Genomic DNA, 72089 nt, shown 5'->3' on the forward strand with positions numbered 1-72089 from the left:
ATATACACATGTCAAAGTGACTTGATGGCTGTTTGTAAAATCTGTTTGTTCAGTAATATATTATAATACTTCGGAGAGAGCTTGGAGATCTGTATTACAGGTTTCGACCTAGTTCAGACTCCAGACTCTCACAAGGATAATAATTTTAAGTTAAAACTCTAAATAGTCATACAATGTAAAATATTCCTTGTGAGTAGTAAATAAAGATTATTTATTATATTATTTTATTATTTAAAATGTTTTTGAAGGCATCCAGATGCGAGTTGAAGATATCATTGATATGAATGAATCTCTTAAAAATAAATGTCCTACAAAATCACAAAATATGGTGTCTGTACAAATATGAAATATACGATACTTACTACTAAAGAAAACGCCTCACAATACTTGTGCGGGTTTGAAGTGAGTTAAAAAAAATTAATGTTAAAAACTTTACACCAAAAATGTTACCCAATTTCGCATAAGCGTATATACATATATAATGATTATGCCAAATGTTATTTAATAAAATTTGGAATTTTAATTTTAAGTTGCGTAAATGTACGATTAATATCTTGGGTCGATGACTCGGGCGCTTGTGCACTTCGAGTTAAGTGTACTCAAGACTGGATATAACCTTTTAAATTTTTACAATTATTAAATCTTTTCAACCGACTTTAAAAAAGAAGGAGGTCCTCAATTGGGTTGTATTTTTTTATGTTTGTTACCTCGTAACATTTTTATCTGGAAGATAATACTTACAGATTGATCCAATAGAAATTATTTTAGTTTTGACACCTAAAGTAAAGTGTAGGTAGTTAGTGGTCGATGGATGGGCAGTAGCGTCCCTCTTAAAACATTACCAAAACCTAACTGCGGTTGTCAATCCGCCTGCCAGGCGTGGCAACTATTTATAAAACCCTCCAATAAGGGGAGATCTATGTTCACCAGTGGACAGTTAACACACAAGACAATTTACGGGGACAAAATGTTTTCGAATGGCGACCTCGTACAGGCAAATGCAGTGTAGGACGACCCCACTAGATGGAATGACGATTTCAAATGTGTTGCAAGGAGTCAGTGGAAGTAGGAGGCCCAGGACCGTTCCTTATAGCACTTAAGTTCTTGATGATGTGATGATGATGATGAAGATGGTGATAACAAGTTAACTAACAAAAGAAAAGAAAAACTTAAGAACACTCAGGTTATGGAAATAACTCTCTGCGGAGGTTTTCCCAAGAGACTACAGCATGGGGTTCTTCAAAAGGGGGATAAAGAGGTTTCTTCAGAGTCGGCAACGCGAGCGTAATACCTCTGGTATTGCAGGTGTTCAGAGGCTAAGGTAACCGCTTACCATCAGGCGGGCCGTATGGTTATTTGTCACCTCAGTGGTATAAAAAAAACAAAGGCTCTCTCTATCGTCTCATTTATATATCTATATGCGAACAAAGTCGTGAATATAGTTAGCTAGTTCGATAAATCCGGTAGTTTGTTTAAAACAAATCTCTGCCGGCCTCCCTGTTAATATGAAGCGTGAATTTTAATACACCGACGGGATATTATTAGGTGTCGTGTTGGATTACTTCACGCTGTTGTTGAACAACTTGTTTTTTTTTAGGGATCAGCAATCGGTATAAATGAACCTTTAGTTATGGTACTTTCTCTTATTTATTTGTTCTTTATTATACTACTTAAAGAATAAATATGTTGCATAAATAAAGATGTTGCATCTCTGTGCATATTCTACCGAATTTATCATGGGGAGTGCTCTGAGGAATTGTTCGGATTGATACCTGCTGCTGATTTTCACCACCGTACAACCCGCCACAAACTAAAGTTCCATCCCAATCATCTGGACGAGTGGCGGTCTTTCACCGTGCGTTTTTCAAGGCACTTTCTTCCACGCACAACCATTCTTTGGAATCAACTTCCAGCAGCAGTATTTCCGAACCGATACGACAACATAACCTTCAAGAAAAGAGCATATTCCTTTTTAAAAGGCCGGCCGCACACCTGCAACGCCGTTGGTGTTGTGGGTGATCATGTGCGGCGGTAGTCACTTACCATCAAGTGAGCCGCATGCTCGTTTACCCACTGTGTTGTAAAAAAAAAGAAACAAAGATATATATGTATATAAAATACAAAAGGCGATTTGATGATAAACGGTCACTGTAACCTATGGACGCCTGCAACACTAGGGTTGTCACGTGCGCGTCGCCGACCCTGAAGAAACTTTAATATACCCTTTTTGAAGAACCCCATAGTCTCTAGAGAAAACCTCGGCATGGAGCTCACTGCACAGTTCTCAGTCCTGAGTCTTCGTGGGAGAAAGCTCCTATGAAACCGCTCTGTTTGCGACCACTTAAAATTCAAGATTGAGTTAAAAAACGCGATTTCAGCTGTGGTAAAACCAGTTATATTGATTTAAAAACTAAACTGCGGAACCGATTTTGATATAATCTATACGGAACCAATCTGTAAGTAGTATATTATTATCCTTTTACATAAAAATGAATTCTCTAAATCAGTGTAAAACTGATGGAGCCCGTTTGTTCACGTGCCCGCCATCTCTCTTTTACTTTAAAAGTTTCCTATTGTCAGTGCAACTAATTCAAACATTTTCTTCCAACCAGCTCTATCCCATTTCATCTCTTTGACCTCTCTATATGACATGACACCTAGATAGATAGATAGATTTTTTTTATACAACTTAGAATGGCAAACAAGCTGACGGCCCACCTGATGGAAAGTGGTAACTGTCGCCTATATACATGAGCAGTACCATGGACATAACAGAGTATACTGTTTCGCCCGTAATACCACCCATGCGTTGCCATTCCTGAGGACTCACGTGTTATTCATCTGTACCCTGTAAATTCACGCCATATCCCACCCTTCAAACCGACACACAGCCATGCAAACACAACTGCATCACGGTAGAAACGCAAATGGGACAGAGGTATCCAAGCAAACGACTTTTGTACAAAGTCTCCTTCTGGTTATCTACCTACCTTACCATACATAGTAATTTTTATTTTGTCTTGTCATTTGTTATAAATGATAAACATAAATGAAATAAATAAAAACATTAAATAAGTAACGAAACCCTTTTCAGCATGCACGGATCGTTCTTGACCAGTTTTTTTAATACTCACGTTGTGTTAACAAATTAATTGAACCGAAAATGTTATGGTTGGAAAATTAAAATGGCCGATGCAACAATGTCACAATAAATTAATTTTAAACTACATAGTTGCATGTACTGGAAGTGATATTTACATGTTTTTTTTTATACAACTTAGAATGGCAAACAAGCTGACGGCCCACCTGATGGAAAGTGGTAATCGTCGCCTATAGACATGAGCAGTACCATGGACTGGACATAACAGAGTATACTGTTTCGTCCATGATACCCGTCATGCGTTGCCATTCTTGCGGACTCAGATGTAATTCCTCTGTACTCTGTAAATTCACCCTTCAAACCGAAACACAGCCATTCAAACACAACTGCTTCACGGTAGAAACACGAATGGTATAGAGGTACCCAAGCAATAGACTTTAGTATAAAGTCTCCCTCTCTATATTTATTTATTTAATTAATAAAATTAGGTTTTACGCATTAAAAAGTTGCAAAAATTATAAAACAAAATAAATATAGAAGTTATAAGGGGAACACTAAGTGCATTATATTATTCTCAATTTCATGTATAATATAGTTTATATCATATATGTGTAAGTATATTTGTTATTCATATATATTTATTCGTCTATATATGTAATTGTAGTATGTATGTATATCAATAATTAGTAGTACCACATTCAAGTATTCTGACACTTCCCTATGGTTGACTGGGAGAGAATGCTTTTAGCATTAAGTCCGCCATGTACACATATTTGTACTAATGAATAAATAAATAAAATAAATAAACACTCTAACTATTTATCACGTAAAATTGTATGAAAAATTTGATTCGCTTTTCTCGAAGCATTTGTATGGAGACACTCTATCTATATAATCTAAGAATTATACATAGAAAATACGCATACTAATACACGAATACAAAAATTTGCGGTGCAGGAATCGAACCCACGACCAACTGAAGATAAAGCAGTCTGTTAACCCACTATACCATTGAGGTCATTCAATAATTGTTGCATTTCTTATCAATTTTATTACGATACGTCCCTATATCTTTAGTGGAGCAAAATTCCGTTTTCTCGATCCGCCTTTAACCCCATATAGGGGCATAAGTCACTTAATTTTTCACTATACAAGCGACATTTAACACGCGAGACAGACAGATGGACAAACATGTGAGTGGCATATAGTGGGCCCAGTACTGGCGTGTAACGAAGCTCTATCATTTGTTTGGTTTGAAGATAGTTATGTGTTTACGTGGTTTATTCAAATTAGACGTGTGTAAGGAAAATTGGTATAGTTTATTTATTGATTATTTTATTTATTTATTATTTATTGATTATTTTATTTATTTATTTATTACTTTATTTATTTATTTATTATTTTATTTATTTATTTATTATTTTATTTATTTATTTAATATTTTGTTTATTTATTTAATATTTTATTTATTAATTTATAATTTTATATTTTTATTTATTATTTTATTTATTTATTTATTATTTTATTTATTTATTTATTATTTTATTTATTTAATTATTATTTTATTAACCGACTTCTTTAATATTTATTAATGTGATTGCTGTGCCCTTCCAGGGTTCATGTTGATAATGTACCTCTAATGCTTAAGATTTATATTGTTACTAGCTGACCTGGCAAACGTTGTTTTACCAAATACATCATTTCTAGAAAATAAAAAATAGCTAACACTATAAGTGTGTGGGAATGTAATTATAATTGAAAGAGGAATGAAGCGTTGTATACAATTCAAGTAGCTAGCTGTAGGGGTGGGTCACCCTTATCATTGAGGGGTATAAAAATAGATGTTGGCCGATTCTTAGACCTACCTAATATACATACAATATTTAATGAAAATCGGTTAAGCCGTTTCGGAAGAGTTTGGTAACAAACACCGCGACACGAAAATTTTATATATTAGACAACATGTAAATGCTATAAATAATTGAATTGAATTAATTATTACTTATTATTTGGAGATTATATATCGATGGTAGTTTTTTTTATGGGTGATATTTAAATTGTGTTCCACAAAAAAAAAAAAAAAAGATTTGAATTCTGGCAAAACTTTTGATTTAAAAATTAAACTACAAAATCGATTTTGATAAAATTTCTATAGTATTAATCTGTAAATATAGCCTTTCAGATAAAAACGAGAATTTTGCAAATCGGTTTATAAATGACGGAATTCTGATTATATATTTTTTTTAATTCTGAGGTAATGTATGTTACGTTACTTTAGAATTAAAAAAAATGTATAATTAAATTGAGAATTTCTATTTTTGGAAGTCGTTTGAAAAGCGCTTCATATTATAATCGAGACAAGATAGATACTCAAAACAAATTCAGTTAGAAATCACAAAAAAAATAGAACCCTTTTTTAAATCCACGTTTGTTCCCTGTAAAGATGTATTGAATATAGGGGATGACAATTAACACCTGGGACACCATGCAGCCACCCCATGCTTTCAACGGAACATCTCATGCACGTTAGATAAATTCTTAATCGATTGCCGAGCAGGTGGAGAATTATGCGTGTGTGGGAGTGTTTGTATGTGTTCGTGTTTTTGTTTGTGTATCTACACTAACTTCTATTGTTATTTAATATAATATTAAATTATCTGTGCTATTGTGAACTAATTTTGGACATTCCTCATTTTGATTTCCAAAAAATATAAAAAAATCCAAATCGGCTGTATGTTTTAACTCCAATGTGTATGCGTGCGTGCGTGCGTGCGTGCGTGAGTGCGTGCGTGCGTGCGTGAGTGCGTGCGTGCGTGTGTGTGTGTGTGTGTGCGTGTGCCTGCGCGTGCGCGTACGTGTGCGTGTGCGTTAAAGCGAATGCGTGTGTTTGTGTCTGTGTTTGTTAGGTGTGTTTTTTTAATGGGTGACAATGGAATGGCAACCCCGTCTGCGCTATCGGCATACACCGGCGGGGCACCAGTGAAGGATAATAGGTGAGAATGAAGCAGGTCATTTAGCCCATCGTGACGAATTCAAGAAGAATTGTTCACGATGGTTTCCAGGGGGAACCACGTGGAGATCGACCTAATAGGGCATATTGCAAGCAATGGGGCTGTCAAACTCCATTGCTAACAATCCCTTTTCACCTGTTAGGTGTGTTAGGTGATTACATCGCCAACTGCGTATAACAATAGATATTCGACTCAATTTAAATTCACGTATTATTTGCTGCTTGCCGAACAAAATTTCAGTTTGTCTTTTCTAAAATTAAATAAAAATAAAATTATACTACTTTATAAAGCTCACAGTGGGTTTGTATTTTTTTAATTGTAAACCAAATTTGATATATTTGATATAATTTTTATAATATTTATAAGTCGTTTGCTTGGGTAACTCTGTCCCATTCGTGTTTTTATCGTGAAGCAGTTGTGTTTGCATGTTTCGGTTTGAAGGGTATGATATGGCGTGAATTTACAGGGTACAGAGGAATAATATCTGAGTCTTCAGGAATGGCAACGTATGGGGGGTATCATGGGCGAAACAGTATACTCTGTTATGTCCATGGTACTGCTTATGTCTGTAGGCGACGGTTTCCACTTTCCATCAGGTGGGCCGTTAGCTTGTTTGCCATTGTAAGTTGTATAAAAAAAAATTTTTACTAATTTACTTGTAATGCAACGACTATAAAAATGTACCTTATTCTAGCAAATAAAGGGTTTCAATTTCAATGTAGTTTAAGAAATTTCTTCTATAAATCAGTGTTTCTAAATAAATATATCTTATATTCCTTTTTAAAAGGCCGGCAGCACACCTGCAATGCCGCTGGTGTTGTGGGTGATCATGTCACTTACCATCAGGTGAGCCGCATGTTCGTTTGCCCCTGTATTGTAAAAAAAATGTACGAGTATAATCTCCTTTGCGATAAACTATGCTTTTAAACAACTTGAACGAAGGTCATTATATATTTCTTTTTAATTTAGAAACTAAAACGTGTCTGGTAACACTTGAGCGACTTGAGATAATGCTAAATAGAATTAAGTTAAAAACCATTTAAAAACGTGACTTCAAATTTAACTTAATGGTTCCGTAGACATTTCATTGAATAAACGGCATCCAAAAGTAAGTATTAATTTATTGGATTTTTTTTTATTATTATATTGTACACTTTTGTTTAATATATATTAATTGTGTATTATTACATTGGACGTGAAAACTCGGAATAAAAAGTATGTATGTATGAGTATGTCCTTCCCCATCCCATATAGTGTGTATATATCAATTTTCATTGTGATCACTTAAACCGTTAAAGCGATAAGAGGTGATAAACAGAATCACATTCATATTTACAATATTAGTAAGGATAAACAATTTTATCATTCTAAAATTTTGGATGAGTCATGTTAAATTTGTTAATTAAATTTCATTAATAATTAATTATGTTGTAATTATTAACGGAATTTAATTCACAATTTTATCTCTAAAAACTTTCGATGAGTCATGTTAAATTTGTTTATTAAATTTCATTAATAATTAATTATGTTTTAATTATTACACTAAAGGAACCTTAATATAGGTAAAAGCAGTGACAAAAACGGTAGTGTAAAACGTGTCAACAGACAGACAGACGGAGTGTATGGTGTGCAGTGGCAGCCATGCGACAGATGGCTATGGTTTGAGTACCTACATGTTTTTTGGTACAACTACAGCCAAAAGTTATTTTACTATATCTATATGCATGTATGTATGTATTAATTAAAAACACGTATATGTGTTAAAAACACAACAAACATATCGTCATAGTCGTAGAATACTGACGGATCTGACAAATATCCGCCATCTAATTTCTTTTACTGGAGGTAAAGATAAGGTAATAAATATTAGGTTCTTACATATGAAATTGGCGTTATGTCGCACTTGACCACTTTGATGCGAAATATCTCCTATTTGGTTAAGAATTCCATATTCAAATTTATAAATTCATTAAGCTGGTACATTTGAGTTTTGACAACAGTATATATATATATATATATATATATATATATATATATATATATATATATATATATATATATATATATATAAGGTTTGTCCGGAAAGTACGTATAAAAGTTTTTTAAAAATTTTATTTTAAATTATCGTAAATCAATTTTATCTCGATCCCCATCTATAGGGACAGGCTCCTTGAAAGTCCTCGTTGTAGGTTTCTCAGCTGCCCCGTCGTAGCTTTTTTTATCTCATTTATGTCCCCCAAATGCCGCCCCCGAAGTACCAATTTGGTTTTTTATATGAGTTATTTATATACTTAATTCGTGGTAAACAATTCGCGCCGAATTATGACACTGTCTGACCGTTAAACGACGTTTAACACAAGTTCGAATTCTTTCCACGTTTTCGTCGGAATGTGAAGTGGAAGGACGTCCTGAACGTGGGTCATCTTGAACGCTTTCTCGGCCCTCTCTGAATCTTTTTACACTTGTGGACGGTTGGTTCCTTCACAGCATCATCCCCATAAACTGTTCTGAGATCGGCAAAAATCACGCCATTCTTGTTTGTACGACGCGCTGCTCTTCAACGGAAGCGGGCTCCATGCCGACGGGGTTTCGTTGTATTTTAATTTAGCATTGTTAGGGACATAAGGAATGAATTCTCGCATTCCAGAACACTTTTATTACGAACTTTCCGGACAGACCTCGTACAATAATTAAAGTTATAAATAACGCCATCTGTTTGTAGCTTAAAGGAATGTATTTTAATTTAGAGTGGGAATGAATTAAGATTCTTCTCCAGAACTCGTTGTAAATAAAACTAGTTATGGCCGTGTAGTCACAGTATAGTATAGACTATGGGTTTCCGTGGGTATCTTGAGAGGCGACTAAGGGAGTGCGACCAATGAGCAGCAGCGTCCTTCTTTAAACATCTTTAAAGTAACATTGCGGTCGCCAATCCGTCTGCCAAGCGTGGCATTTACTAGCAAAAAGCCCCGAGGAGGGAGGCTTTGGTTCAGTACTGGACAGTGTTGGAAACACTAAATTTAATATTATACTATGGCAACTCTAAAATTGCCGTCGCCCTCTTCCGTTACAACAATCGTCCAATGTGTGAGTCTTTGTGTAAAAATATAATTAAAATAAATATATTGTGAAATTAAAAAGCGGTTTTGCAATATAAAGTACAAATTCCAACAGACAGTTAAAGGATGATGATGACGCCATGTAGGTCCCGACATAGAATGGACCATCCCCTCCCTTTACCGTAAGTGTCTTAACAGACAAATATGGGTGGACAAGAGACAGGCAGCAGCGTCCCTCTTTAAACATCTCTAAAACCTAATTGCGGTTACCAATCGTTCTGCCAAGCGTGGCAATTACTGGCAAAATCCCCCAAGGGGAGGCTTATGTTCAGCAGTGGACAGTTAAAGGCTGAGATGATGATGATGATGATGATGAAAATTTGTAGACTAGTAGAGGGGGAGATTTTGTACAAAAGTCGATTGCTTGAGTACCTCTGTCCCATTCGTGTTTCTACCGTGAAGCAATTGTGTTTGCATGGCTGTGTTTCGGTTTGAAGGGTGGGATATGGCGTGAATTTACAGGGTACAGAGGAATAACATCTGAGTCTTTAGGAATGGCAACGCATGGGGGGTATCATGGGTGAAACAGTATATTCTGTTATGTCCATGGTACTGCTCATATCTATAGGCGACATATATATTACCACTTTCCATCAGGTGGGCCGTCAGCTTGTTTGCCATTCTAAGTTGTATAAAAAAGTTATTAACTTACATTAAAGTCAAAGTGTCAAACCGTTTTGTTACCGACTGTACCATCCAAATAGTCAATCTGTTAACCGCATAAGTCAAATTTTAACATGACACGAACATTTTTTTAAAATCCTTGTTGACTTTTTTTCAGAAGTTATGGGAGAAAGGAGGCCCTTCAATTTATTAATGCAACTGATGCAACTCAGTGTTTAGTAAGGATTTTACAAAAAAAGAAAGAAAAACAATATGGCGTTCGGAAGAGCAACTAAATGCTGTTGAAAACAATGCTATTTTTTTTAAAGTCTAAGAAAAAGAAGGAAGAAAAAAAGAAAACAAAGAAACAATATGGCGTTTAGAAAAACAATTAAATTATATTGAAGACGATGTTTTTTTTTAACTGACTAAAAAAGAAGGAAAAAAAGAAAAAAATCAATATGGCGTTTGGACGAGCAACTACATTTTGTCCAAGATGCTATTATTATTTTACCAACTGTAAAAAAGAGCAATAAGAAATCAATATGGCATTTGGAATAGCAACTAAATTTTGTGCAAGACGTTATTATTTTTTTAACTAACTGAAAAAAAGACTATTAAAAAATCAAAATGGCGTTTGGAAGAGAAACTAAATTCTGTTAAAGACGGTGCTATTTTTTCTTAACTGACTGCAAAAAATGTGGAGGTTCTCGGTTCGATTGTATTATTTTTATTTTCTTTTATTTATTATTTATTTAACTCTTTTTTGCATTAGAATCGTAAAAACATACAATGACAATTAAATAATTCAAGTGAAATACAGTAACATAAAGTACAAATTAAAATATATACATAAATGGATATTTTGTTTGCTTGTTACTACAGAACTCCGTCACGTATCTCAAAAACGACCCTGTAATGTCTTTTGATTTCCGGTTAAAAATATAAAATGGTGTTCTACTAATAAATCGATGTCATTCTTGGCAAAACCAGTTTTAAAAAGCAAAACTACCAAATCATTTTTGTTAAAATTTCTATGGGATCAATCTTTTTTTTTGCAACTTAACTCTTTTATAGACATGAGCAGTACCATGGACATAACAGAGTATACTGTTTCGCCCATGATACCCCCCATGCGTTGCCATTCCTGAGGACTCAGGTGTTATTCCTCTGTACCCTGTAAATTCACGCCATATCCCACCCTTCAAACCGAAACACGGGCATGCAAACATAACTGCTTCACGTTTGAACACGAATGGAACAGAGGTGGCCAATCAAACGACATTTATACAAAGTCTCCCTCTGGTAAATCTGTAAATATATCTTTATAGTTAAAAAGTGACAAACACAAAAAATACAATCAAAATTGAGAAGCTTCTTTTTGAAGTCGGTTGACTGGTAAATCTTTTAACCACAAACATCGTAGCGGTCACTTGACAATTGTCCAATATCTTCACTTGCGGCACTTTAACTGGACATTCTGAGAAATGGCCCATGCGGGCAGACAAAACGGCACAATTAACTCGGGGTTCCGTATCTAGCCGGTTTATTGCCTCACATATATTTTAAGCTGCAACTAAGTACTTGCTTTGCGGTTCTGTTACACTCGGACGGTATTTTCATGGTTTCGAAATTTTAAACTCTTTATTTAATCAACTTTATAAAGCAGAAGATTCCCAATTCGACAACGTGTATGTACTTACAGTATATAAACGCAGTGTAGGACGACCCCCCACTAGATAGGGGGGAAAGGGATTGTTAGTAATGTAGACTGAGAATCCCATTGCTAGCAATATACCCAACCAGGTCGATCTCCTCGCGGTTCTCCCAAAACTATCATGAATAATGAAAACTATCATGGTTAATTCCTGATGAATTCATCATGATGGGCTAACGGGCCTGTTTTCTTTCTCATCTATCACCCTTCACTGGTGCTCCGCCAGCGTATCCCGTTAGCGCAGGCGGGGTTACCATACTATTTTCACCCATCAAAAAAAGATCCCCCACTAGATAGAGTGACGACCTCAAATGCATTGCAGGGAGTCAGTGGATGCAGGTGGTTCAGGACCGTTCTTTATGGCTATCTATGGGGGAGGCCTATGTCTAGCAGTGGATATATAATGGCTGAAATGATAATGAAATTATGATATATGTACTCACAGACTAATCCCATAGAAATTTTATCAAAATCGGTACAGTAGTTTAATTCTTAGATCGAAATAACTGGTTTTGTATAATTGAAGTCGATTTTATTTTGGGACACAATCTTTAATTATTCAGTGCTCTATCTATGTAATATAATCAGGCACCAATTCTCTACAACTTTGATGTATCTATGGTATTATTTAAAGTGTACAATGAAGTACTTAAAAAAGTTGTGAGATAAATAAATAAACATTATTATAACTTATTTTTTTTTTACTTAATTACTTTATTATTATAATCTGAGCCAATTGCAATATGTAGCTAATTTTGTCTTAGACCAAGAATCTCGGCCTCGATTCAATTGAAAATTAATCAAGCAATTCCATATACGAGCTCATAGATAAGGAACAATACTACAGTTGTATCTTCTATTCCATTCATCACTAGACACAAAATACATAATTAATGATCATAATTACTTTAAAACAAAACGCAACGATTCGAAAATCGAACAAAAGAACGGCCCGTTCGAAATACGAAATGAGATATTTCAAAAAGAAATTAACAGTTGCGCCGCAGAGTCATAGATAATGAAATGTTCTTGTGTAGTTCGAGTGACGTCTTTTAAAAAGTGTTTGACAGGTAAATTACGGCTTAGGTGGTGCGCCGACGCGTTCAGTACGATATTTTAACGGGATGTAGTCTAGGAGATGGATGCCATTTGATTAAACAACATTTGTTGTATTAACAATAATAATAATTATTACTAAATTACCAGAGAGAGACTTAGTACAAAAGTCGTTTGCTTGGGTAGCTTTGTCTAATTGATATTTCTCTCGTGAAGCAGTTGTGTTTGCATGGCCGTGTTTCGCTTTGAAGGGTGGGATATGGTAGTGAATTTACAGGGTACAGAGGTATACCACCATGGTACTCATGTCTATAAGCGACGGTTACCATTTTCCGTTAGATGGGCCGTCAGCTTGTTTGCCATTCTAAGTTACATTTTTTTTTATATACAACTAAGAATGGCAAACAAGCTGATTGTTTTCCGAAATTTCGGATGGAAAAGTGATAATCGTCGCCTTAAAATTACATAATACATGCCATGGACATAAAAAATGTAAATACTGTTTCGCCCATGATACTTTTATGCGTGGCCATTATGAGGACTCAGATGTTTTCCTGTGTCCAGTAAATTAAACAAAAATCCCACCCTTGTATGAAACACAGCCATGCAAACACAACTGCTTCACGGTTGAAACACGAATGGGACAGAAATCTCTCCAATCGACTTTTGTATTTTAAATTGTCTCCCTCTTTAACATAAAAAAAATCTATATTATTATTAAAACTTATGTTAATTTCTTATCCGATGTCTGTATACATATATAGTGGGAAATTAATAAACTCACTTTGTTTTGCCATTTCCACCGATTGTTTCCATTTCATTCGGAGTCTTCTTCAGGAGGCGTGCCGTCGCGACGCTTTGCGTCACAGCGCCTCGCCAAATCTATTAATTAATTTCCTTAAATCAATATTAATTCATTTTACTCTCACACGAAGTTACTGTTTAAAGTACAAAAAAAAAAAAAAAATTAAGTCATCAACTAATAAAATAAATATGTATTATAGCTGCATATGTAACGACTCGTCTTTGTCGTTCGGGACCTCGTGACTGGTCTCCAGTCGCATGATTCGTTGATTAAATTATTTCTTTATTTCTTAGTAAGAATACCGCACCATGGCCCTTAAGCTAAGTCGTACATGATTTGTAAAAAATATGTTTTTGGACACAGCACACTGGCCGAATGGTTCGGTTTCCCTTTCTGTGTAATATTTTTTATTTGAACCAAAGGGTTACAAGATAATGATATGTTATTAATACAATTTATTTTAATAGATTTAATTGTATGTTTGTGAAGCAATCGATTTAAATATTTAAAGAAATAAAAATGATCAATAACGTTTTAGCTTTTACACAATTAGTCGAAATTCTTTCAACATAACAAACTTAATTACCATCATCATCGTCCAGCTGTTAATTGGCCATTGCTAAACATAGGTTTTCCTTTTGGGTGATTTTGACCGTAGTTGCCAAACTTGGCAAATAGGTTGACAACCGCTGTTAGGCTTTGGTGATGTTTAAAAAGTACGTTGCTGTCCATCCCTCGAGCATTAAGTGCCCTTAGTGGCCTCTTACGACACCTACGGGAATGGAAGGGTGGTCCATTCTATGCCGGGACCACGCGACTATATTGACTAGTAATCTTATTGATCTTATTTTAAAATTACGATTGTGTTTCACAAAATATACCGACTTCAGTTGTGGCAAAACTAGTTATTATGATTTCAAAACTAAACTGCTGAACCGATTTTGATAAAATATATCTATAAGATTAATCTGTAAATATATATTTTAAATAAAAAATTTTTTTTTATTTTTTATACAACTTAGAATGGCAAACAAGCTGACGGCCCATGATGGAAAGTGGTAACCGTCGCCTATAGACATGAGCAGTACCATGGACATAACAGAGTATAATTTCGCCCATGATACCCCCATGCGTTGCCATTCCTGAGGACTCAGGTGTTATTCCTCTGTACCCTGTAAATTCACGCCATATCCCACCCTTCAAACCGGAACACAGCCACGCAAACACAACTGCTTCACGGTAGAAACACGAATGGGAAAGAGGACAGAAGACAGACTAAATCGATTCATAACTGACAGAGAAATACTGGGGAATTACGAACCTCCTTCTGTTCAAGTTGGTCGAAAAATCAGACGAATTCGGAACCTCCTCCTTCTGGAGGTCGTTTAAAAATAAAAATCTAATTAGTTACTCTCAATAATAAATGTTTAAGATCAACGGATATTGTCAGCTCTGTATAAATACATTTGCAAGAGAAATCGTTGTTGGTTTATCTTTGTTCATAATCTCCAAAACTTTTATCACTGACCGAAGAATATTTACATATATATGTGTAAAAAAGGTTATTATACATTATTAGTGTTAATTTTGTCCTTATTAATTTTGTAAGGACCCATCCACATTGACCGGGACGAAGCGAAAATATTTGATAGATATACGAGTATATATATACATAATTTTTTGCATTACTTACAGTACACAAATAAAAACTGACATAGATTGACAAAAGAGAAGATGCATTCTTCTATATAAAATGAAATGAAAAGCATAGAAGATGCAAAGAAATGCATAGAAGAAGTAACATAACTTTCCCTTTCGTACGTGTGCCACAGTAACTCAAAATGGTTACAACTCACTTTATCCATTTGCGCTCAAAAGAGCAAAACTATAGTAATAGTTGTGGCTATAATTCAACTCAATTTCATAATAATTTCATTTTTACTTAATTATTCAGGACTTATTCCATTATTAAAGAAATATTATAATTTTTTTTTATACAACTTAGAATGGCAAACCAGCTGACGGCCCACCTGATGGAAAGTGGTAACCGTCGCCTATAAATATACAATGGACATAACAAAACTGTTTCGCCCAATACCCCCATGCGTTGTCATTTGAGGACTTTTACTGTATTATAAATATATTTATTTATTTATATCTACACTATTTTTATAGGTACATAAATCAAATATCATTACTTTGTATAAAAAGTGGTGTAAAGTGGCTACAACTTTTTTTGATACTGATCACATTATTTACCAGAATCTGGGATACAAAATTAATATTGGAAAGTAAACTATACACAATTAGTCAAAGCCTGTTTAGTTTTTTACATATAAGAAATTAAAAATATAATTAAAGATCGTGTCCTATAAAAAAAAAGGACTTTAATTGTGACAAAACCAGTTGTGTTGATCTAAAAAAGAGTTTATTTGTGCTTTATTATTTTCATTCTTTTATCTATTTTGCTGCGTATGATGTGTATTTTTTTTTATTGTAATTTGTGTGCTGTAAGTAATGTAAATAAATTATCTATCTATCTATCTATGAGATGACACACTTAAATAAAATACAAAGTAATCGATTCTTTTTGCAGTAAGTCGAAAATCGCCGTCACATGCATTCAGTGTGGATCACTCGTTAAACCAACCGGTGGATATATAAACAAGTCTTTTGATTAGATAAAATGTGGATAAGAAACGCAACGAATACCTTCCCAGAATTATTTCGAAATAATTGTGTGGAATTTTCGAGAAAATCCACAAGATCGCCGACCGTTCGCGGCGAGATATTTTTTGCGGTGAGGTGACAGAAACTTGAGGTCGCGTTTTTTTTTTAATGGTACGTAATAAACGCAATTAGCCGCCGCGGGAGCTCCTTGTGTTTACTGACAACACTTTGGGATAGGTATCTATCTATACATATAAAATAAAAATGTAGAAATCAAATGTCTGTACATAGAAAAAAAAAACGCTAAAAACCGAGTCAGGGGGATGTTAGAAGTGAAGCCGAGGCACACATACGTGAGTCCATCAATGCCTAGTTGTGGCCAAGGCTTGTATAGTACTTTTCTCAAACAATGCGCGGAAATCAAAAACACAATTTTACTTTTTAATTTCAATGACGAATAACGAACAATAATAATTTTTCACGCGCCATAATGTTTCTCTGTTTTTTTTCACATTTCCAAGCATGTTTGAGAAAAAAAAATTAGTCTATGCCCCTTACCATCCCAAAAATTTCGTGTATACGTACAAATTTATTGTCTGTCCCATTCATGTTTCAACCGTGAAGCAGCTGTGTTTGCATGGCTGTGTTTCGGTTTGAAGGGTGGGATATGGCGTGAATTTACTGGGTACAGAGGAATAACATCTGAGTTCTCAGGAATGGCAACATATGGGGGATATCATGGGCGAAACAGTATACTCTGTTATGTCCATGGTACTGCTCATTTCTATAGGCGACTGTTACCACTTTCCATCAGATGGGCCGTCAGCTTGTTTGTCATTCTAAGTTGTATAAAAAAATATATATAGAAAAATCTATTCTAAATTAAGATACCTACTCGTGTGCCAAATTTAATTCATATCCGTTGATCAGTTTTTGCTTAAAACAGTAGTAGAACAACATTCATCCATACATACATACATACATACATTTTTTATGTGACTTAGAATGGCAAATAAGCTGACAGCCCAAAAGATGGAAATATATAAAAAAATTGCATTTATAATAGTGGTAGGGCTATCATCATCATTGGCACAGTTAATACTGTATGGTAATTTGCCATCACCGGTGATGGTGATGATTAACCCCGCAACAGCCGTAACGGGTCATCTAGAGCATCAGATATCCCATTGTTGTGGGCGGCGAGTCAGTAATATATATTTAATTGTAACGCCCAATGCACGCCCACTTGATATTTGGTGCAGCTTTTTAAAACAACCTATGGCGTGGAGTCGATTTGAAATTATATTTTCGATTCTAAATTTAAAATTTAACTTTGCGACGGTTATTTCTTTCCGTCGCATGGGCCGTTAGATTGTTTGCCATTCTTATTTGCGTAAAATAAATTCTATATTTCCGATTCTAAATATATTTAAATACATTTTAAATTTAGAATACTAATACGTGAAGCAAAAACCTTGTATCCTTTTTTATGAAAATTGCGCGGACGGAAGAGTAGGAATTTTTTTTTTAATTATGCATTATTATACATTACACACATTATCATGTATTTGTTACAAATATGCATATATATTTTTTGCTTATTATTAGAGTTGGTGGTCAAATTAAGAATAGATTAATATTATTTGTCTATAGTCTTACTGAATGTCAAATATAACCATAATGAATTCATTTGTTACAATATATGTTATGGTCGAATTTTGACCACTGAGTGACCACTGTTTTTATAAAATACCGAATATATATATATATATATATATATATATATATATATATATTATCAAGGATCTAACGAATAATTAGATATTTTACTAGCAGTTAAATTTCATTACAAATTGATCAGATTTCTTTCAGAGAGCTCCAGGTGGTCTTATTTGGAAATCTAGAAAGTTCTAACTTGATTTTAATCTCACTTATCAATTCTCCACTCATATCCAGCTAACACAAACTGTTAAGGTGTTAAGGTTCACTTTTCAATATCAATTTAAGGTGCAAGAAAACACACGTCTTTACTGAAATGGATATATTTTCAACTAACTTCAATTTCATAACATTGTTGCTTTTAAACCTACGACGAGACAATAGTAATAGAATGGCATGAAGTTAACCAGTGTTTGTTTCTATTGTTGACATTATAAGTAAATTACGTTAACATGCCGCCCACCAAAATGACTGTAAGTCTTTTTAAACGAGAATTTAAACAAATAACAATATATCTCATGCACATATATATAACAAATATAAAAGGTAACAAAATATTGTAGTATATAAATTAATTTATAAAATATTAACAACTACATACAAGTTCATTATTTAGAATCAGTTTCAATGTCCACAGGTAAATAACACAGTTTGCTAATAGATCTTTTTACAACACTGTTACCACTTTTCACACTGTAAACTCTAGTAATTCCATCATCTCCAGGGTGTTTTTCGAGCACTCGTCCTAGAGCCCATTTACCAGGCGGTAGTAGGTCATTTTTAATAAGAACTATTTGTCCGATAGCAAATTCCTTTTCTTTTTTAAGCCACTTTGGTCTTTGTTGAAGTCTAGACAAATATTCTTTCTGCCACCGATTCCAAAAATCTCTTAGTAATTTTTGTGTATGTTGCCAGCGGGATATGTTACTAACTTTAACATGCTGTAAATCTGGATTGGGAATGACAATAGGTGCTTCGCCTATCAGGAAATGTCCCGGTGTTAAGGGTTGAATTATGTCACCTGAGTCATCAATCGGACAGAGCGGTCTAGAATTTAGGCACGCCTCTATTTCACAAAGAATGGTGGTCATTTCCTCAAAAGTCAAGTGATTGGTTAATATTCTTTTTAAATGGTACTTAATTGATTTCACGCCCGCTTCCCATAAACCTCCGAAATTTGGGCTATAAGCAGGGATGAAATGCCATTGAGTACCATCGCACGCCAAAGATTCAGCAATTTCCCCTTTAAATTCTAAACAAGCATCCTTCCAGGCAGTTACTAACTCCTTATTTGCTCCTATAAAGTTTCTCCCTTGATCACTCCATAAATGGGAGCACTTTCCTCTTCTGGCAGTAAACCGTTTAAATGCACCAATGAATGCCTCTGACGTCATATCTCCAACCAATTCCAGATGAATGGCTTTAGTAGCCATACATACAAATATAGCAATATAAGCTTTATTTGTTTTCATACCTCTGCCCTTCGATATCAAAATTTGAAATGGACCAGTAAAATCAACTCCGCTCTGCAAGAATGGTCGAGAGGGTGTCACACGTGCTTTAGGTAAATCTCCCATGATCTGGGTTCTAACAGCAACTTTATGTCTCGCACAGATCAAACATTTATTTATGTATCCCTTAATCATACCCTTCCCTCTTACTATCCAGTACTTAGAAGTTAAATACGTCAACATAACTTGTATACCTCCATGTAAAGTTCTACGATGGGCATCAGCGACAATTAAATATGTAAATCTGTTTTTATGATTTAATATGATTGGATGTTTACTCTCTTCATCGATATTAGCGTGTCTGAGCCTTCCGCCCACCCTGAGAATACGTTGTTCATCTAAGTATGGATTTAACGATTTTAGATTGCTGGTTCTTTTTACTGATTTCTTCTTTTCTAATGCTTCTATTTCATCTTCAAAATCTATTTTTTGACTTATTTGTATACATATACGTAATGAATCCTCTAATTCTTGTGTTGTAATAGTATTGTTTATATTTTCTGCCAACAATCTAAACTTTAGAAATCTTTTACAAAATGTTATTACTTTTAACAATTCTGTTAATGTATTATAATTTTCAAATTGTGTATATATATGATTTTCTTTTTCTTCTTCCTTATTATTTATATTTAAGTTTACGTGTATAACCTTTTTCATTTCCTCATCTGTTTGTGTACAACTTGGCTTATGAAAATCTATCTTATGTTCAGACAACCATTTCGGTCCCTTCCACCACAAGTTCGAATTTTGCAAATCTTTAAGATACATACCTCTGGACGCTATGTCAGCAGGGTTGTCTTGTGACTTCACATAGTACCATTGTCTGTTGTTGGTATTATCTATTATTTCTACCACCCTATTAGCAACGAAGGGTTTCCATTTACTGGGTTCTCCAAGTAGCCAAGATATGACAATAGTGGAATCAGTCCACGTAAACACTTGGGACATAGATAATTTCATTGCTTGTGTTACTTGTTTGAGCAATCTTGAAAGTAAGACAGCACCACAAAGCTCTAAACGTGGTAGTGATATTGTTTTCAATGGGGCTACTCTAGTTTGTGCAGCAACAAGTGTGGTTGTTATGGTTCCATCAGAATTTACAACACGACAATATACCACGGCTGCATAAGCTTGCATTGAAGCGTCACTGAAACCATGTATTTCAATAGATTCTTTCTCTTTGTTGAATGTATGTAACCATCTGTCTATACGTATGCCATTTACGTTCTTAAAATCACGTTTTATTGTCCTCCATTCGTCTATTAGTGATTGACTTATCTCTTCATCCCAACTGTACTTTTCCAGCCAAAGTCGTTGTATAAATATCTTTGTCATTACCAACAATGGTGCTATCCATCCTAAAGGATCATAGAGTTTCTGAATATCTGACAGAATACTACGTTTGGTGATATTCATTGACTCGCTATGTGTACTCGAATTGTATTCAAATTTATCAGTTCTCAAGTTCCATGCGATTCCTAATGCCTTTGTAGTACCATCGATATTGAGATCTAAGTGTACATTAGAGGATCTTTCGCTTGGTTTGATAGATCTCATGAATTCTGCATTATTAGATGACCATTTCTTTAGTTGAAAACCACCTTGTTGTAATAAATATTTTAACTCCTTGGCAGCTGCGATAGCATTTTCAACATTATCACAACCCGATAGAACATCATCCACGTAGAAATCCTCTTGAATTATCCTGGTAGCAATTGGATAGTTTTCACCTTCGTCAATAGATAGCTGTACGAGAGTTTTGATAGCAAGATAAGGAGCTGACGCCGTCCCAAATGTTACTGTGAGAAAACGGTAGTCTTTTATAGGTTCATCAGGATTATCTCTCCATAAAACTCTTTGAAAGTCTTTGTCTTCTTTTGCTATCAAAATCATTCGGTACATTTTTTCAATATCAGATACGAAACAAACAGCATGCATTCGCCATCTCATCAACAGACTTCTAAGATCACCCTGTAGTACTGGTCCTAATAAGAGCTCGTCGTTCAGTGAGATGCCGTTTGAACCTTTGCATGAAGCATCAAAAACGACACGCGTGCTAGTAGTCTCCTTTCCTTCACGAATGACTGCAAGGTGTGGTATGTAAATTGATCTTTTTGAATGTATTTCTTCTTCTAGTACTTCTTCTATATGTTTCATATTTTTGTATTCTTCTATCACTTGTGTGTATTTTTCTTTTAATTGTGGTTGTTTGTTGAATCTTTTCTCTAATTGTAAAAACCTATTCAATGCTATTTCTCTTGTATTTCCGTCCGGTGAAACTGGATTCTCTGTCTTAAATGGTAGCTTCACTATGTATCGTCCTTTATCATTTCTTTTATATGTTTTTTCGTAGATGTCTTCACACAGCCTCTCTTCTTTAGTAAATTTTCTTTTAGTATCCATATCTACCTCCCATATGACTTTCAGCATTTCGTCTACATCTACTGCATGATGTGTAAAAATAAAGTTTGATTCTTGAGTACAATTTTCACCAGAATGTACCTCACCAAATAAAATCCAACCAAGACCTGTTTTTAATGCACATGGTGAGCCAGGTGGACCTTTGATTAAATCAGATTGTAATATTTTAGCATATTCTTTGACACCAAGAAGAAGATCTATGGAGCCTGGAGTACAATAACTTGGATCAGCTAGGTGTAATCCTTCTAGGTGTGGCCAATTATGAACAGCAAGTGATTTTGTGGGTATCTTAGCAGTCAGTTGTTGAGACACGACGTATGCTTCTACTTGTATGCTATAATCCGACTTGTATCTTGAAACTACTTTGAACTGAACTACTTGGTTTACATTCGTTTTCATAGATCCCATTCCGATAATACTTCTTTTTGCTGTTGTTCTAGTGAGTTGAAGTAACTGAGTTGCTTTTTCACTTATAAACGATGATTCCGACCCTGGATCTATTAGCGCCCTTAAGACAGTGGTGTGATCGCGTTCACTTCTTACTATCACCATTGCGGTCGCTAATATATCTTCTGCCTAGTATTGCAATTAGACGCTACCATTGTATTGACTCTTATCTCCTCTTGCTCTTCTACATTGCATGGGGATGGTGACACACTCGGTTGTATGGTACCTATTTGACCCGACGTGTCCGGTTTCTTCTGTAAATGTAGAAGAGAATGGTGGCGCTTGTGACATACATGACAGGAAACTGGTGTACGGCATTTCAACACCGAGTGTCCTGGTACTAGACAGTTGTAACAAAGATTATTGTTCTTGGCAAATTCCTTACGTTCCAGGGGGGACAATTTTGTAAACTCCTTGCAATGACATAAGGCGTGGTTATTCTTGCACATGTTACAAGTTTTATTTGGAGTTGTCACGTGGTATGATCTTTCTCTAATAGTTCGCTCTCTAGTGCATGATAATGGTGTAACTAATTCTAATGTACGGAATTGAGATTCTATATTTCTTCAAGTCAGTCCATGAGGGTAGTTCATCTGAATTTTCTTTATAAGAATACGCCTCCCATTGTTTATGTTAAACTTCTGCACGACCAGAAATATGATTATGGGATCCCAAGAATCGGTGGAAATATTCAAATTCTGTAAGTTGTTTATGCATTCAGACGTTGTATCCAACAATGCTTTAATTGAATTAGCTGACTGATTCATAATTTTCTTTTGTGCAAATAGTCGTTTTAAAAGAGAGTTAACTATTAGTCGTTTGTTACCATACCTTTCTTTCAGTGTATTCCAAGCTTGTAGGTAGTTATTTTCCGTCACTTGTATATGTTTTAATAAATTCTCTGCTTCACCACCAATACTTGTTTTCAAATAATGTAATTTTTGTACACTACTAAGCGATGTATTGTTATGCACTAAAGAAATAAATAAATCCTGATAGGCGGGCCACGATTCGTAACATCCTGTGAACAAGGGAATTTGGATTTTGGGTAGCTTCACTTGCACAAGGGTATTGCACACTTTTTTCAGCTAATCGTGACACTGGTAAAGCAGATAACATATCCTTAGGTCCGCTTCCAAGCACAAATAAATATCTTCATGTACATAGTATTCTTCCTTCACGAAGTATGGTAGTATGACGCGTTGTTCTTTAGTCGTAATGCGTAATAATTCTTCATGCGATTTTTTGAAAGTTTTCCAATAATCTTCTATGCACTTTAACCGCGACTCGATGTATCCTTTTGTTAATCGTGATTTCGGGCATTTTTTAAGATTTATTTGCGATTTTTTAAATAGATTTCCTGTATCTTCAAGTACACTGATAATTTGTTCCAAAGACGTAGCCATATTTTTTCAATAATCTTCCAATTACTAATTTAAGCAATCTTAGTACTAATTGCTTAGTGAATAAAGATCATTAAATTTGTAAATCTTTATAAGAATACCACTCGGCGATGTGCTATTTTTGTTCGATGCGGTTCTATTGTTCTCGCGAAACGGGTCGATGAAGCGGTAATAAACTAATAATCCGGCTCGATTACGGCCATATGTTGATGTGTTAAGGTTCACTTTTCAATATCAATTTAAGGTGCAAGAAAACACACGTCTTTACTGAAATGGATATATTTTCAACTAACTTCAATTTCATAACATTGTTGCTTTTAAACCTACGACGAGACAATAGTAATAGAATGGCATGAAGTTAACCAGTGTTTGTTTCTATTGTTGACATTATAAGTAAATTACGTTAACACAAACCAATAGCGCATGGGAGAGGCAATTGTTACTAATGGAGCCTAGGTAAGCGCAAGGGATTGTTAATAAATGACCTCCCTCTTTATTCCCCTTTCCCCTGAAACCCATCATGGTTAATTCGTCTCAAATTCGTCATGATAGGCCAACTAGCTTTTATCCTCATCTATTATCTCTGGTGGTGTACCAGCATATACAGTCAGCATATATAATCGATAACGCAGGTGACACTACCATTCCATATTTACCCATTGAAAGACTTCTCCATTACTGGCACTATACCCATTCAGGTTGACTTCCAAGTGGTTTCCTTTAGGAACTGTTGTGGTTAATTCAAGCTGTATTCGTCACGATGGGACAACTGACTGACAACGGGAACCGCGAGGAGGTTGACCTGGTTGGGTATATTGCTAGTAATGGGATTCTCAGTCTCCATTACTAACAATCCCTTTCCCCCATTTTTATATATGTTATGTACTAGTAATTTCCTAGGTGAGCGTATTGGAAGACTGTAAAGCACATCTAGTGAATATAATGTAATAAATAAATAAATAATAGAATAGATATTTAAATTCCATATTATTATCTCAGAACAGCGCGACTCCATTCACTGAACTGTTTTAACAGTAACTCTGTCCGTTCATTCCCACGTTTCGATTCCTTCGCTCTCTGCCCGACATTTGAAGGGTTATAACTAATTATTTGGTTATTTTTTATAGGCACACAAAACGCATTTACCCGCCTGTGTAATTTAATTTAAGAAAATATTATTCTGTTACAATTTATTACTCTGTGAACCAAAGACAAGTCGGAATGTGAAGTGCTCTCTTAACATTAAAGTCGCTGGTTCCATTTCCGTATTACATAATCTGTTGTTTTTTATAAAAAAAAATATACAATTAAAGATGACGTCCCGTACATTGTTGCTTCCGTTTAAAATTTTGTACTTATTTTTTTTTTTAAATAAAAAAATTTAATCGATGTGAATTTTTATAAATAGTTATATTTTATTATAATAATTGTTATATTTTATTTACAAGGTATGTAAATAAGTGATTTTGAATTTTCCATTTTTTTTTATCTGACCTACCTATGTCATTGTTAAAAGTTAAAAGACTGCATACCGTTGACATCGCGTGTCATAGACAAACTCTTTCGAACGGCGGAAAAAGGCGGGCTTTGGTGCACAAATTCCGAAATGGCGGCGGCGAGATAAAATGATAAATCTTTGTGATTTAATCTTTTATGACTTCAAACACACAAAAGATAGATATAATATAAAATAATATAGAATAGAATGGCTGAATGTGTTGCTGAGCGCAAATCTCGAGAACAGCTGAACCGATTTCGGTATTTCTTTCTTAGAATATTCCTTTAAATACGAGCATGGTTCTTACGGAGAGAAAATTTTTAAAAATTACCTGAATAAGTTCAGAAACAGTATTATTCTATACTCCCATACGAATGATTTGTAATAATACTTAAAATAAAATTTGAACTTTAATGCTATACTGTAAAGTTCAAGTGTTAGTGGAGAGGTAAAAACTATTGAGTGACGTCAGTATCGTATCCGAATAGCAGAAAAAGTATTAAAAAAACTAAAAAATTAAAGAATCGACTGTTAGGCGGTGCGAAGTTCGCCGGGTCAGCTAGTATATATATATATATATATATATATATATATATATATATATATATATATATATATATATATATATATATATATATATATATATATATATCTGATCTTCTTACTACTTAGTGTTAGCAGCATTAGCTTAAAATTTATATTTCATGGAAGGGAGGAAGGGACTGTTAAAAATACGGACTTCCAGTCTCATTGCTTACATTCTTTGATTATATAGATAGAGCACCCAGTCTCAAAAACGGGTCAACTTTTTGTCAGCTAATTGTCAAATTAGCTGACTCGTTTTTTTATTAGTGTTCTATCTAAATACTTACGCACATAATGTATCTTGATGTATCTATATTTAATAAATGAAATTAATTTAAAAAATAAATATGGAAGTTCTAAAGGAATCATTCATAACTATTTATCACGCAAAATTGTATGAAAAAGTTGTCCCGCTTTTCTCGAAGCATTTGTATGGAGACACTCTTTCTATATAATCTAAGCTTACAATATACCTTATCGACCTCCACATATCGCTAGCTATGGGGCAGTTACCCCCCATTACTAACAAACCCTATCTCTTCAATGCATCAGTTTGGGAGTTATAATGCTACAGATAGATATAAAGATACGTTAAACTTATAACACCCCTCTTTTTGCGTCAAATTTTAAAAATGGAACGACAATATTTTCGAGCGTTTACCGCGCTAACACGAAACGCCTAAGACCATAGATAAGATTTCAAAATGTCGTCGGCGTGATAAAAACGCTAAAACAAGCGGCCGCTATGTTCCCTTTCGCGGTTTAATGGGCGATACGTTTATCGTGCGGCCATTTTATCGTGCGATCCGACGCGTTTGTGGTTGATACACGATAGAACGCCGACCGCAACGTTTAATACAAATGTTTCCAAAGGGAGCAGACCCTCTAGACAAGTGGCTTGCGAAATTCGTCGATGGAATGGATGGAGGGCCAGGTCGTCAATTCGGTTTTATTTTTGTACTAGTTTTATGCCCGCAACTTCGTTCATTCGTAGAGAGTCTACCATGAAATGAAATTCCAAAATTTCGGACTTAATTTCGTATTTTCGTTTATACTGAAATCGATCAAGCAATTAGTTCGTCATAAATTCTAGCACAAAAGTCCAAAGGAATGATACTTTAAACGGTATGTATTATGTGATTTTAACATCAAATTTGTGTTTCGTTCGGCTTCGAAATTTCAGAAAACATTTCATGGTAGATCCTCATAAGTAGGAAAACCAATGCAATAGCCCACTTGTAGATGGCGTATCAAGATAAAGCCTACATCAGTTTTTTATTTAGACCTTCAGGAACACAACTAAAAACTACATCCAATTTGATGCAGCAGTTTTTGTATAATACTCGAACAAACATACAGATAGATCTACAAAATTTCTAAAAACCTAGTGTTCTAATTTTATAGTTTTTATTATGACCTGTCATAATATTTTTTCTTAAATATCTCCCATGTACAGACATCGTGTAGTTACTATTTTATTATATTAGTAAAATTAATAATATCTGACGTTTGATTCCAGAGGGAGACTTTGTACAAAAGTCGATTGCTTGGGTACCTCTGTCCCATTCGTGTTTCTACCGTGAAGCAGTTGTGTTTGCATGGCTGTGTTTCGGTTTGAAGGGTGGGATATGGCAGTGAATTTACAGGGTACAGAGGAATAACACCTGAGTCCTCAAAAATGGCAACGCATGGGGGGTATCATGGGCGAAACAGTATACTCTGTTATGTCCATGGTCTTGCTCATGTCTATAGGCAACGGTTACCACTTTCCATCAGGTGGGCCGTCAGCTTGTTTGCCATTCTAAGTTGTATAAAAAAAATCTATCTATCTATCTAGGTGTCATGTCATATAGAGAGGTCAAAGATATGAAATGGGATAGAGCTGGTTGGAAGAAAATGTTTGAATTAGTTGCACTGACAATAGGAAACTTTTAAAGTAAAAGAGAGATGGCGGGCACGTAACCAATTCTCACCCGTGTGTTTCCATTAGAGGCACGCCATTTTTGCCTCATACAAATCGCTAACATCAATTAGTGTCTTAAAATTCATGTTTGGCACTCGTGTGCCAATTTTTTGTCACCTTCCAGGACGCATTTCGTTCAAATATAAGAGCACATAGTTTTGAGATGTAAAATGCGACCGCCATGTTGCGCCAAGTTTGTTCATAACTAGTTTCCGGCCGTGACTTTGTCTGCAATTGGAATATAGTATATATAATATAGTAGTAATATATCTCCTTCTAATGCTGTTTTGTCCCGGTATGACGGTATGAGGTATAGAATGGGACAATCGGTCCCTTTCCGTGGGTCTCATAGGAGGCGATTTAGGGAACTTAATGGTCTAGAGAGTGGCAACTACTGGACCCCAGGGGGAAGGGATTATTAGTTATGGGGAAGTTAGTCCTTATTGCTATATATAAATATATATAAATGTACCCAATCAGGTCGACCTCCACGTGGTTCCCCCTGGAAACAATCGTGACTAATTTATCGTTGAATTAGTCACGATGAGCTAACTGATCTGTCTTTTCATTTTTACCTATCACCTCTCACTGGTGCCCCGCCAGTGTATACTGATAGCCCAGGCGGGGTTACCATGTCATATTCACCTATTTAGATTTTAGTGAGCGGGTCAACCGTTTAGGCGCTATAAGGTAACACCATAATAAAAATAAACAAACAAACTTTCACATTTATAATATTAGTAAGAATTTTCATCTTTTTAAAATCAGAACAGAAGGAGACTTTGTACAAATATCGTTTGCTTGGATACCTCTGTCCCATTCGTGTTTCAACCATGAAGCAGTTGTGTTTGCATGGCTGTGTTTCGGTTTGAAGGGTGGGATATGGCGTGAATTTACAGGGTATAGAGGAATAACTTCAGGAATGGCAACGCAACGAAACAGTATACTCTGTTATGTCCATGGTACTGCTCATGTCTATAGGCGACGGTTACCACTTTCCATCAGGTGGGCCGTCAGCTTGTTTGCCATTCTAAGTCGTATAAAAAACAAATCACAAATATTATTAAACAATATTATTTTTTCTTGAAATTGGCTGGCTTTTTTTTTTATTGAACTAAATCTGACAAGTTTCAATAAAAGATTTGACGTACAAACAAACATAGTGTATATTATTATTTGTATGTTATTATATTCAAAATGCCAGTTTATTTCATTGAGCGGTACGTCAGAAGCCCACTGTGACATGGGTAGTGCGATACTAGATAAGTATGTTGTGACAAGCGCAGTACAGACGAGCGATTAACCGCTGCGATTAGTTGCGCAACTTTTTGATGAGCCTCCAAAAATATATTTTTGTATGTGAGAAAACATTTGTACTTCGTCGTCAATTTCTACAGTAAAAAACTAGTCAGTTGTAAGAAATGAAAATTTCAAAAACTATTGTACATTATTTTTGAGTCTTTAAGAAATCTAGAATAAAGAAGTATCTGTATTGAGCATGTGTATATGTGAGTATATATAATTAAAAGTTCGTATAAATTAAATATACTTATAAATGATAAAGAAAATCTTTAATAAGACATCCAACTGTTGAATTAATAAAATTATTAAATTAGCTGCATGTAGCCTTTCCTTTATAAAAAATAATACACATTCAATACACTGTTTTTTTTTTGCACCCCACATATATGCAATACCACATAAACGAATAACACACACTTTTACATTAGTTATTACAAAAATGTCCAGTACAACGTTTAAAAAAGTACCTTCATTCAATTTATTTTATAACATGGCCTAGTATATAAATTGAGAATCTGTAGTTGGTTAATGTTTGATGTAAATATAATGTTTTATAATTATTCTAGATACAAGCTGTGGATTCCAGATGTAATATTAAAATGGAAAATAAAATAAAATTTATTGGATTAACTACAACCATAGCACAAACTGCTCAGTTTGGGAATAGATGCTCTTGTGTAATATATCTAGTGGTATTTATTTATCCTTACTTATATTGAGAAAATTTATTTGTTTGTTACTTTTTACCGCTTTAGCCAATACATATGAAATTTGGTATGAGATGGAGTACATATACTACTTTTTATTCCCGCTAGTAAACGTATCCCGGTCACGGGAACGAAGTCGTGGGTAAAAGTTAGTATTAATATAATGAAACGAAAGAGATGATTTTACACGCGCTAAGTTTTAGGGCTATCATTTGTATATGAAAAATTATTTTTGCATTTGATATTTTTTTTTGTGAGGAAAGCTATATTGGCTATTCAACAGCACGACACGACAACAAGTGAAGCCGCACGATACAGCTAGTATGTGCATATGTGATAAATAGAAAAATAAGTCAAGCAAAATGAGTAATGCTTATGAGTCGCTCGTCTGCAAAGACGTGTCACTATACCAAATAAAATATATTCGTTTTTCGTCGTAAAGTAATTCGGAGGCAGACCGACGACTCATTATTTCTTTTTTTTTTTTTAATTTTATTTTTTAATTCTAATGCATCGCCTGTCAAATGAGTATGTGGCTTTATAATGAGACAGTATCTATAAACATAGGTTTTAGTGATTGGACGTCTGTTCGTCGTTCAATCATTGTTATTATCAATATTGTTATCACTAGCCAACACGCCAGGCTTCGCTCGAGTATAAGACAATGGAATGCTATACTGTGACACCGATAATAGTTGTTTAATTATTTAAATAACTTTATTGACTTAAAGTAAATACAAAGGCGAACTTAATGCTAGCAGTATTCTCTACCAGTCGACCTTTGGGATGAACAGTGAATCATGAACGTGTTGCTTCATTATTGAGATATATATACATACATATCTGATGAAAAGTGGTAATCGTCACCTATAGACATGAGCAGTACCATGGACATAACAGAATATACTGTTTCGCCCATGATACCCCCATGCGTTGCCACACTCAGGTGTTATTCCTCTGTACCGTGTAAATTCACTGCCATATCCCACCCTTCAAACCGAAACACAACCATACACACACATCTGCTTCACAGTAGAAACACGAATGGGACAGATATGCCCAAGCAAACGACTTTTGTACAAAGTCTCCCTATACAATGTATTTTGTGCTTTGGATAAAATAAATAAATACCGACTATGTGGTGGGATATGGCGTGAATTTACTGGGTACAGAGGAATAACACCTGAGTCCGCAGGAATGGCATCGCATGGGGGGTATCATGGGCGAAACAGTATACTCTATTATGTCCATGGTACTGCTCATGTCTATAGGCGACGGTCACCACTTTCCATCAGGTGGGCCGTCAGCTTGTTTGCCATTCTAAGTTGTAAAAAAAAATATGTAATAACATTTCAAAAATTATAATTTAAAATTACAATTACAGTTATGTACAGTCAATACAATTCTTTATTTTCTTTTATTTTTTTAAAGGTAAAAACCCATCCTTGCAACGTCTAGAGACAAAGTTCTATAAAGTCGGCCGGGTGCGGCGCGGCGGACAAAAAAGAAATAGTTTTGCGTGTTGCCATCACACGGCGACTGGTAAAAATGTGTATGAAATAAAACGTTGAGTTACGACGTATAAGGCCCTTCGCACATTTGAGCCATTGACGGAAATTCGACTTTCTCTACAATTAGGCTGTAAGGAAGCATTGAAGCAGGTTGTATTTTTTTTTATATTTGTATTTTGATAACACCGTCAATTGTGAATCGATTTGGAAAATTATTTTTTTATCTTAAACTATGTATATACTTACAGATTGATCCCATTGAAATTTAATCAAAATCGGTTCAGTAGTTTAGTTTTTGAATGAAAATAAATGGTTTTGTTACAAAATGAATTTAGTTTTATAATTTTTCCAACTTTTTAATGCGTGATAACTCATTTTCTTTATTAAATAATACGTTAAGATACATTCTATGCGTAAGTAGGTGTAAGTATATAGAACACAGATAAAAAAATGAGTCGGCTAATTTGACAATTTATTTTAATTAGCCGACAAAAGTTGACGCGTTTTTGAGGCTCGATGCTCCATCTATATAATCTATGTCAATACACCATTAATTTTTTTATACAACTTAGAATGGCAAACAAGCTGACGGCCCACCTGATGGAAAATGATAACCGTCGCCTATAGACATGAGCAGTACCATGGACATAACAGAGTATAATACTGTTTCCATTCCATTTGTTGCCATTCCTGAGGACTCAGGTGTTATTCCTCTGTACCCTGTAAATTCACTGCCATATCCCATCCTTCAAACCGAAACACAAAGTCATGCAAACACAACTGCTTCACGGTAGTAACACGAATGGGACAGAGGTACCCATGCAAACAATTTTTGGACAAAGTCTCCCTCTGGTGTTTATATTTTATATTAAATGCATTCGTTTGAAACAAACTCGTAATTTGAACCTATGACCTTGTAGTATTCAATGTGCGGATGGACAGACAGATCTGTAGAACGTGTTTTATTTATTGACGGCCAGCTCGAGGACTGCAGTGAGAAGGTATCCAAGGTCAGGTCAGGTGTCGAGTCGGGACCCAAGTTAGCATATGCCGTGCCATAAAATATGTCTGGCGACGGTAGATGGCTGTATTTATATAAGGTATTTACTGTAGGTATATACCAATCTATGAAGGGGGAAAGGGATTTATAGTAATGGGGACTAACTGCCCCATTGCTAACAAAATACCGTCCTACATATTTATATAATATATATATGTATTTATATATTTATATTTTTTACTCACTACGCTTTCTAAAATTGTATACTATTGTTTACCCGCGACTTCGTCTGTGTGACCGGAATATTCACTGAACATGATGACAAGTATAGCCTATGTCCTTCTCCATCCTATATAGTACATGTATACCAAATTTCATAGTGATTGGTACAGCCGTTAAGACGTTAAGAGGTGACAAACAAACAAACTCACTTTCATATTTGTAATAATCGTAAGAATATTAATACATTTGTATTTTTTTTTCTTTTTCGCTGTCTTTTCTATTATATTATCATCATCATCACCATGTTCATTGGAATGGAAGAAAATTTTTACTTGTTTTATATATTTTGGTTTTTTTTTTGTAAATGTTATTTGTACTCATATATACGCAATGCCTGGTATTCTTTTATCTCTTTTCACTGTATATCTCTGTTGGTATTTTTTTTTGATGGGTGAAAATGGTATGGTAACCCCGCCCGTACTAACGGGATACACTGGCGGAGCACCAGTGAAGGGTGATAGATGAGAATGAAAACAGGCCAGTTAGCCCATCATGATGAATTCATCAGGAGTTAACCATGATAGTTTCCAGGGGGAACCGCGAGGAGGTCGACCTGGTTGGGTATATTGCTAGCAATAGGATTCTCAGTCTCCATTACTAACAATCCCTTTCCCCCTTGGTATTTGTGTGCTGTACGTAATGCAAATAAATTGTCTATCTATCTATCTATCACTGTTTTTTTTAATGGGTGATAATGGAATGGTAACCCCGCTCGCGCTATCGGTATACACCGACGGGGCACTAGTGAAGGATGATTGGTGAGGATGAAGCAGGTCAGTTAGCCCATCGTGACGCATTCAAAAAGAATTGTACACGATGGTTTCCAGGGGGAACCACGTGGAGGTTGACCTTATAGGGCATATTGCTAGCAATGGGGCTGTCAAACTCCATTGCTAACAATCCCTATCTATCACTGTTGAACATAAGCCACCCCCTGGTGGTTGCCAATAGTCTCCACACTTGGCAGACGAGTTGGCAAAATAAGATATAAAATAACGTCTAAGTATTTGTTTTATAAAAAAAAAAATAGCCAGAAAGAAATTTCTCAGAACTTGTTAGGTGTTTGGGGAGCGAATTTTTTAACGTATGCTTTTGTATTATTTAGCGATCAAGAGCTGATGTTCGTCCAATAGAATTGCTTATATTAATTTTTATAGTTTTTTTTTTAATATTAAACTTTTTTTTTATACCAATAAGCCTTCTTCAGGCAAGCATACGGCTCGCCTAGTGGTAACTAACTGATTACTGTAGCCAGATTGGATATTTTTCACAATTTTGAGTAAAATTTATTTTTTCCCGATATTTTGGAGAATGGACATTCTTGGATAATCGCTTAGAACTTTTGAGTTATGTTTTTTTTAAACCGTTAAAGAAACTCATATTAACATTTGTTTTTTTCTATAAGTTACAGGGCAAACGAGCATGCGGCTCACTTGATGGTAACTGATTACCGCTGCCCATAAGTACTTAACAGAAATAAAGTAACTGCGTAGCCGGCCTTTTAGGAAGGAATATGCTTCGTCGAGCCGTGTGTTCCCGGCATAGAATAGGCCACCGTTTCTTTTCCGTGGGTGTCGTAAGAGCCGACTAAGAGAGGGCGAGGCATCAGCGTCTCTTTTAAAACATCTCTAAAGCTTGACTATGGTTGCCAATCTGCCTGGCAAGTATGGCAACTACTGGCAAAACCCCCAAGGGAAGGCTTATGTTCAGCAGTGGACAGTTAAAGGCTGATATGATGATCATGATGATGCTTTGTCCTTAAAGGTTTGTAATACTTTTTTTTAATAGATTGTAATGGTATGGTAATCCCGCCTGCGCTAACGGTATACGCTGTCGGGCACCAGTAATGGATGATAGGTGAGAATGAAAAGGCAAGTCAGTTAGCACATCGTGATGAATTCAACGATAAATTAGTTACGAAAGTTTCCAGGGGGAACCGCGTGGAGGTCGACCTCATAGGGTACATTGATAGCAATGACGACTAACCTCCCCATTACTAACAATCCCTTCCCCCCGGACTGGCTTGGTTGCATTGGAATTGGCACCAGTGGAAGATGATAGGCGAGAATGAATGCAGGTCAGTTGGCCCGCCATGATGAATTCGACAAGAATTAACCATGATGGTATCCAGGGGGAACCGTATGGAGGTCGACCTGAGAGGGTATATTGCTAGTAATGGGGCTATTAGACCCCATTACTAACAATCCCTTTCCTCCCTATGTTAGTTAGTTAGCCAACTGGAATTCAGTACAATGGTTTCTAGAGGGACCACATGGAGGTGGTCCTGACAGGATATATTGCTAGCAATGGAACTAGTAGTCCGCATTATTAACATTCTCTTCCCCCCAAAGTTTGTAATATTCGTAAGCTTTACTAAGAATATTATTCTACGGAACCACGTTACTTTTTTACAAAGCGACGACACTTTCGTTTTATATGTTTTTTTAAACACGCCCCGCGATTCGTGACACATTCTCTGCTAACGTGCCAGTGTTTAGGAAAATAAAACAGGAAAAGAGCTTGTTTTGTGTGATATAATATCGACAAGATGGCGGCTGGTCCCGCCAAAAACAATTTCTTAGCTTTAAAATACTAGGTTTTTCAAGCGTATGTTCTCAATTTGGCCGTATTTATTTTTGTTCATTATCCCATCACCGTTAGTTGTGAACCGATTTGGAAATTTATTTGTTTTATTTGAAAAGATGACTTACAGATTGTTCTCATAGAAGTTTTATCAAAATCGGTTCAGTAGTTTTGTTTTTAAATCGAATCAAAATAACGTGTTTTGATACATTTAAAGTAGATTTTTTTGTGGAACAAAATCTTTTAATAGTGAGATCGTTAAAGTTTGTGAGTTTGAATATTCTGGGTGATCCCCCGTACTACTGAGCCGATTCTTAAGATTCTTTCACTGTTAGAAAGGTATATTATCCCTGAGTGCTATTTTTTTTTTGACAATTTTTTTTATTTTGCTAAATATATATTTACCAGAGGGAGACTTTGTACAAAAGTCGTTAACTTGGGCACATCTGTCCCATTCGTGTTTCTACCGTGAAGCAGTTGTGTCTGCATGACTTTGTGTTTCAGTTTGAAGGATGGGATATGGCAGTGAATTTATAGGGTACAGAGGAATAACACCTGAGTCCTCAGGAATGGCAACGCATGGGGGGTGTCATGGGTGAAACAGTATACTCTGTTATGTCCATGGTACTGCTCATGTCTATAGGCGACGGTTATCACTTTCCATCAGGTGGGTCGTCAGCTTGTTTGCCATTCTAAGTTGCATAAAAAACATCTTTACCCCCTTCTTAGAACCATTACAAAATATAACATAACATGCACCTTGTTAGGCATAGCAACCTAGAGAGAGGGGTATATATTATGTTGTCCGTCTGTCTATTCCTGGTATGGATATAGAAAATCACGTTGCTATAGTAGTAATTAATTGTAAAACGCCCCGGCACTGGTATAATTTCATTATTTTAGTTTCTCAATAGCCCTCAGAGCCACTTCAATTATGTAGATTTGATTTGAGTGGTTTTTGACTTAGGCGCTTTTCAGAGCGAGCTATCAAATTGACGAGAGATAATTAAAATCCTATTCCAAATAAAATAATTAAAGTTTGTGTCCTTAAAAAAAAATTGTGACAAAACCAGTTATTGCGATTTTAAAAGGAAACTACTGAATTGATTTTATAATATATATTCTATAAAACCAATGTGTAAGTTAAAAAAATAATTTTCCAAATCGGTTCACAATTGACGGAGTTGTAAGGTAATAAACATAAAAAAATGATAAAATCAGATACTTTGATTTAAAAATTAAACTATTGAAGTGATTTTGATAAAATTTCTACGAGATTAATTTGTAAATATATACTTTCACATAAAAAAAAAAAAGAATTTTCCAAATCAGTTTACAACTGACGGAGTTAGGAGGTAACAAACATAAAAAAATTTCATTTCAAAATTTGTTACTCTGATTTAAAAACTAAATTACCTACTGACGTGATTCTCATAACATTACTACGAGATTAATGTGTAAGTATATCCTTTCATATAAAAAAAAGAATTTTCCAAATCGGTTCACAACTGACGGAGTTATGAAGTAATAAACATAAAAAGGAATACTACCATATTTAAAATCAGCCTTTTTTTTTAAATCGATTGAAAAACCGACTTACATTGTAGTGAAGTCTATTATTCTGATTTAAAAGCTAAACTACTGAAGTGGTTTTGATAAAATTTCTATGGAAGTAATCTGTAAATATATCATTTCAGGTAAAAAATTTCCAAATCGGTTCACAACTGACGGAGTTATGAGAGAAAAAACATAGAAAAAATTAAATTGTTAGTAGACGATGTCTGTACATGGGAGATATTTAAGAAAAAAAAATGATGTGAGAGCTTTTACATAGGAACAACAGAAACCAAAACAATAATTTTAGGGGAATTTTATCTGTCTGTCTCTCTGTATGTTTGTTTCGGTAATACAAAAATTACTGCAAAAAATCGGATGCGGTTTTCCCAGTAGCCTTCCTGAATTTCTCACTTAAAAACTCCAGGGGGGGGGGGAGAATGGATTGTTAGTAATGGGGATCATTAACCCCATTGTTAACAATTTACCCTATTAGGTCGACCTCCACACGGTTCTCCTTGGAAACCATCATGATTGATTTATTGTTGAATTCATCACGATGGGCCAACTGACTTGCTTTCTTTCTCACCTATCATCCCTCACTGGGGCCCCGCTAGTGTATACCGATAGCGCAGGCAGAGTTACCATTCCATCATCACCTTTTAAAAAAATAAAAACTGCTGTATGTTCAATCTCGATCCGCCATCTAGTGGTGGTTCGTTCCATTTGTTTTACTACTTCTGAATGTTGAAGATTGCGACCTTTTTTATTTTAATACCCATATATTTTTATCTTACTGATGTTCTTTTGTTTTTTTTTCTATCTTAAATATACGGTCGGCAACGCACGCGTAATACCTCTGGTATTGCAGGCGTTCATAGGCTACGGTAACCACTTACCATCAGGTGGGCTGTATGCTTGTTTGCCACCTTAGTGGTATAAAAAAAAACCATAAGTCTGGGAAATCCGCCATACTCCCATTATTATTACATGTATCATATCTCTATATTAAGAAATAATAGAATTTCATTGTGCCTCCGATCAAACTGTTTATAATTACTCCTCTCCATCCAAAGGTCACCTGCAAGAGATCGCTCTTAGCGATAAGGTCGCCCATTGTTTTCTCATTGTGATCGTTTTTTGTAATTGTTTATATGTATAATAAGTTTACTACTGTAATCTTTTGGGGGAAACAATAAAGAGTATCTATCTATCTATCTATCTATCTCTCCAACACTGAAATCAGCATGTATAAAGTAGCCGACATAAAATTAATAACACTATTATTTAAGGTAGCAAATAATCTCACGGGCAAAGCCGCAGTATATAACAATGTATTTATAAAGTTTAACAGATATAGTGTAACATAGAGATTAATATGTAAACCGAGTGAAGTAGGATCGCTTGTTAAAGGTAACAAGTACAATGTAATACGCTGTAATTGGCCACTTACCTTCTAAAGTGTATCCAGATGAAGTGTATTTGTGTTGGAAAATGTATTAGCTAGTTAGTCTATAGCAGTATATTCTGGGTAGACGGGGGGGGGGAGGGAATTTTAATAATGGAAACTATTTCCCGAGAGACTACAGCATGGGGTTCTTCAAAAGGGGGGTAAAAAAGTTTCTTCAGGGTCGGCAACACGCGCGTAATACCTCTGGTATTGCAGGCGTTCATAGGCTACGGTAACCGCTTACCATCAGGTGGGCCGTATGCTTGTTGGCCACCTCAGTGGTATAAAAAAAAAAAAAAAAACTAAGTGCCCATCGCTAGCAATATACCCAACTAGGTCAACCTCTGGGGACCATCTGGAAATCATCGTGCTGAATTCCAACTATATTCATCACGATGGGCTAACTGACCTGTCTTTTCATCCTCACTTATCATCACTCATTGGTGCCCCGTCAGTGTATACCGATAGCACAAGCGGGGTTACCATTCCATAAATATACCATCATCATCTATAAAAAAAAAAACTCTAAGGAGAGACAGTATAGATGGTGTTAAAGTAGTATGGCAGATATCATCAGCATCGTCCTCATGGTATCAGCCTTTAACTGTCCACTGCTGAACATAGGCTTTCTTTAGTGGTGTTTAAAGTGGTGCCTATCCCGCGGCCGTTAAGTTTCCTTAGTTGCCTCGAAACCCATGCGATAGGAAGCGATGGTCCATTCTACGCCGGGAGCACACGCCATATAAGTAACGATATAGTCAGTCATTCCCAGGAAGTGTATCAGACTAGATCAGTGTTTCCCAACGTGGGGCCTCGCAGGGGGGCAATTTGATAGTTAAATCATTAATTAAATAGAATAGATAGGGCATTAAAAAATAGACTCGAAGCGGTTTTAACTCTCTTGCTACAGGCCATTTAAATGTAATGCTACAAGCAGATATCGGTGCCAAATTTAACAAAAAAAGGAAATTAAAAAAAATGCTGTAAATATTTATTAGGTATAATTTCGTTTGAAGTTACCAAAATATCAACTGAGCGATTAGAGTCGTCAAGTAAACTTTGTCGGGAAAAATTATGTATGGGGGTGTAAAAATATTAGAAATGTTCAAGTGGGGCATGGCACAAAAAAGATTGGGAAACACTGTACTAGACTATTTCCGACTGTAAATCTTCTTTACCAACCATTCCGAATTTAATCCTTTCATTTTAAATTGCACGTGCCTAATGACTGTTACAGATAGGACATACGGACATACATCCGTCCGCTAATAAGCATGTTCTATCTATTTGAGCGTTGGAGTTATGACTGTAAGATGTTCGACAATATTTTTAACCGACTTTAAAAAAAGGAGGTTTTTAATTCTGTTGTCTCTTTTCTATGTTTGTTACCTCATAACTCTCTTAGTTTTTTTTTTATACAACTTAGAATGGCGAACACGCTGACGGCCCACCTGATGGAAAGTGGTAACCGTCGCCTATAGACATGAACAGTACCATGGATGATACCCCCCTATGTATTGCCATTCCTGAGGACTCGGGTGTTATTACTCTGTATTCTGTAAGCTGTATAAAAAAAAATTAAGAAAACAAGCAGAACAATCATAACCAATCTGGAAATCCAAAAATATCAACGGATGCGGTGGCAGACAGCGCGGCGAATATGAGTATGACAGAGCCGGTGCTGGTTTATTTTGAGTCAATACTTGGAATTGGTCTGTTGAGGTAAAAGTTATTGCTAACAGGCATCGATATACAGAAAACCCAAGACGCACGATGCGACGAATATAAAACGCCACTGAAGATAGCGTTCAACCAAATTATTGTATGAATTAAAACTCTTTATTGTTACCTTTAAAGTATCATACAGAATATAGATTAACATTATGCACACAAATGAAATGTATTATTTATATAATTACATAAAGGCAAGATCAAGAGGCAACAATGGGCGGCCTTATCGCTAAATAGCGATCTCTTGCTTGCAACCGTAAGAGAGGAATAATTAAAATTGTTCGAGGCGTAACAGAAAAATTATAAGACTATACAAGGGAGAAAAAAATCTATATTTATTTTTTATAATTTATTTATTTAGTAAAAATATGGCATATAGACACCAAGTTTCATATTTATAGCAAATAATTAACTGCACTCCAGTCGTACGATAACATTTTATTCGGAAACTTTCATACTTGAATGTGAATCTAGGATTTTTTAAATATCTATATCATGGGTCTGTATACGTCTCACTATTAATGTTAAAGTAGCTCAATCTTGCGGCTTTGTTTGTGAAAATCAGTAACCTATATATAATTCTAGAATTCAGTCTACCCTTTTACTAAATTGCATCCAAGACGTTACAGTCGTAGACCGACACAAATTCCGTTCAGAATTGGCGAAATATTGAGTAAGTAATCAACACATAAAAAATACAGGCGAATTAAGTAGCGCCTTCTTTCTTGAAGCCGATTAAAAAGAAAACAAAAGATCTAAAATACAAATAATATTGAACTTTGTTTTAAACAAGATAGAGTTGAATTCGATTTGTATTTATTCAATAATGCACTTGTTTCAACTCGATACTCGCATATGAAACAATTTCTACACAATTAAACTGAACAATATAAAAACAACAAAATTACAATTCAACAAAAATAATTAAATTTAAAATTAAACCCTATGCATATAGAAATAAGTTGCAATAAAATCGAAAGTTCATTTCAAAAATGGAACCTGATGTTTGTTGATGGGAGAAAGAAATTTGTCCCCGGTACGTTTTTGCTTATCTTTGCTTTGAGTTCTTTTTTTAATTTTCTTTTTTAAAAATATATACCAGCTGTTTTAACGTAAAAAGTATTTGACATTGTTTCGAAGTGCTCGCTTAAATTTGGCGCCAATTAATTTTTTTGAAAAATACAGAGTAACGTTGAAACAGAAGCTGTGTTTACTTTTGTAATAATAAAAGTAAATTCAGCGGTTATAATCTTGATATCATCATCATCATCTCAGCCATTATCTGTCCACTGCTGAACATAGGCCTCCTTCATAGACTGCTATAAGGAACCTGCTCCTGGAAAAAAGAACTGAGTCCTGAACCACCTGTTGCCTGATATTAATATAAAAAACGCTATTATTATAAAAATAAAAAAAAAAAAACAAGTATATGGGCCAGAACCTGTTAGAAATTTGACTTTATTTAATAAACGTTAGTACGAATGAAATATGTGGTACTTTTTTTTTTATACCACGAAGATGGCAAATAAGCATATAGCTTATGTGATGGTAAACGGATGCTGTAGCCTATAGACATCTGCAACAGTTTTCTTATTTTATTTGAATTCAATTTAACAAAAATAATAGTAATAATATAATTAAAAAAATAATCCCGTTGACTTAATTTTTTGAAAATGTCATCGTTTTCAAGGTCAATGGCAGTACCCTATAGGTTTTGGTTCCTTTGAAAATGTCAAAATATATGCTATAAATGGGCATATCTTTTATTTGCGTTGATTCATAAATTTATTTTTTTTTTCACAAATTCAAGGGCAGACTTGAATATTTGATTGATACCTACACGCGTTTCTGAGAAAAAGGGTCTTGACAGACGGTTAATAAAATGATCCTATAAGGATTCCGTGTTGTGTTGTTTGAGGTAGTAAGCTCTAAAAAATAAAATAAAAATATATAAATTTCTAACAGAAAATTTCTGTAAACTTCTCTTAAATGTATTAATAATTGCAAAATTGTGTGGCGACTTTAAAATTTCTTATTTTAATTAAAAAAAATACTAAAATATTCAAGTCTCTGTATTAAAAGTTACACTGCGTCGGATTCCTGTGCGGCCATTTTAAAAATGTACCGCCATTTTAATGTGTCACTTCGTTTAGAAACACCGATATAATCGCATCGTGATAAATTAATGAAAAAATCGAATTAATTGTGCGGCCAGTGGCCTTTATATATTTTCAAATTGACTTCAAAAAGAAGGAGGTTCCCCATTCGACTTTATATTTTTTTTATTTGTTATTTCATAATATAGTCCGTTGTAAAACAATGTGGAAAATTCTTTTTTCATATGAAAGGAGGACATTTGTTCTATTGGTATAATTATTTCTATTGGTCCTATAGAAATTCTATCAGAATCTGCTCAGTAGTTTAGTTTTTAAATCAAAATTAACTGGTTTTGCCACGATCAAAATCTCTTTATTTGTGAAACACAATTTTTAATTATAATTAATACATACTAGCAATCCGCCCCGGCTTCGAACGGGTGCAATATTTGTTTGTGTTTAAACTGTTGAACACATTTTAGTAAGGCTTGTATTTTGGCGTGTGTGAAAGTACTGCACTAATTTTTTTTTTATTTTACTTAGAATGGCAAACAAGCTGACGACCCACCTGATGGAAAATGGTAACCGTCGCCTATAGACATGAGCAGTACGATGCACATAACAGAGTATACTGTTTCGCCCATGATACCCCCCATGCGTTGCCATTCCCGAGGACTCAGGTTTTATTCCTCTGTACCCTGTAAATTCACGCCATATCCAACCCTTCAAACCGAAACACAGTCATGCAAACACAACTGGTTTACGGTTGAAACACGAATGGGACAGAGGTACCCAAGCAAACGACTTTTGTACAAAGTCTCCCTCTGGTAAAATTCTCTATTTATTCAAAAACTTTTCTTCCCCATCAGTTGTCGGTTCTTCGAGCTATGTGACCAGCCCATTGTCACTTCACTCACTCTTTCTTTCTTTAATACTACCAAATATTTAATTTAGAAAACAACCTATCTTTACTGATATTGTTAAATGTGAAAGTAAGTTTGTAACAAACCTCTTATCTCCTTAACGGCTTAACTAAGTACTATGAAATGTGGCGTGACTTTTTATACCGGTCAGAAACCATATTCCGGTCACTGCTTACACCACTGAGATGTCAAACAAGCATACGGCCCACCTGATGGTAAGCGGTTACCGTAGCCTGTGACGCCTGCAATACCAGAGGTATTACGCGCGCGTTGCGGACTCTGAAAAAACCTTTTCATCTCTTTTTTTCTACCAGATGGAGACTTTGTACAAAAGTCGTTTGCTTGGGTACCTCTGTCCCATTCGTGTTTCAGCCGTAAAGCAGTTGTGTTTATATGGTGTGAATTTATAGTGTATAGAGGTATAACACCTGAGTCCTTAGGAATAGCAACGTATGGGGGGTATCATAAGCGAAACAGTATACTCTGTTATGTCCATGGTACTGCTCATGTTTATAGGCGACGGTTACCACTTTCCATCAGGTGGGCCGTCAGCTTGTTTGCCATTCTAGGTTGTATAAAAAAAATCTTTCTTGAAGAACCCCATGCTCTTGGAAAAAACTCGACAGGGAGTTCATTCTATAAACTGAGTGTTCGTGGGAGGAAACATCTCTGAAATCGCGCTGTACGCGACCATCTAGGTTCTTAGGTATGCGGGTGAACTCCCAGTCGATGGCGAGCCGTACGATGGTAGAAAGTGGCCGTGGGCATTATATTGAACAATTCCTCTGAGCACAATCCGTTGTATGTTCGGGCTATGGCGGTCACTTTAATTCTTCTGCGTATATTCTAACTTCAGATTCTGTCACGCAAAGAATTCAATGTGACATGTGACAGATTAATACATTACATCTCGAATAGAGACTGTGTATTCAAGTTTTTTTCTCTCTCATGTTGCACCATATTTTTTAACGTATTTTTTAACCCTTGTCACGTCATTTTAGCCTCGTGTAGTTGCTTCGAGTTAAGAAGCCATAACTTTAAAACACGCGATGTGAGAGATCTTCTAGTATGGAGGTGGCTTCTGATAACTTGGAGTTTGGGGGGAAAGGGATTGTTAGTAATAGAGACTGAATATCCCATTGCTAGCAATATACCCAACCAGGTCGACCACCTTGCAATTCTCCCTGGAAACTATCATGGTTAATTCCTCATGAATTCATCATGATGGGCTAACTGACCTGTTTTCATTCTCATCTATCACCCTTCACTGGTGCTCCGTCAGCGTATTCCGTTAGCGCAGGCGGGGTTACCATATCATTTTCACCCATCAAAAAAAAATAACTTGGAGATAAAAAAAATATTATATTAAATATATTAGACTTTCGCGCTGCATGTTTTATGTTCTATAAGAGATGGGAATTAATGCGATTGTATAGGTAAACTATGGTAATTTACTTAAGTTATCTCGACGTTTCGACCGTGTTACACCTGCCATGGTCACGAGTACACTGGTGTAGCGCTGTCGTGTCTCCGGTTCTCAGACAGAAGTATTTTCATCTACCCACTCATTAAGATAATTTGTTTAGTAAGTACAAATCATATTTTTATTTATTTATTTATTTATTACATCCACTGGGTGAGCCGTACAGTCTTCCAATACGCCCACCCAGGAAAGCATGAGTACAACAACATATAAAAAGGAATATTACACATATATAACAAGAATAATATAAAAAGACTTAAACAAAAACATGTGAACATAAATACTCTGTGGTCACCCGACGAAACTCCAGCAAATTGGAGGCAAATACATCCAATTGCGGATGGCTCAAAATATCATTGAGTAGTTTCAATGCAAGAGATAGGGGAGCCTGCTCAGCGAACTCTGTTCTTCGTAATGGAACATCGAATAATAATTTTAATGTAATAACTACCAGTTTAATTTACTTATATTTTAGTCGAGAAAGCTCGACTAGTTTCGAGACCATCCGTGGCCCTTATTATCTAATCTGTCGTAAATTATCATAGTTTATTTAAATGATCGCTCTAACTTTTGTCTCTTATAAACAGTGTAATGTCTGTGTAACAGTGGGAAAGTCTTGAAAAGATTAAATAAGAAAAGAATATTAATAAAAACAATAGAGAATAAACGAGGCAAAATACTGCACTACCTTATGCGATATTTTAAACAGCATACTAGAAGGATAAATAGAAGGAAACAGAGGAAGGGAAAGACAGAGGAATATCTACATGGGACTGATAAAGGAAACACTAGGTGTCGTATAGTCGTGTCATATAGGGAGGTCAAAGATATGACCTAGAATAGTAGTTCTATTCTGGAAGAAAATATATGACTTAGTTGCACCGACAAGAGGAAACATTTAAATGATAAGAGAGAGAGAGACAAATATATTATATATACCAGAGGGAGACTTTGTACAAAAGTCGATTGCTTGGGTACCTCTGTCCCATTCGTGTTTCAACCGTAAATCAGTTGTGTTTGCATGTCTGTGTTTCGGATTGAAGGGTGGGATATGGCGTGAATTTACTGGGTACAGAGGAATAACACCTGAGTCCTCAGGAATGGCAACGCATGAGGGGTATCATGGACGAAACAGTATACTCTGTTATGTCCATGGTACTGCTCATGTCTATAGGCAACGGTTACCACTTTCTATCAGGTGGGCCATCAGCTTGTTTGCCATTCTAAGTAGTATAAAAAAAAAAACAATGTGTAAATGATTTTCTTTGACGGTTATTAAAAAAATGTAAGCCGTTTTCATAACAAGCGAGCCTGCTGTCTCGGCAGTAACACAGGATACGGTATGACGCTCGTTTGCGCGGCCACAGGATGATTACACATTGTTACACTAGTTCGCGCCCGCGGCGCTTTTCATAAGTTTAACACCTGCGTTGTATAACGTATTTCCTATTCAAGTTTGTACGTGAACTTTGTACATACTTTTAAGAGTACAGTATTTACTTTATTTAGTAATATGAGTAGATAACTTAAGTAACTAAAGTTCGAAAAAAAATTATAATAAAATACCCGACATCATTTGTGGAATAACCATACATATATACATACATATCTGTCACGTCTGTCTCCCATTAGGGTAGGCAGAAACAATGGAACGCCAAATGCTTCGATTCAAACATAAATGTAATGGAATAACCAGTTAATTTAAAAACGTTTAGTTTTTACTGAAGCGATTTTGATAAAATTTATATGTGTAAGTGTATTAGATAAAAAAAAAATTCCAACTTGGTGTATAGCTGACGAAATTATGAGATAACAAACATATAGAATAGGCCATTGCTTGCTTTCCCTAAGGGAGGGCGTTGGATGGGCAGCAACGTGCAACAGTAACAGCTTAAAACATCTCTAAATGCCTAACTGCGGTTGCCAACCCGCCTGCCAAGCGTGGCAACTACTGGCAAAACCTCCTAAGGAAGAGGCTTATGTTCAGCAATGGACAGTTAAAGGTTGATATGAAGATGATGATGAAACGTAAAAATACAACAGAACTAAGAAAAGAAAGCAGATTTTTAGAATCTACTTCTTTTTAAAGTCGGTTGAATAATTATGATGGTACAGCATTATAGATGGCATGGAAGCATGCGAACAAATTAACAGACAAAGTTAGCACTAATGACAATTTGGTTTACAAACTTTTTCAAAAATTTGATTCGATAATGTATTCCGCCATCTTGTTGCTACGGCCGAAAGTAAAATAATGTAATATATTTTTAATACTCTTCGGTAATGAATAAATGACTATTCAAAAATGCTATATTTGAATAAAAACATTTCTTTCTTTCTTTAAGCTTTCATGTATACCCATATTAACAGGGCTGAAAAAATATACACCATCCGCCATCTTGTGGCGGCCGTCATTTTGAAAAAGACACGACAATGCATATTGTATTGTCGCTAGAATTAAATTATACGCAAAATTTCAGTAAAATTAGTTAAAACCACTGGTTCATATTAATCAGCTCGCCAAATTTGATATAAATCAGCTAACAAACATTGCAAGATAAATAAAAGCCTATAATTAGCAATTGTGCTTCCACGGCTGTGCTTATTTACTTATTCTTTACTAGCTTTTACCTGCGGCTTTTCTCGTGTTTTCTTTTAATGGATGCATAATAAAATTAGTTGGTTGAGCGGTTAAAAACAAGAAGGATTTTTTTTATAACCACAGACAAGTATGGTCGCATACATAGACAATATAGACTTTACACATTGATACCAAAAATACACTGATAGATGCCGCCATTCTTATATTTTGATATCCTTTACCACAGGATGATAATGGAATGATGACTCCGCCTGCACTATCGGTATACGCTGTGCGGGGCACCAAGGAGAGATGATAGACGAGGATGAAAGCGGATCTGTTATAAGTACGAATTTATAAAGAACTAGCGCCCCGCCCCGGCTTCGCACGGGTGCAATGCCGGATCGCTATGTTCCTGCATTTTAAATCTGTAATATCTTCGGAAATAATCATTTAAATTACATGTTGTAAATGGCCATATGTATCTATATTAAATAGATAATGTAATTAAGGTACTTAATTGGATAAAAATTAATGCTGTATTGCTTAAAATCACTTCGTAAATAAGCCATTTTTTCCCATAAAATGTAAAAGATAAAAAAAGCTTATTGTGAGTTATCCTTAAGAGATAGACATATACCATCGCGGACATCGCGGTACATTATTTTGATGGTGTGGTTCAGTCAGCGTTTGCAATGTAAGCGCAAAAAATATGTTTATTTACGACATAACATTAGAAACCTTTGAATTTATCAGTGTTCCTCTAAAATATTATGCATGTATTATACATACAAACCTTCATCTTGAATCACTCTATATATTAAAAAAAAACCGCTTCAAAATCTGTTGTGTAGTTTTAAAGATTTAAGCATACATAGGCACGGACAGACAGCGAGAGCGACTTTGTTTTATACTATGTAGTGTATAATCACGATGGTTTCTAGCAATTCTCATTGTTAGCAATATAGGTTATATTGCTAGCAATGGGGCTGTTAGATCTCTAATACTAATAATCCATTTCCCTCCGCTTTCCTCGTGTTAATATAGATTTTGATTAACGACTCCTATTTTTGGTATAAATAGAGATATAATAATAATAAAAAGACCTACTTCTTTGGAGAGAAGTTGTTTGAGAAAAAAAAACTTCAATTGTGAATTATCCTAACTAATATTATAAATGCGAAAGTGAGTTTGTTTGTTAGTTTTTATGTCGATAATATGTATCGAAAACTTAGCAGCGCTTCTAACGGATATTTCTGATAGTTCACAATAAAATCGACTTGAAATATGACAAAACCAGTTTTTTTTTTCATTTATAAACAATTTACTCGTAAGTGGCTTTAATAATATTTCTATGAAGCTAATCTATAAGTACAAGTATATAGTATGGTTGGGCATATTATTGGCAATGGGATTCTCAGTCTCCATTACTAACAATCCCTTTCCCCTCAAGTTAACACATTAGATGTCTAATGTGTTTAACGTTAAAGTAAAGACTCTGCATTCGACCGTGTGGCGTGCAAATATTTTATTTGGAAATTGTTTCTAAAATTATTACGTGTGTAATATTGAACAGCCTGTATGTGAGATATCGGGTTACACATATGCGTGTATTTTGACAGGCGTTTACGAGGATAGCGAAGCCCCACGTAGGTCGTTAGGGCACAAATCACTGTTAGACCCTAAGTAGGAGGTAGGATTAACCGACTTCGAAAAAAGAGGCTCCTGATTCAAGTTAATTCCGACCGACTTCAAAAAGAAAGAGGTTTTCAAACTAAATGTATTTTTTTTAAATGTTTCTTACGTCATAACTCTATCAGTTATAAATCGATTTCTACCAGTCAACGTTGAGGACCCGAAAGGAAAAAGTGTATAGCTGTGTCTATATAAAAGGTTTGTACATAAAGCATAATATATATGGTGTAAAAATAATATGATATATAATAAATTATAACCTTGTGGTCCCGGCATAGAATACGCCACCCTTTCCTTTCCCGTGGGTGTCGTGAGAGGCGACTAAGGAAACATAATGTTCGAGGGATGGACAGCAACGTCTCTCTTGAATGTTCACCAAAAGCCAAACTGTGGTTGCTATCCTGCCTGCTAAGCGTGGCAACTACTGGCAAAACCTCCCTTATGGGGGACGTTATGTTCAGCAGTGGACAGTTAACGGGTGATACAACAAATAAGGAATTATATTATAAGTAGGAAGAAATACGAAAGAGAGTTATTGGTCAAGAATGAATGGAGACATCGGCAGGGGTTAAAATAAGCGACGTGCAAAAGAGCCAAATTAAAGGTAGGAGAAAGAGTTCTGTTTGAATGAACCGTAATGGGAGACAGGCGTGACAAATATGTATTTATGTAGCAATATAGTTAGTAACATTTAGTAACAGTAACAACTAGTGTTATTATATTAGTAAGATAAACCTGTCCCTCAATACAGTTTATAACTAAGTATGGCGGTAAAATGATTTTTCCGGCCACTTTGCGACGACGCTGCCCGCAATGGGAGCCATTGTGCAAACAGAGCGTCTAATAGAGTCAACACGGACCTTAAGTGTGAAAAGTAGAGTTTTGAATTGATAGAATTGGATGCCATTATATTTGATTAACAATTACCGGAGGGAGACTTTGTACAAAAGTCGATTGCTTAGGTACCTCTGTCCCATTCGTGTTTCAACCGTGAAGCAGTTATGTTTGCATGGCTGTGTTTCGGTTTGAAGGGTGGGATATGGCGTGAGTTTACTGGGTACAGAGGAATAACACCTGAGTCCTCAGGAATGATAACGCATGGGGGGTATCATGGGCGAAAAAGTATACTCTGTTATGTCCATGGCAGTACCAATCTCTATAGTTGACGGTTACCACTTTCCATCAAGTGGGCCCGTCAGCTTGTTTGCCATTCTAAGTTGTATAAAAAAAAATACTTATATCATTTTGAATCAAGCAAAATTTCTAAATATTGGAATATTTATTTTATAATTTTTTAAAATCTAAATTAATAAATGCAAGCTAAATAATAATTTTATTTTTAATGGTTGATAATGGAATGGCAACCCCGTCTGTGCTTACGGTAAACACTGGCGAGACTCCAGTGAGGGATGACAGGTGAGAATGAAAAAGCAGGTCAGTTAGCCCATCATGATGAATACACTTGGGTTTGAACACGATGGTTTCTAGGGGGGACCACGTGGAGGTCAACCTGATAGTGTATATTACTAGCAATGGGACTGATAGTTCGCATTACTAACAATTCCTTCCCCCCCGCTAAATAATAGTAGCACATGCACGTAATATTGTCAAACTATATGAAAGCTGTCGTTTATTCATTAATCAGTCAAAATCATTAATAAAAGTAATTAAAAGAAAACAATTAACGAGTGGAAATGTTACTTTTAATTATAATAAAATGTTTATTAGAACAAATTGCATATAATTGATGACAACTTGCGCCTATTTTTAATCGATTTTCAAACATGCAATTCCTGATCGAATTGGTCTATTCCAACGAACCATTTTTAGTAATTATTTTATGCAATCAATCACTTGTCGATATTAATTTTAACTATTCTCTTGCGAGCAAGATCAAGTTGTTTATTTTCATTGTGTCGACAGTCACTGGGCCGCTAACTCATTTCGTCTTTCTTAGGGGTTTAAACATTGTCCTGTCTGAAACTTCATGGATCTGTATCTCCACGCACGACCTAAGTATATAAATATGTGAACGTATTTTGTGAAGCAACATTCTCTCTTGGTGGGCCAACAAAGGTATTGTTGACAGTACACGATTTTTTTCCCGCTACCCACAAATTTTCGTGTGTCTACCGCGTTACGCGTCGATGGTTCGACAATTATTTGTGTATGTACTGGTTTTGGCCAAATATCAAAGAAAACACAAAGAAAAAAATAGAATATAGAATTAGGTAGGTTTAGAATAGAGTTCCAAATCGTATGACGTATGTGTCTTAACTGAATTCCCATAATAAAAAAAGGTTTCCTTAGGATAGCTAAAAGATAGCCTAAGATTTTCTTATTTTTAAAGAAATCTTAGGATATGTATTTTGTATGTATTTTCAATTCTATACAAACCATTCTTGCACCATAAACTATGGTTCCTTATATTAAGTAAACGTATACGCAGTAAGCGTATGTTTATTTGAAATTTTCAAATATAGTAATTGTTTTTCTCAAAATATTCGCTTTAATACAATGACAGTATTGGAACAAAATTTGGAAAATTTGGAAAATAAAGGGATAACATTGATATCAATTTGATAGCTTATTAAAATATTATATTGATTAATTAGTTTGTAAAGATTTTTGAGAAATTAATAAATGACAGTGATTTTATTAATTTATGGTAAAATAAATATGGTGCTTTTTTTTATGCAACTTACGAGTAGAATGACAAACAAGCTGACGGCCCACCTGATGGTAAGTGGTAACCGTCGCCTATAGACATGTGCAATACCATGGACATAACAGAGTATACTGTTTCGCCCATGATACCTCCCATGCGTTGCCATTCCTAAAGACTCAGGTGTTATTCCTCTGTACCCAGTAAATTCACTGCCATATCCCACCCTTCAAACCGAAACAAAGCCATGCAAACACAACTGCTTCACGGTAGAAACACGAATGGTCAGAGGTGCTTGGAAATAAACAAGAAATTAGAACAATAGACAAATTAATAGTCATTGGGTGGCGGTAGTTACTTACCATCAGGTGAGCCGGATGCTCGTTATTATTATTTCTGTATAATATGACATAATATCATAGATTACATGATTGTAAACGATAAAAATAGTGAAAAAATTAAAAATTTCCGGAAAGAATCTCTACTGATTTTAAGTTTAAAATGATGGTTTAAATAAACTGTTACGTTACTGTACTGTACTGTTGCCAACCTATCCCTTATACCCTGTATAAAAGAATAAATAAATTATTACTAATTAATTTTACCAAGCTTGAAGTTATTTTTTTTTATTTTTGCAGAGTAAAATCGACTTAAGTACTTCTGTTTTTTTTTTTTAAATCTTAGTATAATTATGTGGAATTTCATCATCATCTTCCTAGCCTTATCCCAATTATTATTTGTTGTCGACGTAATCTGGTTTTATCCATATTACTAAAGGAATTGGCTTATAGTTTTACGACCGGCCGCCTGCCTGACGTCAACCCTCTTTGGGAATGCATTTGTTGGTGGTTTCCGCCACATACGGTATGGAGGAAAGGGTTGAGGAAAAAAAGAAAGGAACGTTGGAAATGCGTAAAGTAAATGTGAGGAATATGGGACTTCTGTGGGAAAGGAAAGGGGGACACTACAATTGCGGAAAGGACTGGGACACTGCAGCGGCTCGGGAGGCCGGGGTCACATACCCGTATGCCCTTATTCTAGAATCGGACAGATATCTAGAGAAGAACACCCCTGACGCAATATTATGGAATTTATACTTAACATATTAATGTTGGGGTGCGATGGGATTGTTAGTAATGGAGATTAGCAATCCTATTGCTAGCAATATAGCCTACAAGGTCGACCTCCACGCGGTCTCTTCGGAAACCATCGACATTGATTTATTGTTGAAATCGTCATGATGAGCCAACTGATCTGCTTCAGCATCACCTATCATCGTTCACTGGTGCATGTGTGACAATCATTCCATTATCATCCATTAAATATTGTGGAATAGATTTTATTTCTTCTTTTCATTTAAGAGTTTCCTCTTGTCGGTGCAACTAATTCATGCATCTTCCTCCAGCCAGCTCTATCCCAGGCCATATCCTTGACCTCCCTATACGACAAGACACCTATTTCTTATATCTATTTGATTTTATAAGGTGATACATAATTATATTCTTGTGGGGGAAAGGGATTGTTAGTAATGCGGACTATCAGTCCCATTGTTAGCAATATACCTTATCAGGCCGACCTCCCCGTGGTCCCTCCTGGAAACCATCGTGCTGAATTCCAGGTGTATTCATCACGGTGGGATACCTGACCTGCCTTTTCATTCTCACCTATCATCCCTCACTGGTGCCCCGCCAGCGTATACCGTTAGCGTAGGCAGGGATACCATTCCATAATCATCCATTAAAAAAAAAAATTTCTCTATAATATACTAAACTGAGTAAAATGAACAAGGCTACCTATTGTTAGGCACAAATGTAGCATTATAATACTAGTTAATCACCCGTCTCCGTGCGACACTCTAAAAAGACATGGCGAACATAAATCGAGGGAAAGAGCGCCATCTACCGGCGTTAAGTGGAAATGCGCATAACATGTCCGTGATATGGTAAAAGCTGTAATTTGATACGATGATATAAAGTCATCACTGGAAATGACTTCGATAGTGATTGTAATGAAATTGATTGTTATTTTTTTATGTAACTTAGAATGGCAATCAAGCTGACGGCCCACCTGATGGAAAGTGGTAACCGTCGCCTATAGACATGAGCGGTACCATGTACATAACAGAGCATACTGTTTCGCACATGATACCCCCCTTGCGTTGCCATTACTGAGGACTCAGATGTTATTCATTAATACTCAGATGTTATACCCAGTAAATTCACAGCCATATCCCACCCTTCAAACCGAAACACAGCCATGCGAACATGGCACTTACAGTCTTCATCGTCAGACCAGTTTGATGGCAGCATTTTTTTATACCACGAAGGTGATAAAGAAGCATACAGCCTGTCTGATGGTAAACGTTCACTTTATCCTGTAGACGCTTGCAACACTAGGAGTGTAGCGTGCGTGTTTCTGACCATAATATTGTCACCGAAATTACGTGAAAAAAAAACCTCAGCATTATCGGACATTAGCAATTGGTTAAATTGATTGATAATTTTGAATGGAAATATTTATAATTATAATAAACTTTACATTTTTTTTAAGTACCACATAATTGTCTCTAATACCTGGACTTTAAGCTAAAGTTTAAGTTAAAAAATTAAAGTTAAATATACAAACTTATAAAGAATGGGTCTTATCTATTAAATCTATATCAATGTTAGTTAAAAGCGTTTAACTGTCCGTACGCAGAATTACGCGTGTGATGCGTCTCCTCTCATTACGCTTATGTCATCGAACACTTATTTGCTCGACTGTGGAGAAGGAGGATTATGAGTTTGACGAGTTATGTGCGATATTATGTAACGTAGTAACTTCTGAATTATGTTATAATGTTTGTTATATCTTTTATGTATTGAAGACTTACTTGTGACAGTGATAAGGCTGTACAGAAATATGGTGCCAAATATTATTCTGATGTTTTAAGAGGGACGCTGCTGCCTATCCCTCGACCTGTAAATTCCCTTAGTCACCTCCTATGACATTAACGGGAAAGGAAGAGATGGCCCATTCTATGCCGGGACCACAGGCATATAAAGTATGTACATACCTGTTATTATATATTGCCGTTAATGCAGATATAGATTGTTCGTTTTTTGGAAATTTAAATTTATTTTTTAACTGACTTCAAAAAGAAGGTTTCGTACAGTGCGGTCTCAGGGAATTTTCTTCCGCGAACGCTCAGGCTGTGGAATGAGCTCCCTGTCGAGGTTTTTCCTAGAGACTACAGTATGGGGTTCTTCAAAAAGGTTTCTTCAGGGTAAGCAACGCGCACGTGACATCCCTAGTGTTGTACCCGTCCAGAGGCTACAGTGGCCGTTTACCATCAGACGAGCTGTATGATTGTTTGCCACCTTTGTGGTATGAAAAAGAAGGAGATTTTCAATTTATTTGTATTTTTAATGTTTGTAACCCCATAACTCCGTAAGTTATATACGAATTTGGAAGATTCTTTTTTTTCTAACAACATATGTGTACAGATCAGTCCTCCTGGAGAGATTTTATCGAAATCAGATCAGTAGTTTTGTTTCGAATTTTTTTTTTATACAACCTAGAATGACAAATAAGCTGACGGCCCACCTGATGGAAAGTGGTAACCGTCGCCTATAGACATGAGCAGTACCATGGACATAACAGAGTATACTGTTTCGCCCATGATACCACACATGCGTTGCCATTCCCGGGGACTCAGGTGTTATTCCTCTGTACCCTGTAAATTCACTGCCATTTCCCACCCTTCAAACCGAAACACGGCCATGCAAACACAGCTGCTTCACGATAGATACACGAATGAGACAGAGGTGCCCAAGCAAACGACTTTTGTACAAAGTCTCCCACTGAAATCAAAATAACCGGTTTTGAAGGGATAAAACCAATTTTTTTCTCAGTTCTTTTCTATGCTGATAATGCCTTATCGTCCTTTGACTTCACCGCCGTTGGGTGTTCAATAAAATGCTTATATATTATTATATATATATGTATATGTATATGTTATTACAACGGATGGGCACTGTTCCATCATTCACCGCCAGTGTTTACACCGCGATATAGTTGTCAAAGAGACGGATGGCTTCTTTTTAACTTCCAAAAGATAACGGCTGTGAACGGGTTAAGTGTTTGTCTTTCCGGAATGGAAATGGTTCCGCACATATAATCCTGAAACTAGTTTTTACCCGCGACTAAGTCCGCGTGACTGGAATATATTTACTGACCGGGGTAATGATAACTGAAGTGGACTGTATTCCTGTCCATCTAATGTTGCTAACATTATATGGGACATAACATATAATGGGAGATAAATCAAAGATTAAGACAAATCGATATGAGGGATTTTATTTATTTATTTATTTAACACTTTATTGCACCATAAATAAAAATATACAATGACAAGTGAATAATTTAAGCGAAACACAGTAACATAAATACAGATTGATATATACATATAAAGGTACAAAAGGCGGTCTTATCGCTAGGACAATCTCTTACAGACAACCTTTAATAAGACCAATGGAAGCTAAAAAAATAAGGTTTAGATTTTTGTTTGTCTGTCTGTAAAACTATTATCCCGAATTAGATGCGGTTTCACAGTTGTGTTCCTAAAGGTCTAAATTGAAATCTAGTTTATTTTTTATATACATTACATTAATTTGCACGCTTACAATTTTAAGGTTATTAAACAGATGCCAAAAGTTTTGTCACATGGCCTTTATTATGTTAAATGTCTGTCTAAAGTAAATAAATATTTCGTTTCATTTAATTAATTTAACTTTAATTTCATTTCATTTAACTTCAGTTCATTTCATTTAACTTCAGTTCACTTTACTTTATTTCACTTCATTTCACTACACTTCATTTTACTTCACTTTATTTAATTTCACAGCTCTTAATTTCACTTCATTTCAATTAAATTCATTTTATTTTTTGATACATTTTTTAGACGTGGTTCTACTGAAGTAGAACTGTACTGTAGTAGGTGAACCTACTCAAAATTCACTATAGTAATGAAGTTGCAAGCTAAGACTAGTATTAAATGTAATTAAATAATATAATCGTGCGGAACCCTATAAATATCATCATTATCTCAGATCGGTGCCTGTATCAATACTGGTGTAACAATGAATCCCTATTCTCTCTCTATCGCTACGCACCTCGGTTATTACCTTAACAGCCCATTTACTCCCACTGTTGGGAAAGGATCTTATTCTAATAGAGGAGCAACACAACTCACAATTACCACACTAGCGGCCAAGTGGTTTGGTATAATATTTTTAACCGACTTTAAAAAGGAGCAGGTTTTAAATTGGATACTATTTTGTTACTATCACCTTAGAACCACGTCATTTATAAAACGGTTTGAAAATTTCTTTTTTATCTGAAATAATTTGAATTAAGAATAGTGAACTAACCGGCCAGTGTTAATTTTTGTTATGACTCAAGGCGCGAATTTATTTTTCACCGACTTCGAAAAAGTAGGAGACTTTAAATTCGGTAGTATTTTGTTTTTTTTTTATTTGTTCATAAGTCCGTCAGTTGTAATATAATAATGATAATAGTAATACTTTCTTCATCATCATCATGTCAGTTTTTAACTGTCCACCGCTGAACATAAGCATCCCTCTTGGGTAGTTTTGCCAGTAGTTGCCACGCTTAGCACACGGATTGGCAACCACAGTTAGGCTTTGGAGATGCTGCTGCCCATTCCTCGACCATAGCTCCCTGAGTCGCCTCTTACAACACCCACGGGAAAGGAAGGGGTGGCCTATTCTATGCTGGGACCACACGGCAATATAGTAATACTTTATTGGATACAAAATATATACTTCATAAGTGTGTTTTGCCACAGTTGAAATTCCTTTTTTTGCGGAGTAAACTATACTAGACTTTCGAAACTACATTTTGAATGATTGATCATCTCTCACAGACGGAGTTTTAACTAACGGTGAAGAATGAATGAGTCGAATGATGATGATGAAGTCATAAGTAGTTTGGATTGTGAGTTATTTATATTGAGTACATAATGTATCACATACGCTTTGGGCTATATCAATTTTATTGATTTAAAATATTTATTATTAGTACCGCGCTCGACATTGTTTGATACTTTTTAACCAATTACGAAGAATAAATAATTTAGGATTTAAATTTTTAAAGTGAACACTTCTTTAGGCGATGGAATAAACAAGCTGAAGTGGCAATGGGCTGGTAACATAGCTCGAAGAACCGACAACCTATGGGGAAGAAAGATTATTGAGTGGCGACCACGTATGAGTAAACGCAGTGTAGGACGACCCCCCACTAGTTGGAGTGGCGACCTGAAATGCATTGCAGGGGGCCAGTGGATGCAGGTGGCTCAGGACCGTTCTTTATGGCAGTCTATGACGGAGGCTTATGTCCAGCAGTCGACGGATAATGGCTGAAATGATGACGATGATGTCCTCTTTAGGCGCGTTTGGGCAATTTTTGAGATGGGAATAAACTGTTAAACTCGCGACATTGTTACTGTTACCTCTGATGATTCAAAAAATACGAGTACACAACTAAGTATTCAGGTTTTTACTTCTGTCGGCACATAAAAAGTAGTCTATGTCTTTCTTCATCCCATATAGTACTTTTAAGTATATCAAATTTCATTGCGATTTGTTGAGCCGTTGAGGAGTTAAGAGATAACAAACAAACGACAAAACGAAAGCACTTCCAAAATTTAAAAACTGTGTCCTGTGGCAAGTATCCTATATTTTGAATTACCGTATAACCTACCCGAATTTACACCAAACAAACAAATTTCCTTCAAACCCGTGCAGTCGTTTTTGGCTTTGTTACGTTCATAACTGTAGGATACGCGTACCATTTTCCATGAAATGAGCCGTTAGTCTATTGGCCATTCGTAGTTGTATACAAAAAAATATAAAATCAAACATTTCTCATATTAGTAGAAATACAAGCATTCAACAGCGCCTATAATAGAGTGAGTTATTCGTAATGGAATCCTCTCGTATTAACCTCTGGACTCTGGACCTTTGTCTTGAGGCGTGGTTTGCGGTTTTTAATTGATCGCCCGTCGCCGCTGGAATTATACGTAACTAATGTTGCATCCCAGTTCCAAATCCAGGTCACTTGTACAGACATTGTTGGTGAAATTGTTATATAATTAACTATAATCGTGTTGTCTTTTATTTATTTATTTTTATACAATTTAGAATAGAAAACAAGCTGACGGCCCACCCGATGGAAAGTGGTAACCGTCGCCTATAGATATGAGCAGTATCATGGATATAACAGAGTATACTGTTTCGCTCATGGTACCCCCATGCGTTGCCATTCCTGAGGACTCAGGTGTTATTCCTTTGTACTCTGTAAATTCACTGCCATATTCCACCCTTCAAACCTAGACACAGCCATGCAAACACAACTGCTTCACGTTAGAAACACGAATGGGATAGAGGTGCCCAGGCAAATTTTAATTCATAATTTATTTTTTTATTATTTGCAGAATGGGTGCGTAGTTATTAAATTACTAATTAATAACCGCTACTTTGTCCATGTAACTTATAAATGTTAAACGACTTAGATAAAAACTAGTTTGCGTTCTTATTTATCCTTGTCACTACGTGTATGTAAAATTGTATTGGCTTTATTTCTTATTACCTTTGGTAAATATAAGTGGATAATTTGATCCATTACAGCACTAAAAGGTAACAAAATTTTACTAACGATTTAAACAAATATGGGCTTATTGATTAAGTAAACAACAAAATCTGTTAAAAAAATATGAAGACATGGTGTAATATACATACAAACAATAATAATTTATGATTGTGTCCTACAAAAAGCCGCCTTCAATCGTGGAAAAACAGTTGCTTTGTGTTCAAAATTACACTACTGAACCGATTCTGATTAAATTACTGTGAAACCAATTTGAAAGTGCATTTTTTTAGATAAAAAAAAATTAATTGGTTTTAAAAATGATGAAATTATGAGGTAAAAAAACATAAAAAAAAAACTAATCAAGAACCGATTTTTATTTTTTGAAATCATTTGAAAATAAAGATAACCTGAGAGCCACCTATTTTTGGTAGTCATTGAATATGTGAAGAAACTCCACTAAAAAGTAAAAAGGAAGTCAATTTAAAAAAAAAGATGTTTTTGATTGAGAGGCATTTAAAAAGTATCAAAAGCACTGCAACCTTGTATATAGTGTAGCATGCTAATCTACCGCGTAATATAATTATAATGTATGCCCCACGGTATAATGTATGTACCACGTGATAATGGGATGATTGATGGGCTGGTGGCCAAAAGTGTGGGACACACAGTGGGACACATACAGTCGGCCACAGAGGTCATTGAAGGAATGATACTAGCTAGTCAAGAATACGCATAGACAAAATACGAGCATAATAGTTTTTATGGAATAGATTCGAAATTTAAATAATAATAAAAACCGCTAGCTCAATCTCCGAATAGATTTGAAATTTAAATAACATTAAAAAATAAATATAAACTAATATTGTAAATAGGAAATATTTGATATTTTATTGTAATGGATAAACTTACAAATATTTAATCGAATTTAATGATTCTTTCGTCTATAAAAAACTACATTATCAGTATAAGCTAATGTATTACTACATAATTGGACAAACGCTTAATAAAAATTCCAAATATAATCTATTTTTATAAATTTTAACAGAACTGTACTGTATAAAATACATTTGGAATTTCGACAAGATCACCAGTAATTTATTAGAAAAAAATTATTCGATATATAATTAACTTTAGGTAAAAATGTATTAAAATAATAATAATTATTATTATTACATCTAAATAATACATAATTAATCTTTTTAAATTATTAGTGATTAATTAATTTAGCTTGAGGTAATTAATTTAACGATTATTTACACAATTAAATCATTAACACTTTGAACTCGACTGTATATTCAAATTAGGTACAACTGATTTAGCTGTCACTCATTCATAAGTTATACATTATTCTACAAAAAAAAAAACATATCTACATACATTCGTGGAAGGAAAAACAATTAAAGTATTAGTAACGGGCCAAATAACAAGAATTCAGTGCTGAGAAATTTATATGTAAAATTTAAAAAGTAATAGTCAAGAGTTTTTTTTTAAATGGTTGATAATGGAATGGTAATCCCGCCTGCGCTAACGGTGTACGTTGGCGGGGCACCAGTGAGGGATGACAGGTGAGAATGAAAAGGCAGGTCAGTTAGCTCATCGTGTCTAATTCAACGATAAATTAGTCACGATGATTTCCAGGGGGAACCGTGTGGGGTTCCAGGGTCTAACCTCCCCATTACAATCCCTTCCCCCCCATTAGTCAAGAGTTGGCGCCAATAAATAGTAACTATGATAGTGAAAAAAATTTAAAAAAACAACCCTGGGAAAAAGACTTCCACGTGGTTCCCCCTGGAAACTATCGTGAACAATTCTTGTTGAATTCGTCACGATGGGCTAACTGACCTGCTTCATCCTCACCTGTCATCTCTCATTGGTGACCCACTAGCGCGGGTGGGGTTACCATTCCATTATCACCTATTAACAAAAAGACTTCGACCAGACACAATTTTAATGATTCCTCTCCATCCTAAGGTTGCCTGGAAGAGATCGCTGTTTTTTTTTTTGATGGGTGAAAATGGTATTGTAACCCCGCCTGCGTTAACGGGATACGCTGGCGGAGCACCAGTGAAGGGTGATAGATGAGAACGAAAACAGGCCAGAGCCCATAATGATGAATTCATCAGGAATTAACCATGATAGTATCTAGGGAGAACTGCGAGGAGGTCGACCTGGTTGGGTATATTGCTAGCAATGGGATTCTCAGTCTCCATTACTAACAATCCCTTTCTCCCCAGAGATCGCTGTTTAGCCATAAGGCCGCCCATTGTTGCCTCTTTATCTTGCTTTTATGTAAATAAGTATTAACTTTGTGAATATATTGTTAATCTTTATAATCGGTATCATTTTTTTTTTTTTTTACAACACAGGGGGCAAACGAGCATGCGGCTCACCTGATGGTAAGTGACTACCGCCGCCCGTGATCACCGACAACACTAAAGGCATTGCAGGTGTGCTGCCGGCCTTTTAAAAAGGAATACGCTCTTTTCTTGAAGGTTATGTTGTCGTATCGGTTCGGAAATACTGCTGCTGGAAGTTGATTCCAAAGAGTGGTTTGTGGGAGAAAGTGCCTTGAAAAACGCACGGTGGAGGACCGCCACTCGTCCAGATGGGATGAAATTCCTTAAAGAGAGCAATAGTTTTCGTTTGTTCATTATTTAGATAAAAAAAAAAATCTTATTTGAAAATGGAATCATACAGTCCATATAATTAAATTTTCATTAAAAAAAAATATAACCAGTGTCACTCGATATAATGTAAGGATATTTCAACGATACTCCATACATTCAAATTACCAGTGTGAGACTTTGTACAAAAGTCGATTGCTTGGGTACCTCTGTCCCATTCGTGTTTCAATTGTGAAGCAGTTATGTTTGCACGGCTGTGTTTTGGTTTGAAGGGTGCGATATGGCGTGAATTTACAGGGTACAGAGGAATAACACCCGAGTCCTCAGGAATGGCAACGCGTGGGGGTATCATGGGCGAAACAGTATACTCTGTTATGTCCATGGTACTGCTCATGTCTATAGGCGACGGTTACCACTTTCCATCAGGTGCGCCGTCAGCTTGTTTGCCATTCTAAGTTGTATAAAAAAAATTAAAAAAAAAAATTGTTCAAGCATATAAGGTATAGTTTGTATAATTAATAATGTAACTGTAAACTATGAGTATATACCTGAAAATAAAGATTATTTATTATTATTTAGAAGTTCATCACCGTCATCATCATCTCAGCCATTGTCTGTTCACCAGTGAACATAGGACTACTCCATAGACTGGCATAAAGAACGGTTCTGAGGCAACTGCGTTTATTCACACCCTGCAATGCATTCAAGGTCGTCACTCCATCTAGTAGAGGGGTCGACCTACACTGCCTTTGTTCGTACGTGGTCGCCACTCAAAAACTTTTCTTTCCCGTTGGTTGTCGAAGACAAGAAATTCAGAAGTTACGTTGGAACAAATAAACTTAATTACATGAGTCTTAAAAATGTCGCATTATTTTCTTGAGTTAGCTGTATAAAAAACATACAAAAGATCTCTCCGCCAGTCAACTATCGAGTAAGCAAATAGAGATATTTGTAAACAAGGATTCCGTTACCCCATTTGACTACGGAACCCTAATATAAATAATGTTAGATGGGTACTTTTTACTGCGTGGGTGGCAAACGCGCGAGGTTATACTGCCTATTTCAAATTAGGCATAGAAATTATCCTAGTTTGACTCAATTCTAGAACATTTACGGTAGTGTTGCCTATATATTATCTGGAATCGATTATTAATCGATATTTCGATTACTGTCTCAAATAATCTAATAATCACAGTATCGATTATAAGATTGAAAAAAAAAAGGATTACGATTAAGGTTTTTTTTTTGATGGGTGAAAATGGAATGGTAACCCCGCCTGCGCTAACGGGATACGCTGGCGGAGTACCAGTGAAGGGTGATAGATGAGAATGAAAACAGGCCAGTTAGCCCATTATGATGAATTCATCAGGAATTAACCATGATAGTTTCCAGGGGGAACCGCGAGGAGGTCGACCTGGTTGGGTATATTGCATGCAATAGGATTCTCGGTCTCTATTACTAACAATCCCTTTCCTCCCCCCCAAAGAGGGTTGACGTCAGGCAGGCGGCCGGTTGTAAAACTATGAGCCAAATCTTTTTGTAATATAGTAAAAAACATATTACGCCGATCCCACATAATAATTGGTATAAGGGTAGGAAGATAAAGTTGATGACTAATCAAGGTACAATATGCGATTAATCGATATTTATTTATTCATTACATCCACTGGGTGAGCCTTACAGTCTTCCAATACGCCCACCCAGGAAAGCATGAGTACAATAACATATAAAAAAGGAATATTACACATATATAACAAGAATAATATAAAAAGACTTTAAACAAAAACGTCTGAACACAAATACTCTGTGGTCACCCGACGAAACTCCAGCAAGTTGGAGGCAAATACATCCAATTGCGGATACTGGCTCAAAATATCATTGAGTAGTTTCAATGCAAGAAATAGGGGAGCCTGCTTAGCCAACTCTGTTCTTCGTAATGGAACATCGAATAAGTGCCGTCGACGTTCTCGCACGTAGTTACTGGGCGCTCCTATTGATATTGATTCCAGTACAGTTTGGTTACACTTTTCCCCCCGAACTAATTTTAACTGCGATTAATCGGATACATTTGAATCTTAATAATTAAATACATGACTATAATAATTAATAAATCAATAAAGTCATTCAAAGACGAAGTAATCGATTATATAGTGTTTTGTTTTTAATGGATGATAATGGAATGGTAATCGCACCCGCGCTATCGGTATACACCGGCGGGGCACCAGTGAAGGATGATAGGTGAGAATGAAAAGGCAGATCAGGTATCCCACCGTGATGAATACACCTGGAATTCAGCACGATGGTTTCCAGGGGGGACCACGGGGAGGTCGGCCTGATAAGGTATATTGCTAACAATGGGACTGATAGTCCGCATTACTAACAATCCCTTTCCCCCACAAGAATATAATTATGTATCACCTTATAAAATCAAATAGATATAAGAATAGCCATCCTGACGAATTCAACAAGAATTGTTCACGGTGGTTTCCAGGGGGAACCACGGGGAGGTCGACCTAATAAGGCATATTGCTAGCAATGGGGCTGTCAAACTCCATTGCTAACAATCCCCCCCCCCCCCCCCGATTATATAGTGTGTGTTAACAATATTTAAATATTATGTACCATCCTTTTTACAACTTTTCAAACAAAATACACTTATTTATATTTATTTAGTTCTAATTTTCACCTACAAAAATATCTAAGGTACAATTTAATCGACAATATTATTTTGAACTAGCTATTGATACTGTAGTTAGATTATCAGATCGGAATCGATTACATTATTGTTATTAAATCGATAAATTCAATCGAAGGCCATCATTTTACTGCCCTTATCCAAATTATTTGGGGTTAGGCGTAATATGTTTTCAATCATATTACACAAGGTTTTGGCTTTGAGGGTATCGATATTTAGATTAAAGGGAATGAATAAAATCGATTTATTTGTAATCGATTACTAAGCATCACTAGTGTATGGCTCGGTGATCGATACATAGACAATTTGGACGCGGGCAGCGTACGTGCCACTCGACTACGGGAAGTCGACATGTTAATATGCAAAACTGAATGTCTCCCGTAATAGGTGGGTAGTGGATTTAACCAGCATTGGTATGTTAAGAATATCTATCACAGAATAACGGTTCCGTCGCCCGTAGTAAAATTTTATGCTACGACACACGTTCTGGATTCAAAATTAAATAAATACAATTGGCTATTTATTTATTTAAATTTTAATGCACACTAAAATTCTATGTACATTTAGCAGACTTAACACCGGACTGTGTTCTCTACCAGTCAACCATTGGGCAAATAGAGATATAAGTATGCGTTGCATTATTGAATAGAGGAAAAATAAAGCAATACTTATTAGACATATCTATGAAATATAGAAATTTTTCGTAGACATAATTGATTGAAATTCGTTTCTCAATCTCTCGTCGTCTCTCAGGGCCTCATCAGTTTTTTTAATAGGTACCATTGGAATGATAATCCCACACGTGCTATCGATTTACGCTGGCGGGGCAGCAATGAAGGATGATAGATGGGGATGAATACGGGTCAGTTGGCCCATAATGACGCATTCAATAGGAATTAACCAAGATGGTTTTCAAGGAAAGCCGTGTGTCGACCTGATATGGTATATTGCTAGTAACGGGGCTGTTAGATCTCATTACTACATCCCTCTTCCTAATATTTCAACATTTAATAAATATGTTTTATGACGATCAAAGTGACTTTTTTATTTATTTTTTTTATAGTAATATTATCTTTATTAAGTTTTTCGTGTAATTAATCTCAGATTAGAATTACAAAATTATTTGAAATTCGATTAAACGAAATCAATTCGAACAACGCTTAATGGGTCAGTTCACAACGGCGCGACTATGGCATTAAGTATGCATGGCGGCGACCCCCTAAAATTCGGACATAACCCAATAGTGATGGTTTATAGTTTCCTCGATGTCGGTGTGACGTCACAGCGCCTGCTCAGTTGAGGCTTTAATGGATTTGGGTTCCACTGCAGCGTCGCTAATAGTTTATTCATTTATATATTAAGGTACAAGTATAGTATGTATTTATATATACTAGTGGTCGCCCAGTGATCGAAATTCGACCATAACATATGTATATTGTAATAAATTAATTTTTTTATAGTTATTTTTGACATTCAGTGAGACTATAGACAAATAATATTAAAGACAAACAATATTAATCAATTTTTTTTTATACAACTTAGAATGGCAAACAAGCTGACGGCCCACCTGATGGAAAGTGGTAACCGTCGCCTATAGACATGAGCAGTACCATGCACATAACAGAGTATACAGTCTCGCTCATGATACCCCCATGCCTTGTCATTTCTAAGGACTCAGGTGTTATTCCTCTGTACCCTGTAAATTCACGCCATATCCCACCCTTCAAACTGAAACACAGCCATGCAAACACAACTGCTTCACGGTTGAAACACGAATGGAACAGAGGTACCCAAGCAATCTCAATTTGACCGCAGACTTTAACAATAAACGAAAGAGTATATATGCATGTGTTTATTTTTTATTGATTAATATATATTTTAGCTTAATTAGCATTTTGCACTTCTTCTCTATATTATATAAACTATAAGAATTTTTATACTTTTCCAATTTTCGTAAAAAGGAGTATAAAGTTTTTGCTTTACATATAAATGTTATATTAGGTAGGTAGATGTATTCATATTATAGATTAAGGTTAGGAAAGGATCGTCATTCTTCAGACAAAATTAACAGAATGGCAAACAAGCTGACGGCCCACCTTATAAAAAGTGGTAACCGTCGCCTATAGACACGAGCACTACTATAGACAAAACAGAGTATACTGTCTCGCTCATGATGGCCCCCATGCCTTGTCATTTCTAAGGACTCAGGTGTTCGTCTGTACCCTGTAAATTCACTGTCATATGTGGGATATGACAGTGAATTTACAGTGTATCTATGTGTTGCCATTCTTGAGGACTAGAGTGTTATGCCTGTGTACCCTGTAAATTCACTGCCATATCCCACCCTTCAAACCGAAACACAGCCATGCAAACACAACTGCTTCACGGTAGAAACACGAATGGGACAGAGGTACCCATGCAATCGACTTTTGTACAAAGTCTCCCTCTGATAAACGTGTTTCAGATAAAACGTTAAATGTTTGTTATCATTAAAAAAAAATCGATAAAATTAAATGACAATTAAAAAGTTAAAAATTTTAAGTGTTTCCTTTGCCTTTGCGTTTTAATATCTCTTGATATTTTTATAATCAGTCGCACCTCATAAATGATGTTTTTAATTGACATATCAATATAATGACGGTGTGACGACCGCATTATAGTTCACCGGTTAATTAACTTTTTAAATCCTCATTCTTTCGGAAGTGTTATATTATTATGGCAACACTGGAGTTGGGAATTTTATATTTTCAATCGATTACAAAAAGATGGAGTTTCTCAATTTTGTTTTTTTTTTTATGTTTGTTACCTCATAACTCCGTCAATTGTGAACTGATTTGGATTTTTATTTATTTGGAAGAATATACTTGGTTCAATAGAAATTTGCATGACTGTGTTTCGGTTTGAAAGCTGAATATGGCAGTGAATTTACAGGGTCACCGACAGCGCTGAGTCCTCAGGAATGACAACTCCGAGTGGTGTGGGAATGGGCGAAACCGAATATTCGTGTTGGGCTTTGGATGCTCATGTCTATGCGCTAACGGTATACCACCTTTCATCAGGTGGACCGTCAGCTTGTTTGAGAGATGTATAAAAAAATATATGAGGAAAAAAGGTATATATATTCATCATCATCATATCAGGAATTCACTGTGGAATTCTGAACGATGGTTTCCGATAAGGGGAGTTTTGCCACGTAGACGTTGACCTGATACAAAGGGGGGGGGTATTTTGCTAGCAATGTGACTATCAGTCACATTGCTAGCAATGTGACTATCAGATCTCCTCCACGTACTACTGGAAACCTTTATCTTATGTTGACAGTTAAAGGCTGTGATGATGATGATGATGATATATGGGCTTTTTTTTATATATTTTTTTATACAACTTAGAATGGCAAACAATCTCTCACTGGTGCCCCGACCAGAGTGTGTATACCGATTCATGCGTTGCAGGACTCAGATGTTACCATTCCTCTGTCAACTTCACTATAAAAGCCTTGTCTGTCAACTAACCTTATTTACCTCTAAACCTAGAATATTTACAAATTTATTCCGCGATTTTGAATTTAAGACACTAAGAGTGCTCGAAGATTTCTCCGTCAGATTCCTCAGAATATCAAGTTATAAGCTTTAATCCAATAAATATTGCGTTCCCAATTGTTTAACAGCATGTTTTGACAACTATAAAATTTTTATTGTCGCTTTACGACGGTGCGTGCGGCCATCTTTGATAAAGTCACCAGTAGGGTGACTGTGTTAATTTTGGAATTTATTTTTTTATTACGCAATTCACGTTCACCGTTATTTGCATGTGACATAGAGATTTCACACTATGGTTTTAATTTTTTTTACTGTTTACGAAATGGAAAACTTTCTTAATTCAAACATTTTATTTTAATAAAATTCTTACTAGACGATGCGTATACTACTTAGGAGTTGGGAAGCGGGGGAAGGGGTTTCTAGTAATGAGATTTAATAGCCCCATTGCTAGCAATACACCCTATCAGATCGACCTTCACGCGGTTCCCCCTAGAAACCACAGTAGTTAATTCTTGTTCAATCGGTTACTATGGATCAACTGACCTGCCTTCATCCTCACCTGTCACCCTTCATTGGTACCTCGTTAGCGTATAGCGATAGCGCAAGCGAGGTTAACATTCCATTTTCATCCATTAAAAAAAAAATACTACATGGGAGATATTTAAGAAAAAATAATATGAGGGTTTAATGACATGAAATGAAATAAAACGAAATGAAACGAAATGAAAAGAAATGAAACGAAACGAAATGAAACGAAATGAAATGAAATTTCTTTGCTAGCACTGACATTGAACTGAATCTAATGTATTGTTATTGATTGGTTTTTTAACATACTATTATAATTTTATTATTATTAATTGAATAAATAGTTGCTGTAATGTTAAATCACTTATATGTATGTATTAAATGTAATGTATCTTGTACCCAATAATAATTCTGCATGCTTTAGTCTATAAGGCGAACATTTGTACTTCACAATGGATCAATATATGTAGAAATCAATGTTCTGGCAAATAAACAAATCTAATCTAATCTAATTTAATACAAAGAGGCCGAAACAATAATTTTTACACATTTTATTTGTCTGTATGTTTGTTCCAGTATTATGCAGAAACCACTGCGCCAAATTGAATGTGGTTTTAATAGTTTGTGAAGATTATGGAAGAGAATGCTATATAGTATTAAGTCCGCCTTTTGTACCAGACTTTTTTTTCTAATGTTGTAAATAAGATTTAGCTTAAAATGTAAAATATATTTTATCCATCATATAATACGAGTATATTATATGAAAGGGATTGTTAGTAATGGAGACTAAGAATCCCATTGCTAGCAATATACACAACCAGGTCGACCTCCTCGCAGTCCCCCCTGGAAACTATCATGGTTAATTCCTAATGAATTCATCATGATGGACTAACTGGCCTGTTTTCATTCTCATTTTCATTCGGGGTAACCATTCCATTTTTACCCATCAATATATATATATATATATATATATATATATATATATATATATATATATATATATATATATATATATATATATATATATATATATATAGATAGGCAAAGAAACAATGGCAAAAATTTTGCTAATAAAAAAATATATATATATATATATATATATATATATATATATATATATATATAATTAATAATAATATTATCTAATTATTATTTATTAGTAACGTTTTATTAGTTATTCTGTTTTTAAAATCCAATAATCATAAAAACCATAGACACCACACGTCTATATATCAAAGATAGACGCACGTCAAGATAGACGCACGGTCTATCTTCCATCAACGATTACTTAAACCATCAAATTAGTTATTAATAAAGTATCAAAGTATTCTACACTTTATATCTAATGCAATAAAGATGAAAATATATCGAGTTTTTTTTTCCTTTTATTTATTTAATGCCCATTTTTTATAGACCATTGAATTGGTTTAAAGTTAATAAAAATTTATGCAAAGCTACAGACGACTCTTATCGTTGTTTTTATTGTTGATAAAATAATAAAATGTCTGTCTGTCAATGACAAATTCTATATATATATATTTTATATATATATATGTATAAATATATATGAACATCACAATAAGTGTATTTTTAACAGATTTCAAAAGAAGAAGGTTCTCGATTGGGTCGTATTTTTTTATATGTTTGTTACTTAGATTATATAAATAGAGTGTCTCCATACAGATGTTTCTAGAAAAGCGGGTCAACTCTTTCATACAATTTTGTGTGATAAATAGTTATAAGTGATTCCTTTATAACTTCTGTGTTTATTTTATTTGATAAAGTCTACATCTTTTTAATGCGTAAATACTCTTTTTACTTAATAAACTAGCGGCCCGTCCCGGCGTCGCACGGGTGGACATTTTTAACATTTCCCTTCATTGCTCTGCTCCTATTGATCGATCTGCCCAGGGTATGAAGAATAATTGTACCATGTTTCGTTAAAATCCGTCGAGTAGTTTTTGTTTCTATAACGAACATACATATAGACAGACAGACAAAAATTTTACTGATTACATTTTTGGCATCAGTATCGATCACTAATCACCCGCTGATAGTTATTTTGGAAATATATTTCATGTACAGAATTGATCTCTCTACACATTTTTTATAAGTATAGATAATATGTCAAGCTATATTGTATATGTAAGTATACAGAACACTAATAAAAAGTAGGAGTCATCTGATTTGACAATTAATTAGAAAAAAAGTTGTACCGTTTTTAAGAGTCAATGCTCTATCTATATATACTATAACCGACGAGCGTGTATGACAAGATTGATGAATGTGGAAGAAGCGAAAGAGGTTTGTTTTCGAAGCATTTGGCGTTCCATTGTTTCTGCCTACCCTAATGGGAGACAGGCGTGACAGATATGTATGTATGTATGTATGCTCTATCTATATAAATCTAAGATTTATTATTACCACATCATAACTTCGTCAGTTGTAAATCAATTTGGGAATTTTTTTTCTGTAAGGATATACTTACAGATTGGTCCTATAGAAATTTTATCAAAATCGGTTTATTGGTTTAGTTTTTAAATCAAAATAACTGTTTTTTGTTTTTACATTTAAAGTCGATGTGAGTCGAAGTAAGAAACAATCTTTAATTATTTGCAAAGCAAATATACCTGTTTAACCATTCAAATAGTCTTCCCTCATTAAATTCTTTACTCGTTAAATATTTTTAGTAGGCGCCAACCATACAAAATATTGCAGTACTTAAACAAGCGGTACCATACAACGGCCATTAACCCATACAAGGCCATAAAACCCCCGTGAACAGTGTGAGGTAATCATATTGTAATTTTAAGCATAATTGTGTTCTGTAATTAGCAATTGTTTTGTCGTAATTACAATATGGCGTCTTGGGTTGAGGTCATGTTGATAAGTTACAGCGGAATTCAATAGATTTATTCACTAAATAAAAGAGTAGATTAATAATGAATAGATATGTATATAGGTACCAGAGGGAGACTTTGTACAAAAGTCGATTGCTTGGGTACCTCTATCCCATTCGTGTTTCTACAGTGAAGCAGTTATGTTTGCATGGCTGTGTTTCGGCTTGAAGGGTGGAATGTGGCAGTGAATTGACTGGGTACAGAGAAATAATACCTGAGTCCTCAGGAATGGCAACGCATGGGGGGTATCATGGGCGTAACAGTATACTCTGTTATGTCCATGATACTGCTCATGTCTATAGGCGATGGTTACCACTTTCCATCAAGTGGACCGTCAGCTTGTTTGCCACTATAAGTTGTATATAAAAAAAAGGTATATATTTTATAAAAATAAAACAGATATAAATAACAGTCATAATTGTAGATATAAAAAGAAAATACACTAATGGTTACCAGTTTCCATAAATAAATAGTATATAAATATTATAGTTATTTTTTAAATCTACTGCAAGGTTTAAAAAGTTGTTATCTGTTTAAAAGAGCTCACAAGAGACTCAACAGTTACTTTTTTAAATCTCTGTTAATGTATGTATAACAGCCGCTGTCGCGTTAGTGTATTTTCTCGTTTATTTCTTTTAAACTACGACTTTGACACGAGTTTTGCTATCACTTAGATATTTTTTACGAAAGACTTTTTTTAATAAGTGAAAATGGTATGTTGACCCCGCCCGCGCTATTGGTATACGCTGGCGGGACGATTGGTGAGGATGAAAAGGCAGGTCGGTTAGCCCATTGTGACGAATTCAACGGTAAACGAGTCACGATAGGTATATTGATAGTAATGGGGACTAAGCTCCCCATTACTAACAATCCCTTTTCCCCTTTACGGAATATTTATATGCACCAATAATTTTTTTTCTATAAGTTCATAAATTTAAAGATTTGTACAAAATTATTATTAAGTG

The 72089-nt window shown here is 35.3% G+C and overlaps 1 protein-coding gene across 1 annotated transcript; it reads right to left on the minus strand.

The window, feature by feature from the left end:
- Positions 1-18107: 18107 nt before the first annotated feature.
- Positions 18108-22291, minus strand: LOC128200356 (uncharacterized). Its single transcript, XM_052893538.1, has one exon. The coding sequence runs from the start codon at positions 22282-22284 to the stop codon at positions 18409-18411; it is 3876 nt and encodes a 1291-aa protein (XP_052749498.1). The 5' UTR covers positions 22285-22291; the 3' UTR covers positions 18108-18408.
- Between the last annotated feature and the right edge of the window lie 49798 nt (positions 22292-72089).

Source organism: Galleria mellonella, unplaced genomic scaffold, assembly GCF_026898425.1.
Source record: "Galleria mellonella isolate WM207_F2 unplaced genomic scaffold, CSIRO_AGI_GalMel_v1 utg1789, whole genome shotgun sequence".
NCBI classification, from domain to species: domain Eukaryota; kingdom Metazoa; phylum Arthropoda; class Insecta; order Lepidoptera; family Pyralidae; genus Galleria; species Galleria mellonella.

What these genes read in the sequence shown, in the direction of transcription:
- LOC128200356 (XM_052893538.1), bottom strand. Translation starts at nt 22,284, where the DNA reads ATGGTGATAGTAAGAAGTGAACGCGATCACACCACTGTCTTAAGGGCG.